The following is a 53,679-nucleotide window of genomic DNA, read 5'->3' as shown; positions in this document are numbered from 1 at the left end:
GGCTTCAGTCTGTCCCAGACAGACTTGGCAATTGTGGCTGTTCGGGGAGTGAACCAGTGGATGGAAGATCTGTTTCCCCGTCTCTCCCCTTCTCTCTTCCTTTTATAATCTTTTTTTAAAAAACAATAAAAATAATCTTCTGCCTGTTAAGCCACTGAGATTAAGAATTTACCCATTTGTGGGCAGAAATCAACAAACTGTGCCTCTGGGAGTTATCAAACCTGCCTGTTTTAATAAAGGTTTGTTGGAACACATTTGTTTTTATTGTCTATACTATCCTTATCCAATAGCAGAGTTGAATTAACTGTGATGGGGAAAGTACTGCCCACAAAGCCAAAGTACTCATTAGCTGTCTCTACAGAAAAACTTCACTGACCCCTATGTTAGAGCAACTAACGTTACCTTAATTGAAAGAATAACACCAGAGAAGATTTTTATTACATTAGGGGTGAGGAAAGCAATCTCTGCATTCCTCCCTGCCTTTGTTACCTTTGTTTCCTGCCTCTGCGTTTATTATCTGCCTCATCGTTTAGTTCTCAGCCTAAAAATACATTCTCCAGAATGCATTCTATATCACTTCTAAAAATCTATAACTATGGGGTTCCATACTCTGTTGCAATAATTTTCACCAAGTTCTGTAATGACCTATTTGACAAATTTAATAGACTGCAATAATACACAAAATCTTTGAGGCATTTGAGAAATCTTCACTAACCCTCCTCATTTGGTTCTTCTTCTGAGTCTCTGATTCCTGATGCTCTGGGCTTGATTGGTCATTCTTCATCTACCTTGAAAGGTTGGTAACTATGGAGTTTTGGAATCTCCTTGCTATCTTTCTGCAACATCAAGTCTAATCTAGGATTGCACTGTATACTTGTCCTGGAATCTTTTTACAATATGCAGTGTATAATATATCCTCAGTCTTTGTCACTCATCTGGTCTGCTTCAGGCTCACACATATGCATTTTAATAAAAACCATCTAGTTTTCTGGTTAAAACTTTTTGCACACATTCTTGTGCATCAAACTCCATTTACATTTATTTAACATTTGAATTTTTTCTAGAGCAGATCTATTTTCTTATCTCTAGCTTTATGCATTTCCTCAAGAGGTTATTTTTACAGCAACACTGGTGGCACACTTTACTGCAATGGTAATAAACAGATGAACAAAACAATCACAATGTTTACTGCCATGGAATGTACAATCTAATAGAGGACTTGGGATTCAGCAAATGACTAAACTTTTTGTGTTCAAAGTTATCCTATTGCTTAAAAAGTAGCCTACAGTCTTTAATTTGTTAAGAATCACCAGGCACTTATTATAAATTAACATTACTGAGTTCATCTGCCTCATTCCACCTTGGGAAGAATAAAGGGAGGACAAGGGATATGATTTTTAAGCAACCATGAACCATTGTTGATCATATAATGCAAAACTATGATTTATTTTACAAAGTTCAAATACCTTCTCAAGGCATAAAACAGTGTCCCTGACATCCTTTTCTTTTTTTAATACATATTTTATTTATTATTTATTTTAGTGGTAGAGTTACAGACAGAGAGAGGGAGAGACAGAGAGAAAGGTCTTCCATTTGCTGGTTTACAACAGTCCAATCCGAAGCCAGGAGCCAGGAGCTTCTTCTTGGTCTCCTACCAGAGTTCTGGGGTCCAAGCACTTGGGCAATCTTCTACTGCTTTCCTAGGGTCTAGCAGAGAGCTGAATTGAAAGAGGAGCAGCCGGGACATGAACTGAAGCTCATATGGGCTTTTGGCGCTGCAGGTGGAGGCTTAGCCCACTACACCACAGCACTGGCCTCCCTGACATCTTTTTCTTACTCTTATCCTGCTTTTCATCATTGTTTCAAAAATTCACCAATCAGTATTTCCAGAATTATATGCTTGACAAATTATTTAGTGTTGAATTTGGGCACTTTTTTTTAAACATTTATTTAGCAAATATAAATTTCCAAAGTACAGCTTATAGATTACAATAGCTTCCCCCCCACCCTTAACTTCCCTCCCACCCGTAACCCTCCCAACTCCCGCTCCCTCTCCTTCTCCCATTCCATTCACATCAAGATTCATTTTCAATTACCTTTATATACAGAAGATCAATTTAGTATATATTAAGTAAAGATTTCAACAGTTTGCAACCACACAGAATTTAAAGTGTAAAATACTGTTTGAGTACTAGTTAGAGCATTAATTCACATTGAGAATTTGGGCACTTTTCAAACTAGACCCCTTTTATTACTTTGCATGTTTGTACCTCATGATTCTCCTAACTACTCACATATTATTAGAAAAATTCCACCATTTATTATTCCATAGATGCAAATTCGCAATTTCAAAAATTGTTAGAAATATTTGTACAAAAGCTATATTTTTTATATATACATCTCAAGCTCCTAGAAACACACTTGAGATACACAAAGTGTGCATTCACAGGTAAAGGAAATCAATCCATTTGTGAAAACATATGTATTCACATATGTGCTAATTTTGCTTAGATGGTTCTTGGTTTGCTTCTGACATATATGAAAGCATTTCAAAAACTTTACAGAAAATGTAATCTGAAAAAAACATATATGAATTTCATACTTTCATTCACCTAAACAAACTTATTTTAAAGCTCCATTCTCTACAAAGTATTTGATGTGTCCTCATAATTATATGCCTTGTTTTTTAATTTTATCACTGTTGGAAATTAGAGTAGCTACTGGTTCTTCACCTTCCTCCATCCCTCCATTCCTTCTTTCTTGCCTCCTTTCTTTCTTTCATCTCATTTTCCATGTTCCTTTCTTTATTTTATTCGTATCTTTTCAGTGCCTATCAATAATCTTACTTTGTTTTTTTAGAACTCCTTTTACTTGAGATATGATAATATATATGTTGAATGGAAAATTTGTCAAACTGATCTAGGAGTATATGAAATATAAGAAACAGGAAAATAGAATGAAGAAAAAAAAGATGAAACGGGATATAAATGAAACTAACCTACAAAAAATCGCTTCTCTTTACATCTTTAACTGGTTGTAACAGAGATCACTAGATACAAAAATGCTATTTTGCAATTAATTTCTTGAAAGCCTCTTTTACATCTTTGTTCCTAAAACTATAAATGATGGGGTTCAGCATGGGTGTCAGCGCTGAGTAGAACACAGAGATCATTTTGTCCCTCTCATTCATTACCTTGGAGTTTGGCCTCATGTAGGCAAATATTCCTGAGCCATAGAAGAGACCAACGACAATGAGATGGGACCCAGAGGTAGAAAAAACCTTGAGCCTCCCCTCCCCAGACTGTATCCGGATCACAGTGGAGATGATATTCCAGTAAGAGATGAGGATGAGGGAGACAGGAGCGAGGAGCATCACCACACCCATGGCAAAGATGATCATTTCTGTGCTGTAGGTGTCTGCTGAAGCCAGCTTCAGGACAGCAGGAAGTTCACAGAAAAAATGGTTAACGATATTCTTCCCTCTGTAGGGCAGACGCAGTGTGAACGTGGTGTCCACCAGGGACACAAAGGCTCCACTGACCCAGGACCCTGCAGCCAGCTGGACACACACCCAGTGTGTCATGATGCTGGAGTAGTGCAGGGGCTTGCAGACAGCCACGTACCTGTCATAGGACATCACTGCCAGCAGTGCACACTCTGTGCACCCAGCCAGGAGCAAAACGAGTATCTGTGTGGAGCACCCAGCGAAGGAAATGGTTTTCCTTTTCACCAGGAGGTGGACTAGCACCTGGGGCACTGTGGTAGTCGAAAAGCAGAGATCAGCAAAAGACAGGTTTCTCAGGAAAAAGTACATAGGTGTGTGGAGTCTGGAGTCGATGTGAAGGAGCGTGAGGATCAGCAGGTTTCCCAGCACGGTCAGCAGGTAGATGCTCAGAAAGAGGAAGAAGAGCAGCACTTGTGTCTCTGGATCCTGGGAAAGGCCCAGGAGGACAAATTCAGTCACGGAGGACTGGTTCTCCTCTCCCATGGATGTTTATTTCTTTTTATGCGTGGACAATGAGAAAATAAACACATGACTCAGTTACTTAGAAAATTATGAATGACTTAGAAATTTTCCTAATCAGTATCTAAAGTGGGCTATTGATTTCTGCGTCTTACTAGCTGCCACAGTCAGCAGACTATTTTCTTTTGTGCTTGGTTGTTCTGACAATCAAAAACTTTTATGATTTTGTTTCTCTTTTTAAAACCACTGTGGGTGAAATCACCATCTTTATGCCACATGACTAAGCTTAGGACAAACCACTTCATGACTTGCAGTCCTTGGAAGATGTCAATGCTGCTTACACTGCACTCTTCCTTTATGTGGGTTTGGGAGCAAAAAAAAATCATCTTGCTTTAAATCAGTTATATTTTTATGCCACAGAAATTTGAAAACATTTATGACAGATTTTTTCGTTGCAGTTATATGTTATCCTGCAGGTATACTCTGGGCAAGGTGTGGAAAATTGAGGAGAAGAAAATGGCTGTGATCCAGACTGTTGCCCATATTCTTCTGTCATTCATGTTTAAGTTGTCGAGGTGCAGAGAAGCATAGACAAAAATGGCTTAACCGCTTTGATTGTATCAGTAGCATCCTTTAAATATCCCCCAATCTATGCTCTACACTCTTGTATTTCTCGTTGTACTGAGTCTGTCGGCAATAGTAATATTCATTTCATATATTGGGTGCTTTTCTGATGCCAGCCAATACTATTAATCCTTTCTTTTTATTTGCATTTTTAGTTCAATCTTCTTTAATACTGTATAAGATAGCTAACATTTTCCCTAGTAAATAGCCAATTTAAAAAAAAAGTCAAAATGATTCCCAAATAGTTCTTGTAAGCCTAACTCTCAGTATCTTGTATTCTGTAACTCTGAATGAAATAAAAAATATAATTGAGAGTCATCACAATATACTATATCAAGTAGAAGAAAGAATTTCTGAACCTGAGGACGGGCCTTTCAAATGAACCCAGCCAGAGGGGGAAGAAGGGAAGAAAGTGAAGAAAGCCTGCAAGACCTATGGACACCATTAAATACATAAAATTTTGCTGTATTGGAGAAGAGGGAGGGAGGGAGGGCATGAGAGGGAGAGAGAGAGAGAGAGAGAGAGGCACACAGAGAATATATTTAATAAAACATGGCTGAAAATTGCTTTAGTCTTGGGAGACAAATGGACATCCAGCTCCAATAAGCTGAGAGATTCCCAATTACACTCAAATCAAAGCAATTCTCTCCAAGACACATTGTAATCGATCTGTCAAAACTGAAAGATGAAGAGAATCCTAAAAGTAGCAAGAGGAACACATCAAGTCATATATAATGGAATCTCCATTAGTTAACATTGCAGGCCAACAGAGAATGGGGCAGTATATTCAGAATGCTGAAAAAGAAGTACTGCTAGCCAAGAACACTGTATCCAGAAAAGATATTCTTCAGAACAAACAAAAAAATAAAATCTTGCCTATACAAGCAAAAACCCAGGAAATTCATCACCCATAGAACCACTGTTTCATTTTCACATGTTGACTGTAGAGACACTTACACAAGTCCTCACATCCACTTCTTGCATATAATGGCAATGATTAGAGCTAATCATCCTAAATCAGTGGCAGCAGTATCAGTAGATGCAACAACAGGCATCTTTAAAAAGTTATTTTCAACACTGTACATGTCTTGTCCAAATGATAAAAGAATTCCAGGAATAAATAATGAGAAAACTGACATTATTTGGTGATAATTTGACTACATGTAAAAACTAGGAATAAGAGCAAATTCAAGCCCTGCAAGTAATGTAGTACTGCAGAAATGTAGTTTGATATAAGATGAATAATTGAATATTCCTGTGTTATATGTCAAAATAAACAAATAAATATTTCAGAAAATTTTCTTCACAAGAGGAACACAATTACTAAACAAGGTATGTACTTAAGAAGAATTCACAATGTATTTGAAGAAAACTGAAATGTAATATCTGCAGTGTTACAAAGATACTAATTTTCCTAAACTAATGTATAGATTCAGTGAAATCTCATCCAAGTTCACGGGGTTTTGGGTAAAGGGATTTAGCAAGATTATTCTAAATTTTTCTAGGTAAATAATTTTATAGTAAAAATGAGGTATAAAAAGAAAAATGACGATGTTTATTATAACACTATTCACCATGGCTACAATATGCAATCAAACCAGGTGTCCATCAATAGATAAATGAATAAAGAAAATTTGGTGTGTACATACACACAAGAAACATTGTTCAGGCATAAAAGGCATGAACTACTGTCATTGGTGGCAACGTGAATGGAACTGTTGGACATCATGTTAAATGAGATAATCTAGGAACGCAGAGAAATACCACATGTTCTTACACATCTGTAGAAGCTTACAAAGTTGATCTCAAAAAAGTTGAGAATAGAATAGTGCTTACTAGAAGCTATGGAATGTGGGGGAGGAGTTAACTGGTACAAAAATAAAATTAGATTGGAAAATAGAGTTCTAATTTCTATAGCACAATAGAGTGACTATAGCTAACAATAGTTTATTGTATATTTTTAAATAGTGAGAACAGAGAATTTTGAATCTTCACTCTACAAGGAATTGTAAGTATTTGAGGTAAAAGATGCTATTTACTCAGATTTGATCAATACACAGGTATACATGTATCAAATATGACATCACATCATATGAGTATAATGGCAAATACACTAAACATTTTAGAAATAAAGTTAAAAAGGAAACTGAGAAGAAATATATCCCATAACATATAATATATGTTATAATTTATTCCTATTAATATAGTATATATTATTAATATATATTATTAATATAGTATATATATATATTAGAAGGGAAATTGAGCCTAGTATGAATGAAACGTTAATATATGATGAAGGTATCATCTTGCGATGATTTTGAACAGTGAACAGCACTTATCTCAAATGTTAAGGAACAGATTTTTTTTTCTCATACTATTTGTTAAACTCTTTACCTGGTAAAGTTAATCTTATGTGTGTAAAGTTAATTGAAAATATGGGGCCAGCGCTTTGGCACAGCGGGGTAACTCCCTGGCCTGAAGCCCCAGCATTCCACATGGGCACTGGTTAGAGACCTGGATGCTTCACTTCTGATCCAGCTTTCAGCTAAGGACTTGAAGCTCCTGGCTCCTGGCTTTGGCTCAGAGCAGCTCTGGCCATTGTGGCCAATTGGGGAGTGAATCATCGGATGGAAGACTTCTCTCTCTCTCTGCCTCTCTCTGTGTAACTCTGACTACCAAATAAATCAATAAATCTTTTTAAAAAAATAAAGTTAATTGAAAATAGATCTTAGTGAAAAATAAGAGTGGAAATAGTAGCGGATGACAAAGAAGGACGGGAGTGGTGGCAGGGGGGGTAGGGTAGGAAGAATCACTATTTCCTAAATTATGAAAATTGTGAAGCTTGTATCCCTTAAATAAAAGATTTCTGGGTTAAAAATATTACTTAACAAAACATACTTATTCATGTTATAAAATTGTGTACCTATGTTTGTGTTCATATATGTGTACATACATACAACAACATATATGTATGCAATAATTAATCCACAAATCACTAATGGCTTAATTTTAAAATTATCTTTCTATGAAATTACAGTCTTTTATCTGTCATCTATCTACTTTGAATCATCTGTGTAGCTATATATCCATGCAATCTTCAAGTGGTAAAAGTTTTCTAAGCACTTACCAAAAATTAGAGAGAAAGAAAAAGAAAATAGTAGTTACCTTAAAAATGAAAAATCTCACCTTTCTGTGTAGTGAATTCTACTATGAACAAATTATATATGTACATATATATGGAAAATATTTGCAAATATTTTTAGATTCCACATATAATTGAGATCATTCAGTATCTGCCTTTCTATGCCTGGTTTATTTCAGTTAATGCAATAATCTCATTTCATACATGATTTTGCAAATGAAAGGATCTCCTCCTTATTTAAGGTTGAATAGTATTCCTTTATATAATCTCCTCTCTTCCACAGGGGACACAATCCAAGACCCAAAGTGGATGCCTGAAACTGTGGATCACTCCAAACCCTATATATACTCTGTTATTATATATATATATATATATATGTATATATGCTAATACTCAACTTATAAATTAGGCACAGTAAGAGAGTAACAAAAATTGCTAATAACAGAATATTTATAAAATTAGGTATATATTCTCTCTCTCTCTGTCTCTCTAAATCTTATTGTACTGTACTCATCCCTCGTCATCCTTGATCACAGATGACTGAAACTGGAGAGTGAGACCACAGACAAAAGAAGACAGCATAAGTTTTCACTTCTTCCTTGCCAAAAACACTGCCATCACTGCCTGCCCCCTGCCACCACTCCCGTCCTTCTTTGTCATCCGCTACTATTTCCACTCTTATTTTTCACTAAGATCTATTTTCAATTAACTTTAGTTTTTTAAAAAGATTTATTGATTTATTTGGTAGTCAGAGTTACACAGAGAGAGGCAGAGAGAGAGAGAAGTGTTCTATCTGATGATTCACTCCCCAATTGGCCACAATGGCCAGAGTTGCTCTGAGCCAAACACTGTCTAAACATCATAGACATTCACAGGAACATTCTGACTCTTTTAAGTTTAACCAACTAATAATCACTGAGAGTCAACTTTACTTTAACTTCTGTGTAAAGTTCTTTACTTACTATACAATCCAAAATTGACCTTAATCTTCACAATGTCCACAGAAATATTGTCACATACTGCCTTGAATACAGGTGTTACATTGTCCTTTAGTTAGCTCTTCACCTGTTCATCTTCTTGGACTGTGTTGCTGCTTCAGTGTGTGGTAACATATATCACTTATCTCTCTATCTGTATTTCAGTATTCTTTGACACATGGTAGAAGCTGAATAAAAGTTGGTTAAAGGAATGAATAAACGGATTCATGCTGACACTCCCACACCACCACATATACTTCTTCAAAGAAGTGTGAGTGAGAAGGTGGGGCTAGGTTTATTGCTGAGACCTACATCACTGGCCTAGAATGGGAAAATATTGACTTAGAACTCTCAGGATGGATCATCATGTTAAAGAGAGCTTAAAATCTCACTATCAACCTTGTCTCAATGAAGTAGAATGAGTTCCTGGTGACAAGGGACTAAGGACAGGAAAGCTGAATGCCTGTGCATGCAGATCAGCATCCTAGCGCAGAGGGTCCTGCCTGTTCCCTGGATTGGAGGCTCAGGTTCTGTCCTGCTCCTGCCTGCTCCCAGTGCCCAAAGTGAAGTGGCTCAATACAAAGAAGGGAGCCTTGAAGGGGGAGCCCTGAAACAGCAAGGGCAGAGCAGAATCTTCCGCCTTGGCCTCCAGTGCCTAAGGAGAGGCCATGTGAGCTCACAGCACTTACTGACACCCTGGCATCCTTGACAAAGACTCAGCCCTCTCTTGGGGAGATGCAGAACGGGATTCATAAGGAGCATCCATTCTAAAAGCCACCTGGTTAAGAGAGAGGCATAGGAGAGAGAAAGGGAAAGCCCTCCTTCACGAACAGAATCAAGCTTACAGAAGCCTTAAAACTGGATGCCTTCCACTCAGCACCGTACCCACTCTCACCTGGGGGGCTGGCATGAGACAAGTACTGGACAATGAGCGCTGAAACTGTAAGAGAGAAGTTACAGGTGAAGAAAGCTGTGCTCTCTGCAGCCTGTTTATTTCACTAGGAACCTCCGCTGTCGTTTGTCAAATATGCTGGGATTGGGAGATGATCTGACTGTTAGCTTTATTCTATCCCATCCCAAGAAGCACCAGTTTATGAAAAGATCCAGCTCAAATTCACTAAGGAACCAGCCTGGAGGATTCTAAGGTTCTAAAAGCTATTGTAAACAGGGCGTTCCCAGGAGCAATCTGTGCTGTCAAGTTTTGTAACCTTTCTACAAGGAGAGATCCCTAGGGCATTTTTTATTAAAATCCCAATCTGAAATACCTGAATCTCCTGTGAGGTCAGCTACTACACTGATGTTTCTCAAACCACCCTGGATTCTCCAATTACTTTTTCAGAAATTTTAGAGTAGAATTTTCAATAATGACAATGTAAAAGGCTGGTGACATCAGTATATTCAGCATCTTCTGGACGATGCCTCCCAATCAAGAATCTCCAGGGGATTTCCAGACCATTGTGTATATCTGTGAACAATCAAGACAGAAACAACTGTCTTCTGCCAAGAAAAAAAAAAGAAAAAGAAAAACAAAATAAAACACTAGAGGTGCCTGGTGTAGCCCAAGATGTCATAATTGTTAAATGAGGGTTTTATCGAGGGTGGGGTAAGAACTGAATCAGCATGTAATTACAGGCCATGTAAATAAGTCTCGATTTCCCCACCTACTTTTCCCATTTGAGTCTTCCCTATTGTCTGTAGCATGGCTCAGGCCAAAGGTTTAGCAAGGATATTTCTTCCCACCTGGCTTTGTCACATTGCATGCCCAATTGTCTTACCATCTCCTCTGCCTCTCCATTGCCACAACCTTTGTTGATTCATTCTGAGTCACTGTAATCAGTCTAAATCTTACTGACTTTCTCACTTCCATGTTTGTCCACTTATAATCCATTCTCCATACAATACTAAATGGGGCCTTTCTGAGTACAATATAGGATAGATTGCTATTTAATATATATATATATATTTTAAAAATCTATCACTCTTTCACAGCTTACAAAGCTGTTAATGGGTTGAGTTGTTAATACTAAAAAGATGTCCTCTTTGAAGGTCTGAATGTGTACAATTTAGAAGTAAATGTTTTTGCATATATAATTAATGAAAATACTGAGATGAGACCATTTTGGGTTAGCCTGGGCTCTAAATCCAATGACAAGTGTCCTTTGCATGAGAGAAGGACACAGAGACAGAGGGAAGACATGTAAGGCAGAGGCAGAGGCTGGGGTGATGTCTCCAAAGCAAAGATAAACCTGTAGCCACTGAAGCTGGAAGACTCAGAGAAGGCTCATTCTCTCTCTCTCTCTCTGACTTTATTCACAGCCACATATGCTTTTAAAGGGCAGGGAGAGGTGCGTAACTAACTGAGGGGAACACTAACTAAAGGACGGAACTGATACTGGTGCCAATACGCCTCTTCAATCAGCTTGAAGGTAGCTCTCCAGGGGGGGCATGGGCCACACCCAGGGGCAGTTTACATGATTGGCAGAAGGCGAAGGTGCAAAGAAATTTGCCTGAGCTCGGGTTAACTGCTAGGATCGGCCACATCTCCTCCCTTTGTTTTAGGGCGAGCTTGACCCTGCTTAGAATGGCATGGCAACAAGCTGCAACCCACAGTAAGCTTTGGGTTAAATTGAAGGGCACCTAGCACGGGGATGAAAGGCAGGGAGGATAAAGAAGAGCAAAGGGAAAAAGGCCGGACCAACCCCCACCATGTTTCAGGAGAGAAGGCTCATTCGCTAGGAGCTCTGGAGAGGACTTGGCCTGCTGACAGCCTGATTTGGGCTTTGGGTCTCTGAAATTATGAGAAAGTAAATGTTTGTTATTTTAAAACGCAAAGTTTGTAGTGATTTTCCTCTTTATTTATTTATTTATTTGAAAGACAGAGATGAAGAGAGAGAAGGGAGAGAGATGGAGGATACACACACACACACAGAGAGAGAGAGAGAGAGAGAGAGAGAGAGAATCTTCATCTGCTGGTTCAGTGTCTGCAACAGCCAGGGCTGGGCCAGGCTGAAGGCAGGAGCCACATCTTCTTCCAGGTCTCCTACGTGGGTACAAGTGTCCGAGTATTTGGGCCATCTTCTGCTGCTTTCCCAGAAACACTAGCAGGGAGATGGATAGAGAAGTGGAACAGCCAGGACTCGAACCAGTGCCCACATGGATTGCCGGCACTCAGGCAGCAGCTTAACTTTCTATACCACAGCGCCAGCCTCTGTAGTGATTTTCTATCGTAGCCGTAGGAAACTAATGCAAAGTTTATTCAACGTTATTTTTATATAATGATGGGATGCAAAGTGATATTATGATATATGTATACAATGCGGTAAGACTGAATCAAGCTAATTAACAATCCACAACTTTAAACAGGTATCATTCATACCTCCTGCCTAATTGCAGCTCTGTATCCCTTCACAAACATTTCCCCACTCCCCCAGCCACTAGCATCTGATAATCATCACTCTATTGCCTGCTTCTATGAGATATGTTATGTTAGATACACATATAAGTGATATCATTGTGCTATATTTTCTTTGTCTTGCTGTTTTATTTCACTTAGCATAAGATTCTCTCATTTCATTCATTTTGTTGCAAATAACAGGATTTTCTTTTTTTCTGAAGGCTGAATAGTATTCATTTGAGTTTTGGAAACAGGCTCACTGCATGTCTTGGTTACTGTGACTAATGATGCAATGAATATGGGAATTTTGATATCTTTTTACAGCACTAATTTCATATCCTTTGGATATATGTCCAGAAATGGTATTGTTAGATCATATGATGGTTCCATTTGCTGCTGATAGTATGCTGGGGTTCTTAATTTTTCCACATCTTTGTAAAGAATTGTTATTTTTATGTAATAGCCATTCCAATGGATGTAAAATGATATATCACTGTGGTTTTGGGTTTGAATTTCTCTCATAATTAGTAATTTTCTGACTTTTTCATATATCTGTTTCTCATTCTTCTTTTGAGAAATGTCTTTAAGATCCTTTGAGAATTTGGTGTTTCTGTATTTTATTTTCAATAAAATAAGTGTTTTAGAAGATAAATTGTATTTGGTTGTTTCACTTCATTATGTATTTTGGATATTAGCTCCTTATCAGATTATGATTTGCAAATATTGCCTCTCAACCTGTGGGATGTCTCTTAACTCTGTCTTTTGTTGTGTAATTTTTTTTTCATTTGATATAACCCACTTATCTATTACAGTTTTAAAGATTTGTTTAACCTAAAAGCAGAGCACCAGAACAGAGGGAGAGATCTTCCATCCACTGGCTAACTCTCAAATGTCCACAAGGGACAGGGCTAGGCCAGACAGAAATCAGGGACCAGGAATTCCACCCAAGTCTTCAATGCAGATGGCAGGAACCCCAGCACATGGGCCATCATCTGCTGCCTCCCTGGCACATTAGTAGGAAGCCGGATCGGATTGCCAGGACTCCAACTGACACTCCATTATTGGATGCAACTGTCCCAAACACTGGCTTACTCCACTGTACCAAAGCATTCACCCCTATTATTATTTTTATTGCCTGTGATTTAGTCTGGGGAATTATTAATTGGATATAGCCATCATGTACAAGCAACAAAATGTATGCTTTAAAGGATCATATGCCAGCAATATGTCTAAGAGAAGCCACTGGGATTTATAATACATCATGACACCTCTTCTCAAAAAATTTGTAGTAAAGAGCCATTTTTAATTCTTTTAATATAATCCCCAAATATTGTAGACTACTGCTTTTATAAAATATACACTTGAACTCCTAAAAGTGAATTGAAAATGAAAACAAAAAAATACAAGGTAAAACTCCACTTTCAAAATTCTTAGATTAAACATAATGACTATCAAATTGCTATAGAAATTTCTAAAAACTTCTGGTCACAGACAACTACAAAGTGGTTCATTGAAAGATGCCAACCCCACAGTCACACTCTAACTGATTTGTGGCTTTATTTTTGTAACTTAAATAGAAATGTGAGATATGAAATGTTAGAGGCTGCTAGACCTCTATTAGTTAAAACTTTCTAAAACTTTACACTAATATCTTTTTAAAAAATATTTATTTATTTATTTGAAAGTCAGAGGTACAAAGAGAGAGAAGGAGAGGCAGAGAGAAAGAGATCTTCCATCCGCTGGCTGGTTCACTCCCCAGATGCCCACAATGGTCGGAGCTGCTCTGATTCGAAGCCAGGAGCCAGGAGCTTCCTCCAGGTCTCTCACGTGGGTGCAGGGGCCTAAGGACTTGGAACATCTTCTACTGCTTTCCCAGGCTGTAGCAAAGAGCTGGATGGGAAGTGGAGCAGCGGAGACTCAAACCAGTGCCCATATGGGATGCCAGCGCTACAGGCCGTGACTTTACCCACTTTACCACAGCACCGGCCCCACTAATATCTTAAACTAAGAAGTCAGCAGTCTTCCTGGTTACAAAGGGATGGTGGCATGACATTTTCAGTTTTTGGAAAGTCAGAAGCATAAATTTTTCTTGTGTCTCTGCACAGGTTTGTCTATTCCAATGGGATTTACAGACCTCTGCAGATCATAGCTCCTCTGTGATGCAAATTATATTCTTTGTACAATCTCATATCATGAAACATTTTTCACATTCTGAATTTTCAACTATACCACTTAACAAATCTCAGAATTGGGTAGGTCCAAATAATTAGTTTGGTATTGTGGTTCTTGACTACTTTAGGGTAATACTATTATAATATGACTTCATCGATGTGCATTTATCACATTAACTCTGCAAGTAATTTTCTAAGTCATGTGTGCATGATAATTCTCTTAAGCATGACCCACACTGATAGCCATTGATAGAACCATACTCTTCTCAAAGCTGTTTCACACACTCAACTTTTTGTACAAGATATGGTTTGTTCCCTTAGATTTGTGTACTGAAAGCTTGCTTTCCAGAGTGACAATATCTAGACGTAGTATGGGATCTTTAAATGATGGAGCCAAGTGTGTGGTTCTTAGGCAAGCTGGGGGTGTGCCCTCTGAAGTAAGCTAGAATCAGAGGCAGATCAAGGACTCAAACCCAGGCACTTCGATATGGAATGTAGGCATCCCAAGTGGTATCTTAACAACTAGGCTAACATGTATCCCATAGCTCTATTCTTCACAATACAAGAATCCTACAAACAGCCCCATGAAAGATTGCTGTGATGAGTCAGGGAATATATGCAAATTTGGCAAAGGAAGCACAAAATGATGGAACCCATTTATGTCATAGACTCTGCTGGGAGAAACGGAGAACCATGGGAAGAGGGATGGAAGGACTGGAGGAGTCTCCAGTTATTTGTATTCATGGCTCACAGGCCCTACAGTGAGGGATGGTTGTTGGTCGTGTTCCTGCAAAATGAATTTTGGATCCCTTACCCTCAATACCCAGAGTCAGAACTTTTGTTGATGGTGAAGAATGGGACAAGGACAAATTTTCTCCTAAGACGGGGCGATGTGCATTCTGAAATTTGGTGAAAAGTACACAGCTTATTGAGGCCAACAGCTCCCCAAGTCTTCCTAGAGATTACTGAAGGTTAGCAAACACTACTCATGACTCCTCAGAAATATGGGACAATGTATTGGAAATTGGAGAAAAGGTCATTTTTGTTATGAAATGAGCTGAATTGTGTCTGTGCTAGAACTTTGTAGATGAAAGAACTTAAGAGTGATGAATTGTGGTATTTGGCAGAAGAAATCTCGAGTAGAGTGCTGCATGGTTTCGCTTAATTGCTTCTAGAAAAATGTGAAAAAAACACACTGTTTAAAGACAAAATTTATTCTGGGAAGCTGAAAACAAACATTTGGACAATTCTCAGGCTTGTTAAAGAATATAACAGCATGTTTAAAAGGGAAAAAAAGGTGTGTGGTCAAGTTACTGTTCAATAAAGAAATTAGTATGAGGGCCAGTTTTTTGGCTCAGGAGGGTAAGCTGCCACTTGCAACACTGGCATTCCATATGAGTGCCAGTTGGAATCCTGACTGCTCCACTTCAAGCCAGCATTCTGAAATGGGCCACCAACATCACAGGCAGCAGCTTAATACACTGTGCCATAATGCCGACCACATGTAAGACAAATCTTTTATTATCTAAAAGATTGATTAATTCTTACATGACCTAAAATTTTAACTTCTAGAAACATGAATTTAAAATCTCTCATAAGTTTTACTCTGACTAAATATGATTATACAGTTCGGAAATACTAGAGAAATAAAAAGTGTAAATGCAACATAGAAATTAAAACTGAATCAAATATCATAAGTTTTACATTTGTCTCCACATCCCATACAAAGCAATGAAAGAAAATATGCTCTGACTTTTTTGTTGGAAAGGTTTTACTTTTCAGTCGTCGTCATCATCATCATCATCATCACTTGATTCTTCATCAGTTGATTCTTCATCAGTTTCATCCTCATCATCATCTTCATCTGTTTCATCATCTTCTTGTTTGCTATATTTTCTTCTTTCTAAAAATTCAGATTTATAAAAAATATCATTTAACAGTCCCTCTTAAATAATACTACTCTAACTAGGAACTAAAATAGTTTACCCCTCATTTTGTTAGAATAAAACCAATATGGCCTTAGCTTGTTACTCTACCTCCTACTATCCTTAACTGTCCATGGCCCTTTGGCTTTTTTATCTAGTGTTTGGATGTTTTCAGGTATTCAAATTTGAGGTTTGAACATTTTCCATTTCTGTTGCTGTAGAGGTCAAATAAGCCACACACAGATTTTATGTTCTATGCCACTTTTATGTATACAAATCTCTGTGAAAATGCTATATGATCTAATGAAAATGCTCCTTAATTTTTGATTATTGATTAGTTTTAACAGCATATTAAACAATATAATTAACTAGAAATAATCAAATTATTATCAAAAAGAGACATAGCCCTGGGGATGACTTATCATGATCTAAAATGCATGATAATGACAGAAAAAGTTAGGCCAATGCATAGGCATTTAATCAAGACTCCTTGGTGAGTAAATTAAATTACCGTTGAGTTTTGGGGCCATATGATGGGATAGTAGCAAGAGCATTTGAAAGTCTGGGGCATTGACTCACCCTTGATTTCATGGTGGAGTATCTCAGCCAAGCTTCTCTGATCAATTTTCTTCAGGACTTTCAAGACAACCTTCACTGCATAATCTGACCCATAGTGTTGGACCAGGATTTCAGCAAGATCTTCACTATCAGCATCTATAATTTTCCCCTTGGGAATATTATTAATCCTTTTTTTGAGTTTGACATAGGTGAGTTTACTTTTAAATTTCTTCAATTCTTCATCTACGAGTTCTTGAAGAGAATTTGCCAGTTGCTCACGTGCCATTTTATACTTTGCAGCCATTTTCCAGTACCTATTAATGAATTAAAAGCCAATTAGGTTAGCAAAGACTTATTGCTGAAATGTCAAAATTTCATTCCCAATTACTACTTCATGCTCATAATCATCAGGTAAAAAGAGGCATCCAGATAACTAACAGATGAATGTTAACAAGAGCCATGGTCTAAGGGAAAAGTCAATGTATATTCCATGAATGGATTCAATGTCCAGTGGAAAATCTTTAAGAAATCATTTATTCTATGGTGTGTGTTTTTGTCTGTGTGTTTTATTATCATAGTAACACTTAACATGAAACCTACTTTAATGATAAACTTTTAAGTGTAATTATATTCCATGGGGCCAGTGCTGTGGTGTAGTAGGCTGAGCCTCTGCCTGCTACACCAGCGTAACTGCCCCTCTTCTGATCCAGCTCTCTGCTAATAGCCTGAGAAAACTGTGTGAAAGATGGCCCAAGTGCTTGGGCCCTTGCACCCATGTGGGAGATCTACAAGAAGCTTCTGGCTCCTGGTTTCAGATTGGCTCAGCTCCAGCTGTTGCAGCCATTTGGAGAGTGAACCAGTGGATGGAAGACTTTTCTCTCTGTCTCTCTCTTTCTCTCTCTATAACTCTACCTCTCAAATATAAATAGAATCTTCAAAAAATTATATTCCTAACCATGTACAGATTTCTAGAACTTACTCATTTTTCATGATTGAACAGCACTTCCCTATTTCCCTCTTTCCTCAGCAAACACCAATTTATTCTCTGCTTATAAGAGTTTGACCATTTTAGATTCTACATTTGAGTGAAATCATTCTCTATAGTCATGCTGTAGGTACAATGTAAATGCTCATCAGTGGATGAATGAATAAAGAAAAATGTTTATATTGGCATATATACAAACTGGAATGCTATTCAGCCTTAAAAAGAAACACTGTCTGGTGTGGCAATGTGGATAGTATGTTAAGTGAAATAAGCAAGTGATAGAGAAATAAAGACTGCACGACCTTTCTTTTATAAGGTATCTACAGTGAATATGTTTTATAGGCAAAAGAAGATTGTAGACATAGAAGATTATAATACAAGAATTAGTAGGTTACTCACCAAATAGTAAGTCCTGGAATTTTCTATATGTAGGAAACTATTTCAGATTTCTTGCCCAGATTCCAATTTTGAGCAGCGCTCCAAATTTCCTATGAAGACTGGAACACAGACTGTTTTTATAGCCTTTTGGGAACAAAAATATTCTAACTTTATCTGATATGCTAAGTACTGATGCTGAAAAATGGTTGTACTCTATTCCAAAGAAATAAGAACAACAAAATATGACATAAAATATGAAAATGAAGTGAAGTCACTTCTGCCAAGAGCCTATAGAGATAGTGGAGAAATTCACCAATTGACACCACTGATGGCTGAAAGATAAAGGTTTCTAAAGAACTTCCAATATACAAATGTTTGGAGCATAGAGAAACATTTCAGGTGTTTTTTAGATAAACATATGAGAATGGATCTCAGAGAAGACTTTTTTGTGTATTTTTTGAAGTTTAACCTAATGAAAAAATGGTATTAAACAAAATAAATTTCATAAAGATTATAAATGTTATAATAGTAATTATTATTACTATTACAAAAGTAGGAGGGTACGATAAGAATATACACCAAAACTAGAGCTAGTAAACATAGATTTAATTATATTGCTTAAAATTTTTACATATTTCTTTATCTGGTTTTGTTTTCAAGCTATTGCAAAGGTACTTAAATAAGTTCATGGACAAATGGAATTAAAAGCTTAATTGAAAGTTTTTGGTGCAGAATAAATTTAATGTGCAGAATTTTTTTCACAACAGAAAATGTGTTGTGAAAAATAATGCATGAATTTTAATAAATTTGCATGAAAATAAACTTATACTTTTTATTTCATTTTCCATAAAATTCTTGATGTACCCTATATCAGCCTCATGAAATGAGAGCAGAGGTGTTCCCTAATCTTCTATTTTCTGAAGAGCAATGTGTAAAATTACTGATTATTTTTCTTTGAATGTTTGGTAAAATTACCCAGTGAAACTATCTGGTCTGGGAGACTTGCTATTATATATATATTATAAATTCAGTTATTTAATGGTTATAGTAGCATTCAAATTTTCTACTACATCATTTTAAAATATTGATAGTTTGTGATTTTTGAACAATTGATCCATTTCTTTCAAGTTGTTGAATTTGTGATAGTAAATTTTTTTCTTTTATAATGCTACAGGATCTATTATGATGTCCTACATCATTTTAATAATAGTGACTTAAGTCTTTTTCTTCCTCTGTCAATGTTGTTAAAAGTTTATCAACAATATGTTTTTCCAAATAATAAAATTTTATCTTATTTATTTATTTTTCTGTTTTTTTATTTTCCATGTTATTGTTTTCTGCTCTTATATTCATGATTTTCTTCCATTTAATTGACTCAGGTTTATTTTTCTAGACTTTTTTTTCTAGTTTCTTTGAGGTATGAAAATAGCATATTTACTTAATATAAATTATTTTTCTTATAGATGTATTTAGTGCCACAAATTTCCTTCCCAGGATTGTTGTTACCTGTATCCCACAAATCCTGGTATGTTCTATTTTCATTCTTATTCTCCTACATGTTTTTTTTTTTTTTCACTTACTCTGAGCTATCCTATATGAATTATGGATGACTTTAAAGTGTGTTGTTTAATTTCTAACTGGCTAGGTATATTTCTGATTTCTTTCTGTTATTATTATTATTTGTTTACTCCCATTATGGCCAGCTAATATTCTCTGTATAACTTCAATTTTTCTATGTGTTGAGATTTGCTATATGACCTAGGATACGACCTATACTGATGAATGTTATGTTGGTGCTTGTAAAGAATGTATACTTGAGTATTTCATGAATGTTCTATAGGTAAAATTGAATTCAGTAATATTTTTGATCTACCATGATATACCATTGACATCCAAAGAGTCTTGATTCAGTTATATGAATAAGTATCATAGTTATTATAGTTTTTATGTATTTTGCTCATATTTGTTCATGTTTTTTATTTCCATTCTTTTTATGCCTTTTTATAGGATTTTACTTTTTTTTCTTTCTTAGCATATCAGGTTTTGCTTCATTTTTGTGTAATATTTTTAGTGGTTGCGTTAGTGTTTGAGATATACACATAAACCTAATCCATTTCTATTTTCAAATAATTCAAAACTCCTTCACGAGTAGTTAATTTTACATGTCATTATACCTTATAATAACAAAATCATTCTAATTCATCCCTCATGTCCCTGTTTCATTGCTGTTATTCATTCCACTTGCATATAAACATACACACACATAACATATAAGAATACATAATTGAATGAAACAGTGGTGTGTATTATGATATCAATTAAGAATAAGAAAAATCGGGATGAGTATTGTAGTGCAGCAGGTTTAGCTGCCATTAGGGAGGCCTGCATCCCTTATAGGAGTGCTGATTTGAGTCCTGGCTCCTCCACGGCAAATCCAGCTTTCTTCTACTGCATTTTGGGATGTAACTGATGATGGTTCATGTATTTCAATCCCTGCCAGAAGCATAGGAGACCCAGACAGATTTTGTGTTCCTTGCTGCAGCCTGGCCTACACCTGGCTGTTGTGGGCATTTGTGGAATGAACCAGCAGATGGAAGATCTTTCTTTCTCTCCATATCTCTTTTGGATAAATAAAAATAGATAAAACACTTTCTTAAAAGGATAAGAAAAATATATATTTTCATGCTATCTTCATTTATTTTGTCTGCAATGAATTCCTTTTCTTTATAGATCTGACGTTCTGATCTATATCATTTTCCTTCTCTTGAGAGAATTTTTAACACTTCTTACAAGGTAGAATGTCAAATGCCTTTTCTCTACCAATGAAAATATTATATATTTTTCTTCTTTAGAAGATTAATACACTAGATATTGTTGTGTTATATTACTCTTTGTGATGTATTTTTAGATTCGATTTGCTAAAATTCTTAAGATATTGATTTATATCACAAATGGATTTTTCCATCTCTCTATACAACTTTTGACATTTATTTTTGTTTGTATGAGAAGGCTTATATTTCTTTTTCAGTTTTTAATGAAAGATTCATAGGATACAGAATTCTAGCTTGGTGATTTTTTTAATTTCAACACTCTAAATATTTTACTTCACTGTCTTCTTGCTTGCATGGTTTCTGAGAAGTCATATGTAATTCTTATCTTTGTTCCTCTGCAGATAAGGCATTCTCCCTCTCATTTACCCACGCCCCACCACACCTTGCCACCTCTGGCTTCTTTCAGAATTTTTTCTTTACCCTGATTTTCTGTCATTTGAAACTGATGTGTCTAGTTGTAATTTTTTGGCATCTATCCTATTTAGTATTCTCTGAGTTTCCATTAATTTAGGGGTATTCTCAGTCACTCTTGCTTCATATACTTCTGTTACTTTCTCTTTTCTCTGTCTGGAATTCTCAAAAGTGCATGTTACACCTTTTATAGTGATCTCGCAATATTCTATTCTGTGTTTGAACTCTTTGTTCTCTTTGAATTCCAATTTTCAAAGTTTCCACTGATAAAAACTCAAGCCCAGATATTCTTTTTTCATCAGTCTCCATTCTATTAAGAAGTCCTAGCAACACTATTCTTCACTTTTATTATGGTATTTTTTTTCCCTCTGGCATTTCTCTTTGGATCTTTCTTATGCTGCCATTACATTACACATCTAATTTGATTGATGTCTCCTTTATCCATTACATTCTTTAGCATCTTTATCAGAGTTGTTTAAAAATTCACAATCTAATGATTCGAAATTCCTTCCCACTTTGTGTCTGATACTTGCTGTGTTTCTTCAAATTATGTTCCAAATTGAGCTTCTTGCTATTCATTATAATATTTTTTAAGATTTATTTATTTATTTGAAAGGCAGAATTACAGAGAGGCAAAGGCAGAAAGAGAGAGAGAGAGAGAAAGGTCTTCTATCCACTGGTTTACTCTTCAGATGGCTGCAACAGCCGGAGCTGTGCTGATCTGAAGCCAGGAACCAGGAGCTTCTTCAAGACTCCCATGTGAGTGCAGGGGCCCAAGGACTTCGGCCATAACAGAGAGCTGGGTTGAAAGTGAAGCAACTGGGACTCGAACCAGAGCCCATATGGGATGCCAGCACTGCAGGCAGTGACTTTATCTGCTACATCACGCTAGTCCCTATGATATTTTCTTAATAATTAAACATGAGGTACTGGGTAATTGCTACTGCTGTGAACAGGCCTTTAACAAGGATAAGATTTTTGGCAGAGGGGAGGAATTTTATATTTCCATGATCATATCTTAGCACTTAAATATCACTATGCCTCTATACCATGATTGACAAATATTCCCCACTCCTTTTTCCCCATGTCCAGGTGGGACAACATGTATGGAATAAGCAGGAGTTGGATGTAGAAGGTTAGAGATGACTGGAGTTGAATATTTACTTTGCCCCAGGCTAGTTATATACTAACACCACCCCCAAAAAGTAAGACTCTGGTTTCAACTATTCTATAGCTGATAACAGAGTACTGTGGTATATTTCAAAGTGATTAATTTTGCTCTCTCCTTTCCATAAGCTTGATGAATTTTTTTCCAGTGTTTACTGTGTAGATATGTAGGACTCATGGAAGTTAAAACACAAAAATATGAGGTGACCTTAAACTGGATCTTTCTAGAATATTAACTGATCAGATTATAATTCAAATTATATTACTTTGACACTGGTTTTCATAGACATTTCTGATTGTGGATTGCTATTCTGATAAATTGATTCTCTTTTTCTGTTCTATTTTTCCAATTTTTTGTTGGTGGTTTGTTCCGTGATCCCACATCACTATCAGATCTAAATATTATCATCATACTCAATGGAGAAAAGCAAAACACCTCTACTATTAAGATCAGGAGCAAGACAAGAAGGCCCACTCTTGCCACTTCTATTCAAAATAGTCCTGGAAATCCTAGACAGAGCAATTAGGCAAGAAAAATACTTAAAAGACATCAATATCATGACAAAATTAAAATAGCTTTTGTTTGAAGTAGAAATAATTTATATGTGGAAAATTCTAGCCTCCACAACAAAAAATAGACAAGAAATTCAAAAATGTTACTAGATGCAAAATTAACATACAGAAAATAGGTGTTTCTATACTCAAACAACAAAATATCTAAAACTGAAATTAAGTAAGTAATCCTATTTAAAACAGCACCAAAATAGCAAAGTGTTTAGAGATAAAGTTAACCAAAATGTTTTTGAGATAAAGATCTGTAGGTTGTAAACTATAAAGCACTAGTAAAATCAATGAAAGAGACAAATAGAGATGCCTCATGTTCACAAATTCTAAGACTTAATATTGTTAAAGTGTTCATATCACACAAAGTGATTTCGAGATTCAATGTTATCCCCATCAGAATACCATGGCATTTATTTACAGAAATAGAACAAATATTCTAAAAGTCCTACAGGACCGGCCCGCGCTGCGGCTCACTAGGCTAATCCTCCACCTTGCGGCGCCGGCACACCGGGTTCTAGTCCTGGTCGGGGCGTCGGATTCTGTCCCGGTTGCCCCTCTTCCAGGCCAGCTCTCTGCTGTGGCCAGGGAGTGCAGTGGAGGATGGCCCAAGTGCTTGGGCCCTGCACCCCATGGGAGACCAGGATAAGTACCTGGCTCCTGCCATCGGATCAGCGCGGTGCGCCGGCCGCAGCGCGCTGGCCACGGCGGCCGTTGGAGGGTGAATCAACGGCAAAGGAAGACCTTTCTCTGTCTCTCTCTCTCACTGTCCACTCTGCCTGTCAAAAAATTAAAAAAAAAAAAAAAAGTCCTACAAGACCAAAAATACTCAGACTAGCCAAAGTTATTTAGAAAAAGAAAAAAAAAAAACAGTTGATGCAGCACACTCTTTTGCTTCAAAATATATTTCAAAATATCAGGAAATGCATTTATTCATCTATTGAAATGATCTTGTGGTTTTATTCTTTAATATATTAATGTGGTATATCACATTAGTTGATTTATATACACTAATTAATCTTTAAATCTCAGAGTTAACTTATAGTTTCTCATTACATTTAATAACTGTTGAATTTCATTTATTATTTCATTATTTTCCTGAGGATTTTTTTGTCTTGCTCACCAGAGGTGCTGGCCTGTAGTTTTTTTGTTTGTTTGTTTTGTTTTGTTTTGGTAGTCATTTCTTGACTTTGAGATCAGAGTAGTGCTGGTCTCATAAAATGAACTTGGAAGTTGCTATTTCCTCTCCCGTATTTTTGAAATTTTAAAAGGGTTGTCTTTTATCTTTTGTAGGCATTTATTTCTGTAAACTTCTCTCTTAACACTTCTTTTGCTGCATCCCATAGATTTTAGAATTCTACATTTTAATTTCTCCCCAGATATGTTATAATAATTTAATTTCTTCACTGAGCCAATATTTGCTCAAGATCTCAAGATCTTTTTGTTTAGATTTAGAGCAAAATGGTTACGGAGTAAGACCCTTCTATAATCATATTTCCATAGAATTTGAACAGAATCACTTTTGCTAGAGCTAAGGAAACAAGATATGAAAATACAACATCTTGTTTTAACATAATCATAAGAAAAGCACACTGAACAAGACAGGAAAGGAAGAGTTTCCTGCGTCACCTCTCTCTCAACTCCAAGCAATGTAATATGGAAAAATATGCCTCCTGCTTATGGGAAAGAAAGGTAATGAAATCCAGGTACTAAATATGGAACTGACAAATAGGCCTACCATGGTGAAGCCCTGTACCAAGAGGAGCTCATAGCTTTTGTCCCTTGGCCAATGCCCATAGACTATACCTATGATCCACATCAGCTTGTCAGCCATGGGGCTACTACCCCTTCTCTATCCTTGTGAAGCACAATGAGAAGTATAACTATCTGCTAGGGCAAAAGGAAAGGGGCTTAAGCACAAGACATTGCCTTGGAATTCAATACCAGGGCTACCATGGTGAACTCAACATCAGGCAGAACCTAGCAGCCCCTAGCTTAGGCCAGTGCTCACAGACATAGCCTCTGGATCTTTCCTATAGCCAGGGAGAGTCCTGTGCCCCAGAGGAATGGACTCATGTTTCCGTCTGCATCATCACCAGCTGTACTACAGGCTTGAGGAGCATCTCTGAGACTGTAAGTGTCTGAAACTGGGAGACTCGGGTGCAGCCCAGTTTATTATCAGGCTTGTTAGGCAAAGGATCACTTCCATCACACTTTCACTAATGGTAGGCAGCTCAGTGTAGAGAAAGACTCCATCTGTTGGAGGATAGGACAAGGATATAAATGTAGGTCTTTTCATTCAACTCAGTGCTGAGTCAGTGAAACCCAATACAAAGCAGGTCTTAACAGCTCCTGCTTCTAAGTCAGCATCTGAGTGTTTAGCCTCTGAGCAGAACATGGTGGCAAGTGGAGACCTTGACCAATCAGATGGACTTGTATTCTAGCCTGTATCACCTGTGGCTGGCTGCATCAATCTTGGGATATGAGTACATTGCAGGAACAGGCAGGCTATAACAATGTGAACATTAGTCTAGTCCTTGTGCTGTGAAGATCTCAGTAGTCTGTGGGCTCTGCGTACAATCAAATGTTGAAACATTTGTGGCCGTGGACCTGCCCAGCTCATTTACCCTCCAAACCCAGGTTGAGAGAGTTAATGCATATCTCGGGGGTGAAATAGGTATTTGTCAAGTCACTGCATGAGATCCTGGTGCTGGTCCCTCCATGTTGAAGCACAGGACAAGGAGAATCATATTGTGGGCGCACCCTGGCCCAACACTGAGGTTTGAAATGACAGAGCACCCTTTTCAGACACTGATCATCCTAAACACAACTGTGGATTTGGGAAAAATCTGTGAGGTAGCAACCTCTACTGATAAAACAGTGACCAATGTAGATACAGGGACCATTTAATTCTCAGATAGTAGAAATGACCAGAGACTTAGAGAAAATAAGCAGCCTGGTTAGAAGTTCTAAAAGGACAGACACAAAGCCAGATTTTTTAAAGACTGGAATAAATACCTAAATCATCAATGCACAGACAACATAGTTCATCAACAAACATTAACAGCATTCAAGGAATCATCACATAACCTAATAGAAAATAAGGCACCAGAAGCAAACTATATAGCATCCAATATGAATGAACTCTATGACAGCTCATTTAAAATATCTGCTTTAAGGAAAGTCAAAAAATGGCAAGAACACACAAAGAAATAATTCAATACTGTATCAGAGAAAAATAACTTAGCTATTAAAGTAAATAAAATATTTAAAAAGATATTTGGGGCTGAAACTCAATTAAAAATATAGTAGAGGCATAAAATTCAATATTTTAAACAGAATAAAGACAAAATTAGCTTGCAGACAGACTATTTGAAAATACACAGTGGAGGCTGGTGCCACGGCTCAATAGGCTAAACCTCCGCCTGAGGCGCCAGCACACCAGGTTCTAGTCCCAATTGCTCCTCTTCCAGTCCAGCTCTCTGCTGTGGCCCGGGAAGGCAGTGGAGGATGGCCCAGGTCCTTGGACCCTGCACTTGCATGGGAGACCAGGGGAAGCACCTGGCTCCTGGCTTCGGATCAGCACAGTGTGCCGGCCTCAGCGCGCTGGCCACAGCAGCCATTTGGGGGGTGAACCAATGGAAGGAAGACCTTTCTCTCTGTCTCTCTCTCTTACTGTCCACTCTGCCTGAAAAGAAAGAAAGAAAGAAAGAAAGAAAGAAAGAAAGAAAGAAAGAAAAGAAAAGAAAAGAAAAGAAAAGAAAAGAAAAGAAAAGAAAAGAAAAGAAAAGAAAAGAAAAGATACAGTGGAGAGAAGAAGTTGAAAAAAGCTTATTGAAACTATAGGGCAACAATGGGAGAGCAATCATTTGGGATAATGGGGTTTAAGAGGGACTTGGGAATGCCAAAAAGGTAGAAATTTTATTCAAAGAACTTTTAACAGAAAGCTTCTCAAACCTATAGAAGAAAACAAGTGTCTTGTGTGTTTGTTAATCATTCACCCAATCTATGTCTTTTGATTAAATAATTTAACACATTTATAATTAAAATAATTATTCATATTCAAGGACTTACTACTATAATTTATTTGGTAAAACTTTTTTGACTTTTTTTTAAAGAAAGTTTATTTATTTATTCGAAAGGCAGAGTTACAGAGACAGAGAGGGACAGAAACACACAGAGAGAGAAAGAGAAAGAGAAAGAGAGATCTTCCATCTGCTGGTTCACTACCCAAATGGCTACAATAGCCAGGAGTGGATCAGTCTGCTTTCTAGGGAATTCAGGACAAAAACGTATGGAGTAGAAGAGTGAAAAACCCTGCCACACAGTTTTATCATAATTACTAAAGACATACTTTTAACTATTTTGAAATGCAAATTGTTATGGTATTTAATGGCAATGGACCTAAAATAATATAGGGATATAATATTTATTTTTTCAAATTTTTAACTTTTTTTAAAGATTTATTTATTTGAAAGTCAGAGTTACACTGAGAGAGAAGGAGAGGCAGAGAGAGAGAGAGAGAGGTCTTCCATCCTCTGGTTCACTCCCCAATTGGCCGTAGGAGCTGTGCCGATCTGAACCCAGGAGCTAGGAGCTTCTTCCGGGTCTCCCATGTGGGTGCAGGGGCCCAAGGACATGGGCCATCTTCTACTGCCTTCCCAGGCCACAGCTGGATTGGAAATGGAGCAGCTGGGACTTGAACCGGTGCCCATATGGGATGCAGGCACTGCAGGCAGCTGCTTTGCCTGCTCTGACAGAGTGCCGGCCCCATAAGGTGTCTGGTTTCTGTTAGTGACAATGGAAGGCTTTTAAAAGGAAATACTCTAAGAGCAACTTATTTCTATCTTTGGACATTAAGTAGTAGGAGGCACGGAAGTGAAACTGAGCTCCTACTCCTAAAACCTTTGAGTAGAATTTATCAGACCCCAGTCACTCTCCCTCAGGAGAAGACAGTTTCTCTGTCTTCACTTTGATGATTAAAAGTAAGCTACCTGCTAAAGACTGACTCAGGAAATTTAAGGAGTGGCACAAGGGTCAGAGAAATCTTGCAGGCCCCCCAGGTAAGATTTGGTTAAGAAAGAAACAAGTATTTTTTTCTGAAGTAAAATGACTGGAAAGAGGAAAAGTATATGACTAATATCCAAAGGAATATAAAAAGGTTGTAGAAGGTTTGTGGAAGATGAGTCTTGTGTGATCAGGCTGGTTGAGGTTAGAAGGGACTTATGTCTTCCTTAAAATTGAGCATTAACATCAAAGGTACACTTACTTAAAACTAGAATTTAGCCCCCAGTGTTAAAGCAATAAGCTTAAAACATTGATCTCTTAGTAAACATTTGCAGGACATTTTGAACTTTAATCTGAAACCAGTTTTTATTTTATTTTTAAAGATTTATTTATTTACTTGAAAGTCAGAGTTACACGAGAGAGAAGGAGAGACTTAGAAAGAGACAGGAGAGAAAGAAAGAGAGAGGGAGAGAGAGAGAGAAAGATAAAGTCTTCCATCTGCTAGTTCACTCCCCAGATGGCCACAACGGCTGGAGCTGTGCCAATCCTAAGCCAGGAACCAGGAGCTTCCTCTGGGTCTCCCACGTGGGTGCAGGAGTCCAAGGACCTGGGCCATCTTCTACTGTTTTCCCAGGCCACAGCAGAGAGCTGGATTGGAAGAGGAGCAGCAGGAACTAGAACCAGCACCCATATAGGATGCTGGCGCCGCAGGTGAAGGATTAACCTACTGCGCAATGGCAGTTTCTCTAAAAACATTTACAATTAAATTTGTGAAAGAGTTTCTAATATTTATAATTAGATACAGCTTTCTAGCAAATTTAAGATCAATAACTAAATAAACATTCTAGGAGTCTAAAAAGGGAATTGACCAATTCATAGAACTGCTAACAGAGATCAAACTGAGTTAATTATATGAGACTCCACGGAGTAATAAAAATTTACTTAAAACATTGATGGTTCTATACTTAAATATTTTATCTTCTAAATAGAAATAAAACTTTTTCTTGAATTGTCTGAAGTTTTACATCACTTGAGAAAGTATATTTGTGTAAACAGAAAAATCATTTGCCTCTTCACAGGTTTGTAATGAGTAACATAGAGTTAGTAGTTCTTATTGGGTCTTTACACATCTAAATATTAGACAGTATAATGAAGTCTGCCATGGTTATGCTTCCTAACTTTGATAGCTTTTAGATTCTGAGATGACTACATAGTAAATCAATTTTTCTTGATGCATTTATGAAAATGGTCAACCTCAAAACTGTGTCTGTGTCTCAAAACCGTAATACCCTTTTAGTTGATTATAACTCTGTTCATTGTTTTAAAGATGCAATATTTACTTCTTTAATTCTTGTTGGCTTTGTTTTGTATTTTCCTTTTTGGACTTTATGCCTGGTGCCTGTCAGATTTCTATAGAAGTACAATTCCTAACTCCTAACTCACTTCTGACCCGGTGAGATGATAATTATCACCACATTACAAATAGTGTTATATTTGATAATACACTGCAGATAAGCTTAACCCAAGTACATCTCTTCCTAAAATTTCTTTGTTGCTTACAAGTGGCCAAAAGAGTTTTTGACACTGACTCCTGGTTGTCAATTACCTCCCTCCTGATACAGAACTAGATCGGATCAGCAACCAGGATGGGTCTATCCTGACAATGAAGGGCAAAAACATATGGCTACAGGATGACCAATATGCAGGTTTTTCAGAAAATGATATTGATTACAATAAGAAAATACAAAAGTTGTCATATCAATGTGGAGTCACTGGTACCAAACATCAACTAAAATAGGTGAAGTCAAGAGGTTATGGAGAAAGCGTTCCCATTCATTGCTATCTGATGGTAGCTCATAAAAGGCTCTGCCAGAGCTACAACCTCAACAGAGGGCTGTCATTTCAAGAAAGAGATTCTAACTAGATATGATCTTGGATATTCTCACTGCTAAGGCTGGAATCTATTAAAGCACCTGCACTGGGGTCACCAGACCTGAAGAAGCTCTTTGTACTCTTTGTAAACAAGAAGCAAGAATTAGGACTGGGAGCACCTAGGACCTTGTTGCATATTTTTGTCTTCTTTAATATGCTTTGATACTCAAACAATTCATAATATAAAACCTCATATGAAGCTAAAAGTATGTAGAAAAATAAATATAAAATTTTAAAACAATATACAAAGGTACGGCACTGCGGCTCACTAGGCTAATCCTCCACCTGTGGCGCCAGTACCTCAGGTTCTAAGCCCGGTTGGGGCGTCAGATTCTGTCCCAGTTGTTCCTCTTCCAGTCCAGCTCTCTGCTGAGGCCCGGGAAGGCAGTGCAGGATGGCCCAGGTCCTTGGGCCCTGCACCTACATGGGAGACCAGGAGGAAGCACCTGGCTCCTGGCTTCGGATCCACGCAGTGTGCCGGCCGTAGCGGCCGTCTGGGGGGTGAACCAATGGAAGGAAGACCTTTCTCTCTGTCGCTCTTTCACTGTCTAACTCTGCCTGTCAACAAAACAAAACAAAACAAAAAACAATATACAATGGATTTATGTAGCTAGCTGTAACTCTTCACTTGGGCAAACCCACCGTCACTCAGGAGTACATGGTAGAAATAACAAAGTTTGTCTTTTCCAATTGGTATTTAAAATTGTGCAAAAATCATCTTTCTTAGAAAAACCACAGCAGGTTTACTATCTCTTCATTACTTAATTTAGGCAAGACTCCCATGAGCTAATCTTATGAAGTATCCACTATGACTTCCATAGTCCAATGTTTTTTGTTTGTTTGTTTTTGTTTGATTTGGTTTGGTTTCAGTTTTACTGATATTATGAAGCTAATTTCACCTTTTTTTGACTAGAGTGGGCCCACTATTCTGGGGTAGGAGACTATTTTCTCATTAATAGAGATTTCATAACTCTAAGATTTAACTGATTTGTCTGGGCATCACCAGCATTGGAGTAGCTAAAACACAGACAATGAGATATACAAAGAAAAGAAAAAATAGTAATTTGGGTTCACCATCTAATTTGACATAGGAGAACAACCAAGGGACCCTTGTGGGACTCTTATTTCTTGATGGTCCCTATTCCTCCTGCTCTTTCTTTTGTTTCAGAAACCAAAGTCGGCCAAGAAAGAGAGAATGAGCAAGTGCTAGATAGACATAATACCAGCTTCTTCATATCCAGTAGACAATCAAGTGACAGAAAGATACAGGCAACGTGTTCTCCAACAGACAAGGGTTTCATGATCCAACACTCCCTTTTATATCTCCATTGGTCTTTATGAAGACGTATTCTGTTAGATTGACCGCATTTGTATTCAGACACAGTGGCTGGATGGATTAATGGTAAATTTTATGTAGTTTTGCTGAAAAATCGTGAAAATGCATCTCGAAAGATACCGATTAAATCACTGTTCTTTCTTTTTTTTGGACAGGCAGAGTTAGACAGTGAGAGAGAGAGACAGAGAGAAAGGTCTTCCTTATGTTGGTTCACTCCCCAAATGGTTGCTACGGCCAGCACACTGCGCCGATCCGAAGCCAGGAGCCAGGTGCTTCCTCCTGGTCTCCCATGCAGGTGCAGGGCCCATGGACTTGGGGCATCCTCCACTGTCTTCCTGGGCCATAGCAGAGAGCTGGACTGGAAGAGGAGCAACAGGGACAGAATCCGGTGCCCTGACCAGGACTAGAACCTGGGGAACTGGCGCCACAGGTGGAGGATAAGCCTAGTGAGCCACGGCGCCGGGCTTCACTGTTCTTTCTTAACAGTTGGATATTGGAGTGTACCACAATGGGAAATTCTTTTCTATTAATACTTAACAACCAATCTGGAAAAATATTTTCCTCAAGGTATGTGATACGAGGACGCAATCATTCTGTGACACTCCTGTGGTTCTTAGGCACAACAAAAATCTTTATGTGCAGACAGGCAATATACCATTTAGCAGAAGGGACTCTTGAAACTAATGGGTAAGTCAGATATATTACATTTCCAAGAGAGTGGTGACATAACCAGTATGGAGCAAAGGCCCACTTTTCACATTCTTCTGTGATACAGACCTGTCCCGAGTTCCAATGGTCAGAATTTATTAGCATCCTCATCTTGTGCATGATGAACTACCTTAAGCTGCTTTCAATCCACTAGGTAAGAAGCTAAATACTGTATAAATATAAAAGTGCATATAAAATATAAATTGACAAGAGTATTTTTTAAAATAAGAACATAAAGCTAATCTCTCTCCTGTGAAAATCCATGCTCTCTCAGAAACACAGATTATGCACAGAAAAGGTTGTCTTAGGTGCTGCATCCCTGATTTTCCTTGTCAGAGCAAGCAACAAAGACACTGTTGTTATGTCCCAACCTGCATAGATTTTAATGTCTACAGGAGACCATATTAGCATTTGCTTTTCTGCAGGTCTGCCAACAACAAAAACTATTGTGAACAATCTCTGAAATAGACCTACCATGAAGTCAGAATGCACTTCATTTGATCTATGCCTGGAGAGGCCTACCAGACAACCAGAAATGTTTTGTTAATGCACAATTGTGGGACTTTTGAAAAATTAATTGTTGTTATCACACACACGTTTAAACCCCTTAGCTTCTCTCCCATCCTTGCACTGTTAGGTTTTCAAACTCACCTCTGGAATCCACTGCATTCTTTCTATCACTGATCTATACCAGGACATTTCATCCTGTTTGCATCAAGCAACAAGCACTTTGTCTTGTCCTGTTTCTCTAAGTTTCAACTCACAACAATCTTGGCCATTTGAGAGTCTACTTTTGTATGAATCTCAAGAATTTCTTGTCCTATTAAGCAACTAGTCTTTTGAGATATTTCAGTTGCCTAAGCAGTGATTGTCTTTGCAATGGCTCAGCCTGGAAAATTGCCCTGGGAAAAGGAAAATATGAAGTCATTTTGGCTTCTCTGACTTGACCCATTTACCCTAAGGCTGAAGTTTGAATTGTCATATAACCAGGAGAAAGATTATAGTTATATTACCAGAGAAGAAGAGCAGGTTCTTGTTGGCACAATGTTTTGCTATATCTTAGTAAGTGGAAAGAATTATCTGGCTCCATCAACAAAGTGATATGGGAACAACAGAGATCTTTTTAAAGAACCCTCCTTTCCCTTGTGGAAAATCCAGCCTGCTCCTAGAACCACTTACTGAAAAAGGAAGATCCAAAAAATAGAAGGTATTTCAGATTATTAAGTACATTTTCACATTCCATCATTGGTGACCTAGCTGATAATCAAGGGCATGATAAGTGCTTTTTCAAATGTAAAATATTCTTAGTCTTGCCTTTTGTAACCCAAATATATCTATTTTTCTACTGATTACTATACCAAGATAAGAGTATTATAGCAGAGATTAACAAGCTAGAGGCAAAAGACAAAATCAAACACATCACCAGTTTTTTAAATGAAATTAAGATAATACAGTTATACATGTTTACTTAGATATTGTCTGTGTCCACTTTTTTTTTTTTTTTGACAGGCAGAGTGGACAGTGAGAGAGAGACACAGAGAGAAAGGTCTTCCTTTGCCGTTGGTTCACCCTCCAATGGCTGCCGAGACCGCGCTGATCCGATGGCAGGAGCCAGGTGCTTCTCCTGGTCTCCCATGGGGTGCAGGGCCCAAGCACTTGGGCCATCCTCCACTGCACTCCCTGGCCATAGCAGAGAGCTGGCCTGGAAGAGGGGCAACCGGGACAGAATCCGGTGCCCCTACCGGGACTAGAACCCAGTGTGCCGGCGCCGCAAGGTGGAGGATTAGCCTATTGAGCTGCGGCGCCGGCCTGTGTCCACTTTTGTGATAAACTTCTCACTGAGTACTATAAAATGCTTAAGCTCTGTCATTTTCTGGAAAACATTTGCTGACTTTCGTTTTACTGCACTATTTTATTATCTTCATGTTATCTCCTTTAAACTAAATACTCTTCTTTACTTGTCAACATAGCTGCTCCATATTTCTATAAATTTTGTTAATTTCTGAGATTGGGCAGGTATTTAAATTTCAGTGAATGTATTCTATGGTGGACTGTGTATCTTGTCCATTTTCTGCTTAGGTGTTCCTGAAAACCCACATCTGCACTGTGCTTGAAACTGTTCCTTCCTGGAGCAGACTTCAGATTAGCTTTGGTCATCTCTTTCTGTTATATTTCAATTCACATTAGCACACAAAATGCTGGCTGCCCTAGCCTGTGTGTGTATCATCTTCATCATGGGGAAAATTATTCCATCTTCAAAATTCATAGCATGCAGACTATGGAGAAAATTGCCAGATACATTTCCGGTCTGTGCTAAGCAGTACGGTCTTCTGACCTTCTCTGATCAAGGTAGTATCTATTGAGGTTGGCATTCTACTTCCCAGTAGTGGTAGCTTCGCGCACTTTAGAATTTCTGACACTACTGAGATTCTCTAGGTGTATGTTTCCCACCACTGACTAATGACAGTGGGTCTACCACTCTTATACACAAGGCGAGTTCTCACTGGTACTATGTTAAGAACTCTGAAATTTATTTGGCCTGTTCTGAGAGCCATATCTTCAGAGCTTTGTAGCATCTAGTTTAAAAATGTGAACAACAGCACTGCGCTAGCTCAAATGTTCATAATAGCCTATGTCCCATACTCTGCTTTGTATTGATCAAAATCTAGTCAGGTTTCTCTCTTTCTTAGGGGTCCAAAATATTGATTGCTCTCAACTGACAATCACACTCACTCACACACACACACACACACACACACACAGACAATGTTCTTGTTAACTTTTTATGGGGAACAGCTAACCACAGTGAGGGTCTTTTCAAGCCAAAGCCCATTGACCCTTTGACCTTCTAAGTTAAGCTCTTGCTCCAAAGATTTTTCTTTTCTCTGCTACCTTCTGATTAATTCTAAGAAAAGTTTTTTCTGTTTGATTTTTAAATCTTAGTGATTGCAGCAGGTGCTGTGGCATAGAGGGTTAAGCCGCCGCCTGCAGTGCTGGCATTCCATACAGGTACTGGTTCGAGACCCAGCTGCTCCACTTCCAGCTCTCTGCTATGGCCAGTGAAAGCAGAAGATGACCCAATTCCTTAGACCCCTCACCTATGTGGGATACTCAGAAAAAGCTCATGGCTCCTGACTTCGGATCAGCGCAGCTCCAAACATTGCAGCCAACTTGGGAGTGAACCAGCAGGTAGAAGACCTCTCTCTCTCTCTGCCTCTCCTTCTCTCTGTGTGTAATTCTGGCTTTCAAATAAAGAAATAAAATCCTAATTATTTCTGAGGAAAAATCATTCTTCCTACTGCAATAGTCTTTCTAAGTAAACCACTTCTTATGTTAGTCTTTTTTTATGTTTTTTTTTTTTTTTAATTTGACACCCTAAACACACTGAAATTAGGATTCCATAATGTCAGGTAGAGAAATCTTCATTTTCAGCAAATACACTGGTGGTTCTAGGCCAAACAGATCTGCCTGATATGATACCATTCACCAAGATAACTCTTGAAGTAAATTCATGAGTCAGGGACATAAATCTCACAAGGGAGGGGCTTTGTCACCAGTCTGAAGGGAAACACCCGTTTCTCTCATTCCCATGATTTGTTCTGTGCTAGACACTTATTCTCCTTTTCTGTGGGCAGATATTTTGAAATGTGTCTCAGTCTGTCATCTGAAGATTAATCAGTGAAACTCTAACAGACCTAAGACAGAAGCCAAAAGGTCTGACTCTGGAGGCCAACCTACCCAACAGAGTATACTGGTCTACCTATCTACACCATGGAAGAACAAGTAACATGGTCTGCATGTATCTTTTTGTTCTGTTCATATATGTGACATATATGGCAGAGTGTTCTCCACTGACTAGTCTGAAGATACTCTTTTCTCATAACTAAGTTCATTGCCTTTTTTTCTTTCTTTACTATTTCTTCTACGTTTTTTTCTACATGTAATTTTACTCTTTCTGTGGTTCTTGTGGATTATTTTTTCTGCTGTCCCTCAAGTCAACAATCAAAATGTCACGACCTTTTTACCTTGTCACCTGCCATAAGTCTAGTTACTTACTCATTGAGGATGCTGCTGAGCCCACTGCTACCTTCCCGGAGGGAAGATACTTCCTCTCCATAGATGACAGCAGTTTCATTAATAAACACTGATTAATACTTGGTGATATGTTTTTATTCTATTTTTCTTGTCATTTACTAATTAGGCATAAGAAATATGACTTCCCTTCTAGTACAGTTCTGGAAATTGAGCATTGTATGAGAAGAAGGAGGAAGAAAACTGAAGTTCAGTACAGCATTGTGGGGATATGGGAATAGACAGTAGAGAACTGTGTTTCCTTTCTCAAGAACATCATGTGCTCTGCTCCTAGTGTTCTCACCATTATATCACTTGAATTTTGGTCCATAAAAATTGAAGATTATTTTATCATGAACTTAGGAATCTCATTCTAACCATGATCTCAGGCAAAACAAATAACTAAATAACAACAGCAGTATAACCACAACCGAAGATGTATACAATTTAGAAAAGGATTGTTGTCATGATGGACTGCTGACCTTTTCTTTTTATCAGATTGTGCAGTAACTATCATAAAATAGCCCACCCCCATGTTCATAATTCAAGATTTCTTTTTGGCTTATTTATTTCTATATAAGAGACCATTTCAACACTTACTCAATTAATTTGGCAATCCTCCATTTATGTTTACCGTAATCATGGGACAATAAATCAGGAGGATGTGGCTGAATAGTTCTTGAAAAGTTAGGTCTGAGATAGCCTGTCACCTCTTTCTCTCTCTCTCTTTCTTTCTTTCTTTCTTAATTATTTTAAAAATTTCTTTCATTTATCTGAAAGGCAGAGTTACAGAGCGAGGTAGAGGCAGAGAGAGAGAACAGAGAGAGAGAAGTCTTCCATCCTCTAGTTCACTCTCCAAATGACCACAATGACCAGAGCTGAGCCAATCCGAAGCCAGGAGTCAGGATCTTTGTCCAGGTCAACCACGTTGGTGCAGGGGTCCAAGGATCTGGGCCATCTTCTGCTTTCCCAGGCCATAGCAGAGAGCTGGACAGGAAGTGGAGCAGCTAGAACTCAAACCAGCACCCATATGGGATGCTGGCATTGTGGGCTAGAGCTTAAACTCGCTGAGCCCCTGCCCGAGTGTCACCTCTTTCTGCCATTCTTTGTGCTATATGGAGGTTCCAGAGCTCCATAAACAGTTGGCTGGGAACCCTACACTTTTGCCTCTTTTGAAATCTTCCCTATAAAGAGCAAATTTTGCACCCAGATTCCTTGATAAAAAAAATCTAGGCAATCAATTTCTTATTCTAAAGAAAATTCCCCCACTACCATAGTTCCTAGTCCCATTATGGTTTGCCAAATTTTGTACCATGAAATTTCATCTTCCCTGTCTACATAGGAACTCATTTGGCATTTTCAAGGCACTTTTACATACTTATAATTCCCTAAATATTGTTGTGAGAAAAAATGCCCCAGTTGGAGCAAGTGTGTTTATCTTCTTAGAATTGTATCTATTAAATACATGAAATCTGTTCTGTTTATGTTAATAGAAATTAAACTCTTAACAATCCCTTTTCTGAAAATCTTGATAACTAATTCTCACTCCACTGTTCAAAATCTAATCATTCATTATCTTCCAAAGAGTAGATATATTTTATGACAAAAACTATGTCAGTAGGCTCGCACCTATGGAATTTTCAACATTATCATACTCTCAATCACCTAGAAGTATCTCACTTGATAAAAAAAATGGAATATCCACTAAAGTCTCATGATGTTCTACACATATATATGAACTATTTATCACTTTTATGCATATCATATCATATATATATATAAATATTTTTCCAAATAATGATTTGAGTGTTAAGTATATATGGATGACTCCTATGAATAGTTCCTGGTGTTGTTAGTGACAGATATACTACTTTGGATTTCAAAGAATAGTCTAGAATGAAAATGTAAATTTGGGAATGGTTACTAACAGAGAGCATCAAAAGCTTTGGAAATAAATAAGGTCATCTATAAAGAGAATACAGGACAGTTTTCTGCAGCATGATCATACCTATACCTCTTTCACATAATAAATATTTTCATAATTAATAAAATAATATACTACATTACAGAAATAAGGTAATTTAAAAATAAAATATTGTTTAGTAAGTAAATATGAAATATAATTATCAAGAGGTATTAACAGATGCATATGGCTTCATCTGTACATGAAATCACTATGAATGGGACAACTATAAACACAACCTTAACAATGAAGTTTTAAAGGCATTTGAGATTTCAAAAGTGGATTTTCTTTGAGGGTTTTATATTTTTAAAAAAGATTAGCAATTCTAGTTACCGTTCTGAAAAAAAAAAAAAGAAATAACTTTTCTTCAACTTATACCAAAAATTTATTCCTAGAAAATTCAATGCATATTAAAATTGACAAATCATCTTATATTTATATATGATTATATCAGAGTATAGATAAAATTAAATGTACAAACCACAGAAAATCTGGGTACTTTACCTTGACTTATGGTCATAATAATAGTAGCAGCTGGTCTGTTTTGAGCCAACCCATTCATATGTATCATCAGTAATAGACAATAGCACTAATTTCACACATCCTCTGTATGCTACTATTCCCAGACCTGAGGGTTTACTATTGCTGTAAAAGGTAAGACACAATCGTCAAGGTTTAGCATTCTCATATGATACAGATTTGATATTGATTGAAGCTAGCCCATGTATTGTTCTATCCTTCCTGAAGATAGACTATTGGTATTAAATTAAGTCTTCATTAAGACATCTCTCACAAGATATTTTGAGAACAATAGAAAAAAAATTCTTAATGAGTCTCGGGCCAACTTCATGAAAACTAATTCTTTGTACATTACTTTCTGAACATTCTGCTCTGTATTCACTCTTTTCCCAAAGCTTCTGCTTCTCTGGGTTTGTACACCCCAATACAGCATCTGCATATAAACTTTTGCCTTAGGTTCTGTAAGACACTTGGCAGAGTTAGGTTCTAGATTCATATGATAATCAGGTTTCCTATATGCTTAAATGTTCTGTGAGGCATTCAAAGTTATTATGAATTGAAAAAAATGTACAAAACCTTTTCATGCATTGACTAGCACTTAGTATCCCTGGCCTTTGCCCATTAGATGTCAGTCAGCAGTGCCCCTAATTTCAAATCATTATGGCAAACAAAAATGACTTTACATGGTTCCAAAACATCACCAAGAATAGTGTATTAGGACACTCCAGAAGAACTGAAAAAGAATCATATAGAATCAAGAGGAGAGTTATTTATAGAAATTTACTTACATAGTTCTGAAGGCTGAGAAGTACCACATGTCATTTGAAAGCTGAAGAACCAGGAAAACCATTGGTATAATTCAGGCCATGTCAGAAGGCCTGTGAACCAGGTGAGCTGATGGGATAACTTGAAGTTGGAGGCCAAAGACCTCAGAAATGTTGGTGGAAGGCGTGTTTCAGTTTCAAAGCATGAAGTCCTGAAAATCTGAAACTCCAATGTCCAAGGGCAGGAGGAGATGGATAGAGAGACAGAGAGAGGGAGAAACTAAAAGAGAGGAAGGGAGGGAAAAACAGGGAGAGAGGGAGAGGGAGAGGAAGAGGGAGAGGGAGAGAAGGAGAGGGAGAGGGAGAGGATTCACATTTCCTTGACCTCTCAACCTAGAATCCATGAGATCTCTATGGATTAGATGGTTGCCCACACTGCTGAAGGTGGAGCTTCATTCGTCAGTCTACTGACCCAAATTTAAATCTCTTCCAGAAAATAAAACCTCATGGACACACCCAGAATTAATGTTTTATCAGCTATCTCAGCTTAGTCAAGCCGACACACACAATTTACGATCATAGGATGGTACTATTCCTCTGAAAAGTAAGACTTAGAAGTGAACATCTGGTGTGGTGTTGTGGTTAAGGCACCACTTGATTATTTTTGCATTTGTTGCTGTATTTCTGGTGTCACGTCAAAAAAAATTATTGCCAAGACCAATATCAAGGAGCTTTATAACCCCATGTTTTCTCTCAAGCGTTTTATGGTTTCATATCCAACATTTGAGTCTAATTCATTTCAAGTTAATTTATGTATATGGTTAATACAAGGGCCTCATTTCATTCTTTTACATGAGAATATTCAATTTTAAATGCCATTTATTTTAAAATATTTCACCATTTTGTGTTCTTGGCACTCTTTTCAAAGATCAATTGACCATATATAAATGGGTTCATTCTTAGGCTATTTTGTTCCAAGTGGATGAATTTTATATCTATCTTATGCCTAGTAGCTTTGGGTAGGAGTTCTAAAACTATGCTGAATAGAAGTTGGACCAGTGGGCATGAATAACTTACTTCTCATTTTAAAGGGAAAGCCTTCAATATTTCACTATTGAATGTGATGTTAGCTGTAGGATTATTACATATGACCTTTACTATGCTAAAGTACATTTCCATTCATACTTAATTTTTGAGTGTTTTTATCAAGGAAGGATATAGAATTTTATAAAATGCATTTCTGCGTATATTGAGATGATCACATAGCTTTTATCTTTCATTCTAATGGTATATACTGATGGTTAATTTGGATTTGTTCAACCATTCTGCATTCCTGAGATAACTCATACTTGGTCATGCTGAATAATCTTTTTAATGTGATTTTGGAAGTTTGCTAGTCTTTTATTGACTATGTTTTCATGTAGATTCATCAGGGATGTTGGCCTGTAGGTTTTTTTGTTTGTTTGTTTTTTTACTGTTATTCTGTCTTTGTCTGGTTTTGATATCAGAATAATTTTAGCCTTACAAAATGACTTAGGAAAAACTCCCTCTTCTTCAATTTCTGGAATAGTTTTGAGAAGAATTGGTATTATTCTTCTTTAAATATTTGACAAAATTAGTGAAGTCAGTTGGTCATAGGTGTTTCTTTAATGGGCAATTTTTATGCTAATTCAATCTTGTTAGTTATTATTGATCTGCTCAGATTTCCCATCGCTTCACGCACTCTTGGTATGATGTATATGTTCAAAACTTTGTCCATTTCACCTTTGTAGTAAAATCTGTTGTCATATAGTTGATTATAACAGCTTATAATATCATTTGTATTTCTGTAGTGTCTGTTGCAGTGTCTCCTTTTTCATCTCTGGCTTTGAGTCTTTTATTTTGTGTCCTATTTATTATATCAGTTATAGATTTTTGTTCTTTGCTACCATGAGGCTCACAAAAAATCTTTTCATTAAAGATGCTAGTTGATTTGATAGCATGTTGAAATGATAAAATTGATCATAAATTATATGAAAAGTTCACAAAAGAAATAAAATACTATAAAAATCTCTACACCTGCACTTGGTTTCACCTCCAATTTGCTATTTTGAGTCTCATTTCATATTTTTATATTATCTATTTCTTAACATATTAATGTAGTTATCAATTTTAGTTGCTTTGTTTCTGACCTTAATAATAAAGACATATGGTTATGTACCATGCCTATAGTATCAGAGCACTCTGAATTTGTCTGCATTCTGCATAGCAATTCTTTTTTTTTTTTTTTTTTTTTTGACAGGCAGAGTTAGACAGTGAGAGAGAGAGACAGAGAGAAAGGTCTTCCTTTATCCATTGGTTCACCCCCAAGTGGCTGCTACTGCCAGCGTGCTGTGCTGTTCCAAGGCCAGGAACCAGGTGCTTCCTCCCGGTCTCCCATGCATGTGCAGGGCCCTAGGACCTGGGCTATCCTTCACTGCACTCCCGGGTCACAGCAGAGAGCTGGACTGGAAGAGGAGCAACCAAGACAGAATCCAGTGCCCCGACCGGGACTAGCACCCAGGGTGCTGGCACCGCAGGTGGAGGATTAGCCAAGTGAGCTGCGGCGCCGGCCTGCATAGCAATTCTTTTTTTTTTTTTTTTTAATTTCAACCACATTTTAATTAAATGTAAATGGACTGATGATTAACACAGAACTCGTAAGGTTTGATTAAAAGAACAAGACATTTCATTATGCAAATCCATAAATGATCCATTTTAATACAGGTACACAAACTAAAAGTAAAAGAAGATGCACCATGCAGAGTGGGATGTACAGTGTAGTAAAGAAAACTGCATCCCATATTGGAGTATGTTGGTTTGATACACAGTTCTGGCTTCCAGCTCTACTTTCCTGCTAATTCAGATTCTAGGGGGCTGGATGATGCAAGTAACTGAATTGCTGGCTGATGATTTCAACACAGCACAGTCCCAGTCATTGTAGGTATTTGGAAACTGAATCAAAGATGAGACCTCTCTCCATCTCTGCCATTTAAATAAAAATAAATATTTTACAGAGATATACTATATGAACACTAATCATAAAAAGCTCAAGTTGAGGGGGCTGGTGCTGTGTGGCAGTAAGTTAATCCTCTGCCTGTGGTATCAGCATCCCATGTGGATGCTGGTTCTAGTCCAGGCCACTCCTCTTCTAATCCAGCTCTCTGTTGTGGCCTGGAAAGGCAGTAGAGGATGACCTAAGTGCTTGGTCCCCTGCACCCACATGGGAGACCAGGAAGAAGCACCTGGCTCCTGGCTTGGGATCAGTGCAGCTCCAGCCGTTGCAGTCATTTGGGGAGTGAATCAACAGAAGAAAGAACTTTCTCTCTGTCTCTCCCTCTCACTATCTGTAACTCTACTTCTCAAATAAATAAAATCTTTTTAAAAAAAAGCTCAAGTGTGTATCATATTTGGTACAAAATAACAATATTTATGTAAAATATGTTACCACAGATGTAGAGACTTTTCTTCACAATAAATAGCTCATGTGTCATTATGATATAATAGTCATAAATGTCCATGTTCATAAAACAAATTTCAAAGGACATGAGGGGCAGCACTGTGGTGCAGCAGGTTAAAGCCCAGGCTTGCAGTGCCAGCATCCCATATGGGCATTCATTCGAGCCCTGGCTGTTTCACATCCCATCCAGCTTCCTGCTAATTTGCCTGGGAAAGCAGTGGAAGACAACCCATGTTCTTGGGCCTCTGCACCTATGTGGGAGACCCTAAAGAAGCTCTTGGCTCTTAGTGTCAGATCAGCTCAGCTCTGGCCATCACAGCCATTTGGGAAGTGAACCAAAGGATGGAAGACCCTTCTCACTCTTTCTCTCTGTCTCTATTTCTCTCTGTAAGTCTTTCAAATAAATAAAAAATAAATCTAAAAGAACATGAGACAAAACCCACAGAACTAAATAAGAAACTGAAAAAAATCCACACAGTTAGATAATTAATACTTTTCTTTTAGTAACTCATGGACCAAACAGATAAAAATCAGCCAGATATATATGAGTGCATTGATCAATGCATGTCAACCACTTTGTGGAACAGTCACCACAACAGAACCACAACAGCAATTCTTATGAGAGTTTTATACCTACTGATACTTTCTTCTTACTGAAAAAATTTGATTCAGTAATCTACATTTTAAAGCCAACTGGTAATTTGCTTCAACTATTAAACTTACAAATTAATTTGTAAATTATAAATTTTTAATAATACTCAGCTTTTCCTTCCATAATAGTATATACTACTATACATCACAAAGCTAGTATCCATTCTATTTTTTTTTTACAGGCTTAACTATTGGTGCTGACACCATGGCTCACTTGGTTAATCCTCTGCCTGCAACACCAGCATCCCATAGGGGCACTAGGTTCTAGTCTCGGTTGCTCCTCTTCCAGTCTAACTCTCTTCTGTGGCCCGGGAAGGCAGTAGAGGATGGTTCAAGTCCTTGGGCCCTGCACCCACATGGAAGACCAGGAGGAAGCACCTGGCTCCTGGCCTCGGATTGGCGCAGCACACCGGCCGCAGCACACCCGCCTTGGTGGCTATTTAGGGGTGAACCAACGGAAAAGGAAGACTTTCTCTCTGTCTCTCTCTCACTGTCTAACTCTGCCTGTCCAAAAAAAAAAAGTTGGAGGTTAGCCCCACCTCACTCTGATTGCTGGCTGAACATGTGATTGTCCTCAAAATGCCTGCACTGCATTTACCACCTTCACAGAGGCCAAACCAATGGGGCTACCAATCTTGGACTTCGAGCTCCAAAACTGTGAGCTAAAAACCTTTTGCCTTTGTGAAGATGGTTACCTCAAGTATTCCATTACAGTGATAAAAAGTTGACTAATACAGAAAATCAGTACTTAGCAGTGGAATCGTTGCTATACTTAAACCTGAAGATGTGGAAGAGCCCTTTGGTTTGCTCTAAAATGTTGCAAAAATGTTAGAGAGGAGAATAGAGAAAACCAAGAATGCTCTAAACAGAGAGTTATGAATGAATCTGGTGAGGGCTCAGAATACCAGAATGGCTATATAAATGTGAACAGGAAATGCCATACTGATGAAGAGAGAGAGAGAAAAGAGTGAGCGAGTGAATGAGTGAGAGAGAGTCCTTCCACTTGCAAATTCACTCCCCAAATAGCTATGATATATCAAGATTGAGCAGGTGGAAGCCAGGATCCAGGAACTACAGCCAGGTCTTCCATGTAGGTAAGAAAGAACTAAGTACTGCGTTCATCCACTCCTGCATCCCTGGCATATTAGCAGGGAGCTGGATTGGAAGCAGAGTAGCTAGAACCGAGTCAGTACCCATATGGAATGCTAGTGTCACAGACAGTGGCTTAATTCATTGAGCCATACCACATTTTCATTACTCACTCATCTACTTTTTAAGTTTTTTGATTCAATATCCTAGCTATTGGAATAGTGCCACAATAAAATTGTGAATGCAGATGTCTCTAAATAGATTGATTTCATTTCACTGGCATGTTGAAAGAGCAGTGGGATTAATGCATCAGAGAGCAGCTCTATTTTCATTTTTTGAGTAGCTCTAATTATAAAACAGCACTTATTGATTTTGCACTAATAATTTTAGCAACGTACATTAAGTGCACATATTTCTTCAAAACACAAATTCAGTAAAACCTAGTCAATGGTGTCTATGAGTTTCTCATTGGTTGGGCCACAGGAGTTGTGAGATTACACCACCAGTCCCTTCCATGGGGCAGATTCACTGTAGCTCTGTGAATGGTGTGCCTCTGCAGGCATGGGCTCTCACCAGTTCCTTCAGGTCACGTGAGTGTGTGGCCATCCTATGGACAAAGATGGATGTAGCACAGCATTCCCACTTGTAAGCTGGGGTCCCTGTCAGTGTCTGAAATTTGAAGAGGGGTGGGGCCACAGCTGTGGAATGATGAGCAGCCACACAGGTAACTTCACAGAGCCTCAGGGGACTGACCTACTCCGTAAGGCTGCCCAGCTGCTGGTTGGGGATCAGTGTGGGTATGTAAGGCTGAATGTGTGCTTATCAGTGTCTTGCTGGCTGAATTTCTGAGAATAATGTTCTCAATGGCTTTTTTTTTCATATTTCCAAAAGTAAAATTTATTAAGAACAAGTAATATACATGTACAAGAAATTACAAGAAATGATGATCATGGTTAGTTACAGATGCAAAATAATATCTAATTATCCAGGCTTGTGAATAATTAAAATCAAATTAATGTGCTAGTTCAAATATTATATACAATTTAGGTAAGCTGGTCAAGTATCATTTGAATACACACCATATTTGGTAAACTTAAAATTATATTACCTTTTATATTCCTGTAATATCTGGTGTAAGTACATGCCAATATAGAAAACAATGTAATTTTCATTTATGGGTTAACAGAGGGACAGAAAATATCTACTGTGTATGTTTCAGATTGTAAAAGTTAAAGAACTTTTTTAAGGAGAAAAAAACCTTAAATTACTGAAAGTTTAACCGATGAAAGTTTAATGTCAACTTACTTATAAAACAGATACCATACAATTAATATATGGTGGCCCTACTGATCTGACTACAAAAGGCATTTAAAGGAAGGGATGTTCAGTTGAAAACAGATTAATCCAAGGGATGTATGTTGCTTTAAAAATTTGTTTTGCAAGAAAACTAGTTACTTGGCCTAGTTTGAAAGCTAATTACAATATTCGTTTTCTTAATGGTCCAGATATTTTGCCAATTCTTCCAACTCAACAGAACTTCCATCTATTTCCACATTCATCACAAACAACAAATGTGGTCATTGGTTCATCAGCACTACGGGTTTGCACCTGAGTGTAGGTGCAATTCTTTTTACATTTGTCACATGTGAACAAGTCAGTCTGCGTTCCATCTGTCTTGGCCATCTGATGTTCTCTGATGGCTTCTTTGGTCAAGTTTTTCCGCATTTCTTTGAGCTCATCACTAGCCATTTCCTCTGCCGTCATTCTAGCAAATAAATCAGGAGGAATATTCCCACACAATACATTTTTCCTTAAATTGAATTGTTTGCATCTTTAAGATTTGATATCCTACTTTGTACTCTATTTTTGTATTTCATGTCTGTATTCCTTATTTCTTGGTATATAACTTCCTCAATTTGAGATCCCAATTCTTCCTCATCAGCTCCAATGGCAATGTAGTCATCTCCTGTTCGGAGAGCAGCAGCCAGCATCTCCCTACACTTTAACCACACAGAATCAGAAGTGCTTGGTGCCTGAGGAAAAGATGAAACGTAAGTATCTTGAGCATTTGTCTCATCCTTTCTGTTGCTCACGTTGCCACTGGAGATATTTTCCTCTCTTGCCTCAGGGCTATTCTGTGATGTAATTGCAGGTTCTTTTTTCTTTCCATCTAATAGCTTTTTCCAGGATTTGATGAGAGACTTTGCTAAAGATGTAACTTCTTCATCTGTACTTTGCTTGCGAATAGCGTTAACTGACATTCCAATTCTTGTGACTGTAATAATTCCAGGGTCATAGGAATATTTTTAAGCTCCTTCAACAAATCCAATGCTCCAGCCGCGTTCTTCTTCTGCACCATCTTGTCCATCTTCTTGGCGATGCGGACTACCTACCTCGTCCTCCATGGCGCCGGCAGGTCTTCCCCGCGCCCAGCCCTTTGGGGCCGCGAAATGGCAGAAGGTGGCGTGGAGAGGACGTAGAGCAGTCGCAAGCCGGCGTCCTGCGAGTCCCACCACGGCAGGCCCTCAATGGCTTTTTGAGATCACCAGAGAATGGGAGGAGCATCTCAGCAGTCTAGAATAGTCCAAGTACTCAGGAAAAGTGTTTGTTTCTTGCAGTTTTGACTGGTTAGTCAGGGCCATATTTTTGACTCTGTGGGCCAAACTACTCAGGGATGGCGGTCCAGCTGCTTGCTGGATAGAGGATGCATGACTGAGGCCTTCAGGCTGCTTTCAAAGCCAGGAGAGAGTCAGGAGGGCAGCGAACTCTTAATGAGAGGCAGGGTCTGATGCGCAGATTCTCTTGGGGCCACAGGAGGGTGGATGAGGCCTTACAGCTAAGTCACAACATGAGTTAGGGAGCAGCTACTTCATGGAATCCAGGCACGTGGGTCTCAAGGTCGCTCCATACAGCCAGACACTTCATGATGCAGAGTGCCATATGGGTTGGCCTTTTTATCTAGGGCAATGTAACAGTTTCGTAACTCAACTCAAGGCTGATCTCAAGACTTGGAACAAAGACGTTGCGCGCTACTTCCCTTCTGAATAAAGCCATTGTGGAACTCCTCACTCTACAATGTCTAGTTCTTTGCACTCTTTCCAACACTATTCCACAGTGACTGGCATGTGCTGCTCAAGGCAGAGGGAGAGGTGGTGGTGACAGTCCTTTGGCCTCCTGGCTGACAGAGTTTCAGGGACTTGGTGTGCAGGTACTGGTTTGGAAGTAGGAGCTTTGGGACTCTGCCTGGCACTGGGTTTCACCATGGTGGGCCTGGTACTGGGTCCCCTTCCACTCCCCCCTCTCCTTGTTGTGCTGCTTAGAGTTAGGAGGATGACACAGGCAACTCTTTCCTTCCTCTTTCCTCAATTTGTCTTCTCTTCTCATTGTACCAGGCACTACAGTCTGTCCACTGGCTCCCTCAGTTTCGGTAAATGCATATTAGTGCAGGAATAGCTGTTCTAAATGGGATCTCTGTGGGGAAACAATAAAGGAGTATCTTATTCAGCCACTACTTTTCTCTGTCATTTTAAACTTATAGAAGTATTATTTTTAATAAGAAAGCAGGGACCATTATATATCATGTAATGAAATATTTGTTTACATTTTAAAGTTTAAGTGCCTTACTAATGTTTAAGACAGTGCCCTCAATCTTCTTTTATCACATTTATCCTCAGTTGCTCCTCACTATCCCATAAATCTCCTAATCTTTAGCTCTCCTCAGAACAAGTTGGGCATGTTTTTATTATTGAATTCAATAGATTTCTAATCTAGACACTTTTTCTTTTTAGCCTTATTTATGTTTTCCTAACATACACAGGCTTAGAAAAATTTCAATAAATAATTCCTTAAATGTACTCTCCTCAGTTTCAGCAATTGTTAAATTTAGATTGGATGACCATGTTAGAAACATAACACTATGGGGGCCGGTGTTGTGGTTCAGCAGGTTGACCCAGTGCCTGAGACATAGGGATCACTTATGGGCATAGGTTCAAATCCCAGCTGCTCCACTTCTGATCCAACTCCCTGCTAATGAGACTTAGAAACTGGCAGATGATCAACCAAGTTCTTTGGTCCCTGCCATCCAATGTGGGAGATCTGGATGAAGATCCTGGCTCCTACCTTTTGCGTAGACCAGTTAGGCTTTTCTAGACATTTGGGGAATGAACCAGAGGATGAAAGATATTTTCTCTCTCTCTCTCCATTTCACTCTGTAACTATGCCCTGCAAATAAATAAATAAATCTTTTAAAAAGCAAATATGACACTAGGAAGAGTTTATTTTTATTGATATATTCCAAACTCCATAAATATACCAGGGATCCAGTCATTCAAAAGCAACATGGTAATCACAAGCAAGAATAAAGGAAATCACTCTTTTTGCCAAAGTAGATTCTTACATTTGTGATAGTTTTGTGTTGTCTATTGAATCTTTTTCTCTTTTTGACACAGAATAAAATCCATATTTATTTTAAATTTTTGGCTTGTTTTGACTTCTTCCCCTCCTTCCTCATCCCCTCCCTCTACTTGTTCCTTCACATCTTCGTCTCCCTCCTCTGTTTCCTCTTCCTTCTTTCCCAGTTCCTTCCTTCCCCTCTCCTCCTGTACTTTCACCCCTTCCTTCCTTCCCTACGACCTACCTTTCCTTCAATCTCCTTAATCCTTTTTCCTTTAAATTAAATTAGTGTCCTTCCTGTGTCTACTGAGGTGCCTGGCTGTTAAACGGCAATTAGAGGAAATGATCTGGAGACTATAAGAAACCATGACAAAGCAAAAAGTGGAGAGATGGGAAAAAAAATGGGAATAACTTACCAGACAACCATTTCTCTCCACGGATCCCTACTGGTCATCATGGAGATCACCACCTTCAAAGCCTGCTAATTTGCAATTATTCTGTAGAAGGCCCTCTTGACATCTTTGTTCCTCAAACTGTAAATGATGGGGTTCAGCATGGGTGTCACTGCCGAGTAGAACACAGAGATCATCTTATCCCTCTCATTCATTATCTTGGAGTTGGGCCTCATGTAGGCAAATATTCCTGAGCCATAGAAGAGAACAACAACAACGAGATGGGAACCACAGGTGGAAAAAGCTTTGAGCCTCCCCTCCCCAGACTGCATCTGGATTATGGTGGAGATGATATTCCAGTAAGAGATGAGGATGAGGGAGACAGGAGCTAAGAGGATCACCACACCCATGGCAAAGATGGCCATTTCTGTGCTGTAGGTGTCTGCTGAAGCCAGCTTCAGAAGGGCAGGAGGCTCACAGAAAAAATGGTTAATGATATTCTTCCCTCTGTAAGGCAGACGCAGTGTGAATGTGGTGTCCACCAGGGACACAAAGGCTCCACTGACCCAGGACCCTGCAGCCAGCTGGACACACACCCAGTGTGTCATGATGCTGGAGTAGTGCAGGGGCTTGCAGACAGCCACGTACCTGTCATAGGACATCACTGCCAGCAGTGCACACTCTGTGCACCCCACCAGAAGCAAAACAATTATCTGTGTGGAGCACCCAGCAAAGGAAATGGTTTTCCTTTTTACCAGGAGGTGGACTAGCACCTGGGGCACTGTGGTAGTCGAAAAGCAGAGATCAGCAAAAGACAGGTTTCTCAGGAAAAAGTACATAGGTGTGTGGAGTCTGGAGTCGATGTGAAGGAGCGTGAGGATCAGCAGGTTTCCCAGCACGGTCAGCAGGTAGATGCTCAGAAAGAGGAAGAAGAGCAGCACTTGTGTCTCTGGATCCTGGGAAAGGCCCAGGAGGACAAATTCAGTCACGGAGGACTGGTTCTCCTCTCCCATGGATGTTTATTTCTGCCTATTGGTTGCCAGCAATAAATGAAACACAGTCATCAGTTACATAAAATAATCTGAGTAACTTTGTTATTATATTAATTAACAGGTACCCCTAATTTGGCTTATCTCTATTTCTTAATAATTCAATTTGTAAAAAGTCTTTGCTTTTTAATTTTTGGTTTTTTTTTTTGTTTTTTGTTTTTTGTTTTTTTTTTTGCTCGTAGTTCTGAGAATTGAAAGCCATTTCTGATTTTCTCTTCCTGGAATCTCTTAGTAGCACCTGTAGGGGAGAAATCATGCTGAGAATGCTACACACCAGAGCTTTGGATGGGCCACCCAGTGTTTCCACTCTGTGGATGCTGATAGTGCTGTTGTTGTGCACTTCTTTGTACTAGGCTTGGAAAGTGAATGATGACTGTTTCTTTGTAACAGGTTTTATGCCACAAACTCTCTGAAAACATTTCTGAAGATACATAGTAAAGTTGATTTTTTACATTTCATCTCTTTATGAAATTAGGTGGACAGTTATCTTTAATATTATCTATCTAGCCAATGCGCGAATAGTAAAAGCTTTCCTAACCTTTACAAAAACAACCAGAAAGAAACAATCAGGAAGGAAATGCTAACAAATGTAACACCTTAAAGATATCAGATTTCCATTTTAGTGGATGCCACCTCAAACAAAATTAAAAATATAAGAAAATCTCGAGATGTCTGAGTATTTGCAAAGCACTTAAATATTTTTTATTATTTTTGATTTATGAAGACCTCTTAAAATCAAAGAAAAACATGAACAATCATTAAAAATTTATGCAAATAACTTAAGATCTGACTTTAAATCCACTAAAAAGGGGTAAATAGAAAAATAAACATAAAATGGCTGGCGCCGTGGCTCAATAGTCTAATCTTCCGCCTTGCAGTGCCGGCACACCGGGTTCTAGTCCCTGTCGGGGCACCGGATTCTGTCCCGGTTGCCCCTCTTCCAGTCCAGCTCTCTGCTGTGGCCCAGGAGTGCAGTGGAGGATGGCCCAAGTGCTTGGGTCCTGTACCTGCATGGGAGACCAGGAGGAAGCACCTGGCTCCTGGCTTCAGATCAGAAAAAAAAAAAAAAAAAAAACGTAAAATAACAAATGCACATCAAATGAATAACCAGAATCATATTTTTTCTTCTGAGCAGAATTTAAATGGATATAACTTACTTTCAAATTTGGTGATATAGCAAGATGATTATGCTATGTTATTAAGTGAAAAGAATGTGATCCGACTTACACGTGATATATCATTTTAATATTTTAAGTGGAGCACGTATTGGAATGTGTTTGTATATATGTCTGTAGCTGTGACATTTGCTTATCTGCAGGCATCTCTCCTGCAGGGGGAGCCCACTGATCCTGGATTGATGACAGGGCTCTGAACCTGTATTGCAGAATTTTAATATTGGCTCCCTTGCTTGGTATGTTATGAATTGCAAATCATTGTGCTAGCTTTCTTCATACATATAATGGTAACAAAAGTTATGCATCTAGAATAGTGTTTATGTAATGATTAACTAAAATATAAGCTATTTTGAAAGTTTAGAATAGTAACCAAGTCTACTTCATATTATGTAACATCTCGGTACACTGAAGAAAACATGGTCTAGAAGCAATTACAAGATTAGGAAAACCCTTGTTAAGAGCAAAGCAAAGCAGCACATGGGTGCTGTGTTTGATTGAGGAAAATGATTGTTCTCATTAATTTTTTTTACCTTTTTTATACTTTTGGATTGGAAGTGTATTGCTATGGAAACTCAAAGTCAAAGCCAAATGCAACCAAGAAGAATGAGAGGCAAGGCTGGATAGATTTAATCCAGTTATTTTCTTTTTTTCTTTAAAATGTTTCCATTATGGAAGATTTGAACACATAAGAGCAGAGATGATATTACAATAAAATTGCAAGTATCAAAAAAAGCACTCCCCTGTATTGTAACCAATTATTTTTATTTCTTTAAAGTTGAATATAATAACAAATCATACTTAAAACTACTTTTTAAACTCCTTTATTATTGAAACTCTGAAAGGTAAATTAAAATTATGTTTTATGTTTGAAATTAGAGCATAATTTGTCCCCAAAGTTAATTTTTTTATTAATTAATGTAACCATTCGCAAGAATTTTGAGGAAAACTATTATTGAACCACAGCAGAATAGCCTGTATACATGGCTAGTAGGTCCATTGAAAATAATCTGGTGGTACTGATTACGGGAAGTGGGATTCTAGTGGGAACAATGCAAATAATTGACAGACTTTTTTTTGCCTGTGTGTATTGTTTGATGATTTTACAGTTGAGACTAAATTTTCTAAGTAAAAAATTAAAATTATTTTAAAATAAATCACTTTTAAAATTAAAACATAAAAGGATAAAAATAGCATACAGACAATATGAAGAATTACAAACAAAATCATGTTTTAGTAGGTTAAAAACAAAAAGACAAATCACTGGTTTTCAACAGATATCAGAATCATTAAAAACTGCCCAAGGATCAGTTAAATGCTAAAGGTGCATTTCCAATAAGCAAATGAAGTCCACATGCTAACTCAACCGGCTAGCTAGTAGATGAACACGTGAGCCTTGTCCCCATCATTAATCATAGAGAATACATTCCAGAGGGATTCAAGATGTGTTTGTGTATATATAATAAGCTTAAGTATTTATAAATAAGTTGGTTATTCACTAATTTCATTTGATAGAAGATTTTTCAGAGCCTAGCAACAAAGATATTCTACAAAAGACTGATACATTTGACTAAAAATATCTTAAATACATGCACATGCACAAAATAAAATTAGGAAAATGAAATGGAGAAATAACTGATACATACACAGCAGAACAAGAATTAGTATCCTTAATAAGAATCAATATGCCATCAAAGAAGGAGGTACCTTTCTCTGAAGGGAGGAGAGAACTTCCACTTTGACTATAACCTTGTCTAAATAAGACCAGAGTTTGTGGACTCAAGAAGCTTCCATAGCCTTGGCAGCTCATGACAAGAGCCTCGGGTTATAAATAAGAGTGTCAATTGTTAAATCAACAACAGGAGTCACTATACACTTACTCCCCATGTAGGATCTCTGTCCTTAATGTGTTGTACTATGTGATTTAACGGTATAACTAGTACTCAAACAGTACTTTATACTTTGTGTTTCTTTGTAGGTGCAAACTGTTGAAATCTCTACTTGGTATATACTAAATTGATCTTCTGCATATAAAGATAATTGAAAATGAATCTTGATCTGAATG

General features: G+C 37.9%; 3 protein-coding genes and 1 pseudogene across 5 annotated transcripts; all 4 read right to left on the bottom strand.

The window, feature by feature from the left end:
• Nucleotides 1–2,064: 2,064 nt before the first annotated feature.
• Nucleotides 2,065–5,046, bottom strand: LOC100358843 (olfactory receptor 2D3-like). Its single transcript, XM_051823716.2, has one exon. The coding sequence runs from the start codon at nucleotides 3,986–3,988 to the stop codon at nucleotides 3,065–3,067; it is 924 nt and encodes a 307-aa protein (XP_051679676.2). The 5' UTR covers nucleotides 3,989–5,046; the 3' UTR covers nucleotides 2,065–3,064.
• Nucleotides 5,047–13,754: 8,708 nt separating this feature from the next.
• On the bottom strand, nucleotides 13,755–39,826 carry LOC103350212 (pyrin domain-containing protein 1). Of its 3 annotated transcripts, XM_051823783.2 has the most exons (5): nucleotides 39,416–39,826; nucleotides 33,088–33,252; nucleotides 18,143–18,265; nucleotides 16,780–17,072; nucleotides 13,755–16,178 (listed from the first exon to the last, which is right to left on the bottom strand). In XM_051823783.2, the coding sequence occupies exons 4-5, from the start codon at nucleotides 17,060–17,062 to the stop codon at nucleotides 16,054–16,056; spliced, it is 408 nt and encodes a 135-aa protein (XP_051679743.1). In that variant the 5' UTR covers nucleotides 17,063–17,072; nucleotides 18,143–18,265; nucleotides 33,088–33,252; nucleotides 39,416–39,826; the 3' UTR covers nucleotides 13,755–16,053. The 3 variants fall into 3 exon arrangements, with proteins under 3 accessions (XP_051679743.1, XP_008263720.1, XP_008263733.1); XM_008265498.4 differs by lacking the exon at nucleotides 33,088–33,252; XM_008265511.4 differs by lacking the exon at nucleotides 33,088–33,252 and having other exon boundaries at nucleotides 18,143–18,240.
• Nucleotides 39,827–45,566: 5,740 nt separating this feature from the next.
• On the bottom strand, nucleotides 45,567–48,095 carry LOC100337697 (transcription elongation factor A protein 1 pseudogene; annotated as a pseudogene).
• A 1,329-nt stretch (nucleotides 48,096–49,424) lies between these two features.
• LOC100352478 (olfactory receptor 2D3-like) lies at nucleotides 49,425–50,406 on the bottom strand. The gene has a single exon (XM_008253380.3). It carries the CDS (start codon nucleotides 50,404–50,406, stop codon nucleotides 49,483–49,485), a length of 924 nt encoding a protein of 307 aa, XP_008251602.3. The 3' UTR covers nucleotides 49,425–49,482.
• Nucleotides 50,407–53,679: the final 3,273 nt, after the last annotated feature.

The sequence above is a fragment of the Oryctolagus cuniculus genome, chromosome 1, assembly GCF_964237555.1.
Source record: "Oryctolagus cuniculus chromosome 1, mOryCun1.1, whole genome shotgun sequence".
Lineage (NCBI taxonomy): Eukaryota > Metazoa > Chordata > Mammalia > Lagomorpha > Leporidae > Oryctolagus > Oryctolagus cuniculus.
Note: the sequence above shows the minus strand (reverse complement) of the source record. Positions and strands in the feature narration are given on the sequence as shown.

Coding starts and splice junctions, on each gene's coding strand:
- LOC100352478 (XM_008253380.3), bottom strand. CDS start 50,406: ATGGGAGAGGAGAACCAGTCCTCCGTGACTGAATTTGTCCTCCTGGGC.
- LOC103350212 (XM_051823783.2), bottom strand. CDS start 17,062: ATGGCTGCAAAGTATAAAATGGCACGTGAGCAACTGGCAAATTCTCTT. Junction 16,179..16,779: donor ACTCCACCATGAAATCAAGG/GTGAGTCAATGC, acceptor CTGAATTTTTAG/AAAGAAGAAAATATAGCAAA.
- LOC100358843 (XM_051823716.2), bottom strand. CDS start 3,988: ATGGGAGAGGAGAACCAGTCCTCCGTGACTGAATTTGTCCTCCTGGGC.